We start from the raw sequence: 71,253 nt of genomic DNA, 5'->3' as shown, positions 1-71,253 counted from the left end.
TGTGAAAATATTTTAGACTTAAGATCTCCAAACATATAATAGGAATGAAGAAAATTATAAAATAAAAAAAAAAAATAAAAAAAAAAAAACACAAAATCCTAAGAATTATGTGATTTGACAATAGCCTATAGTAGGAAACAAAAATTTGTCAAGCCAATTACAAAGTACCAAGTCAAAATTTAGTGACACATTCCAAATTTATGTGTCATTAAATTAAATAAATCTGTTGACATGTGGCGTTTAAATTGACATCACAATAGTGAATTAAATTTTACTAGGAGCAAGTATCATAGCCAGCAATCTGATCTACATGTGGAGGGCTGAGATGAAGGAAGGAAGGGGAATATAAAGGAGAAAAGCCCCATTACAAAGGGGATCATCAAAAAATCTAAGGAAAAATCACTATAGATTCAAGAACTGTAATTTTGTATAAGTTTAAGAGAGATATATAAGAACAAACCATCCTCGGACTTCGCCGAGGAGGACTTTTCTTGAATAAAATTGTTGTTCTATTCTTTCTAATAATAGCTAACCTACTGTGATTACTATCCACCTAACTCATTGAAAGTTTATCTTTAAGCCCACCATTTAATAAATTCTTTGTTTTGGGCTCTTTGGGTCATTGACCCTCCATTTGGGCTTTAGGAGCTAACTGTGCCCTTACATATGTTATTTCATTTTAAAGGTTTTTTTTATATTTTTTAATATTTTTTATTTTGGAATTATTTATATTTTTGGTGTAGGCGGAGATTGAATCCCAGATTTCTTATACAACCATTAGAGACTTTACCAAAGACCTATTTTGATTTATTTAGTAATAATTGAAACCTATTTTGATTTATTTATGAAATTTATCATAGCTTTACTATACTGGCACATTCAAAACCAAACCATAATATTTTATGGCTCTCCCTAAGTAAGTATTTTTCAAACTTGGTCATACCCAAAGAAAACTTCTTTCACACTTTTTGCAAAAACATGACTCTCACCTACTCTCATAAAGACCAATTTTTTGCTTTTAGAGGTATCTAGGATTGTACTTAATTTTGTTTATAATGTTGCAGCTATGGTAGTTAGAATACCAAATACATAACAGTTGGGCTGATCCAACTTCTTTTGTAGACTGATAACTTTGTATTTTCCTTTTGTGGTATCAAAAAAAAAAAGACAAATTTTTTGCACACCACCCACTACTACAACCAAATAAAGAAAGCTCTTAATAGTGGTATTTCAGTCAGGAAGAGGTTTGGAACCCTGAGTACAGTTTTCCTGGTGTAGCAGGAAAAGAAGCTGTACGCAAAACGGTGCTCAGATGAAAATGCTCTTTCTCGGCCATTGGATTAGCAAGGGTGTGATTCAGATGGATCAAGAGAAGATCAGGTTTGTTGTGGACTGGGAAGTGCCGAAGAAGAAGAGAGCAGGCAGTAGTTGGTGAAGCCAGATGCTCGAAGCCATTATAGATACGGCAAGACAGCTCAGGAAGAGTAGAACCACCCACTACTACAACCAAAAAGAGAAAGCTCTTAATCTTTCTCAGGAGTTCATGTGTCTCGTCCTATACAATACTATGTGAGTCTTTGCATACCACCCGCTACTATAACCAAAAACCAAATAAAGAAAGCTCTTAACCTTTCTTAGGAGTTCGTGTGTCTCATCCTACTCACTACTATGTGAGTCTTTGCATACCACCCGCTACTACAACCAAATAAATAGAGTATTAGGAGCTTGTGTGTCTCATTCTATACACTACTATCTGAGTTAACGCATGATATGCTATACATTGCAATAACTTGTTATTAGTTTTTTCCAATATTTCAATATATTTTTTTTTGTTGAAAATTGTAATATATTTAGAGTTCTATTTTATATATAAAATAGAAAGACAATATCAGATGTGTAGTTATTTAATCATATTATATGTATTTATAAATTTCAAAATTACATGATATAGTGATTGATATAGATAGACATGTTTCATGCCTACTCAAGAATGACAATATTGTTTTGTTAAAATAAAAATACAAATAACATTCAATTATTTTTTACATTTTTATTGTGTATTAATATATATTTTTTTGTTAGACTTTATTTCAATTGTTGTAAAATTAATTAATTTTGAACAAGAATATAATATTTCAAATCATTGTTTCTAATAAAACTCTTAGAAAAATGACATCAAAATTTCATTATACTTAAACTAGCCTCTATGCACATGCATTGCACTTGCTTAGAGACTTTTCTATTTTTTTTTTCTAAAAATTTTTAAGCAATAATTGTAATTTCTTTTTTGAATGTATGTTTGAAAGTGATTTAGTGATATAGAGAAAAGATTGAGTAGGAAAAATAAGATGAATGTGAGGGGAAAGAAGGCTAAATTTTAGGAGTTCTCTTAGTTAAAAAAAAAAAAAAAAAAAATGGTGGTGTTTTATTTGGATGAAAAAGGAAATAAAAAATGGCTAAATTTTAGAGAATAAAAAGATGAACCTAAAAAAAAAAGCCTAAATTTTAGGAGTTCCCTTTTTGAATTTAAAAAGATGGTAGCTTTTTTTGTTGTTGATATAAGATAGAAATTCTACTCTAACCTAATCTAAGTGTATATGTGTATGAGTCTCTTTCCTGGAGACTTGAATCCCGATCCTTGACCCCATACCCCACAAGCACTTATATATGTGGAATGACCATTGTACCAAGGGTGTGCGGTGGTAAATATAGTAGCTGTAGGTGTTGTAGAAAGTATAGATTATTATTATTTTTTTTTTTGAGAAAAAAAAAAGCATAGATAGATTGATTATTTGTTTGATATTTATGACCCTATTTTTAAGAGAAGCTACCCTTTATCAATGAGAGTATTTTTGAACTACATAAAAATCCAGTTCAAAGAGGTGAATCATATAGATAATGAATTCACCACTATTTTTTTTTTTTTTTTTTTTGAGAACAATGAATTCACCACTTAAAATAATTAGTATAAAAAATTAAATGTATTTATCATAATCCTATTAGTACTTTTTCAAATATATAAAATAAATACAACAATGTTGGTTTAGGATTAGGATAAATATTAATTTTATGTATTAAAAAAGCTACTCATATTATTGAAATTACACATATGATTGACATTGGTGAGCTTGAAACTAGAAGGAGACTTAATCATATTAGCGTATTATAACTAGTTGGAGATACTTGTCGGAGTTCTCACTTGAAAATTGATTTATAACTTGATAAAGTTATTCAGTCCAACATGTGATCGTTTACATAAGATCATTGATGAAGGATCTACTCTTTCCCAAATAGGAGATGCAAACTTAGCTTATAGGTATTCACTTCATTTGAATTTGTGTTTATTTTGCATCTCATGAAAGAAACTATGAAGATCACTTATTTACTTTATCAAGGATTGCAATGTCAGTCTCAAGACATTTTTAATGTTATGCATTTTGTTTTATCCAATAAGCATTGCTACAAAGGGATGTTGATCTTCAATAAGCTCTGTCCAAAGATGATTTTGTTTTATGTGGTTTCTTCCCGTTGTTACTATGTATGCTTTTTCTGTATTGATGACTATATTAAAATTTACTCTGACAAAATGAGAGATAAGGGGATCCCATAAGCTCCTTGTGGATACTAAACCTAAAAGATCTCAAGAAGTTAGATGATTGTAATAATTTTTTTCAATTTGTCTAAATTAAGAGTATAAGACATGGTTTTTTTCATTCATATTATGTCGTAGCAGATAGTTGTTGCAAATAAAATGAATATTCTTGCCAATTTTTTTGTGAGCTTCAACTTTTCTTTTGCTTGTAGTAACAATCTAATCCAATCAGAAATGGAATTGAATTACATGTCAAAGAATCTAATTGGTCATGAGGCGTTTGCCCATTCCATTTATGCAACAGGCACTTGATGGAATTATGCTCTAAAGTTTCTTCCTTAGCATTACAAAGTACATAGTTTTTTTTTTCCCCTCAATTTGGATTTCCTAATTACTGCCTTAGTGGGAATTATTTGGCCGGCTATCTTCTACAAGAAGGGCAAAACTTAGATGCAGTATTTTAGGTACTATTTCTTAGGTAACCTTTTTAATTTTTTTGACATTTGTCTAATTAAATAAGTTAGCTAACAGATGTTAACGTTGTTTCTTTTCTATTTTCTTTTTCTCTTTTTCTGGTTCATCGTCTCTTTCAGATCTATCAAACTTCTCACATTTGTGTTAAAACCCATTTATAAAACCCACAAGAAAACCCTTAATCCCCAACTTCTCTAACTTTTTATGCTCAAAGAAGATGAGATCTAGCTTCAATAAAGGTTTCGAAGCATAAATCATTTGGAACCTAGAATTCTAAAGAGGGCAAAACTGATTTTTATACGCATAGGATGAGTTTTTTTTTTTTTTTTTTGGCTAAAAACATAGGATGAGTTCAAATGTAAATAAAGGGTATAATGGAGACGAATAGAACCTCATGAACCAAGGCCAATCATTCGTTGATCTTGTGTGAACCAAGCATAGGGACATATCGACTTGTTTTATAATGAAAATAATGGGATTAATGAAGAAAATCGCCCCTTTATCCTTCTTTGCTTGATTTTAATAAGAAATTTCAGAGTGTGAGAAGCCTGGTACTATTGAAGGTTTGTCGATTTATAAAAGCCGAGATTTTGCATAAGAAATCCAAGAGTTTTGTTGATGATATGATGCACACAAACCAGCCCATTTGTCCTTCTTTGCTTGATTTTGATTGAGAATCCTAATAGGTACCTGGTTCTTCTGAGATTGTGCATGAGAAGTCTCAAGTCTAAGAGCTACGAAGCTATTAGGTTTCTCGCTGAAGGAGATGGTGAAAAAAAATAAAAGAATAAAAAAAAAGAAAATAGAAAAGAAACGGTGTTAACGTCTGTTAGCTAACTTATTTAATTAGATATGTGTCAAAAAATTAAGGTACTGTATTAAGTTTTTCCCCTACAAGAATAACTTGGATTTTCTTCAACTTCCATAAATTCTTTCATTCCTTGCTATCTAGTGTACTGTTCTCTACTTGTTTGCCTTGTTAGTTCAATTGATAAACTAATTTAGATGAGTACTTACCTGATGGGGTTACAGAACCATAGTAATGAGTCTTCTAGGTACTTGGATGAACTGAATTTGGAGGATTTTTCTGTATTGATTCTCTTTCAATTTTATCCTTATCCCACCTAATTGGATTTTGTAAAATAAGTTGAAATGAGAGGCCTAGTTTGGGTTATTTGGTGAGAACGGTCTTAGAATTGGATAAGAAACATTTTACTTTGTATATATCTATTTTTGTTGATATGTATTCAAAGCAGTCTCATCAAATATTTAGCTAAATTAACTTTAAAAACTCTATTTTTTAAATTTTGATTATCTTTTATTTTTATACATATACATTAGCCTTAATTAGGGTTGTCCAGCGGTTCACTGACCCGCCCAAATTGACTAGGTCTGACTGACTCGAAGCCCAACGAGTGGACTTGAAACCCATGGTCGGTCAGATTTGGGTCTGTCTCTTACTAAAGTCGATATTCGGGTCGGGTAGCGAGTTAAGGAATTAAAAACCCGTATTACCTGATCTGACCGATGGTTTCAGATTAAAAAACTAAATAAATAAAAGCTTCAATTATTTCTAGGAGAACAAGTGAAGAGAGAAGAGTGGTTGGACTAAAGCGCTGAGTTGTTTAGTGTTACACGCTAAGTTTCAAATCAAAAGCACTAAGTTGTTGAGAGTGATTGGACTAAAGCACTAAACTTACACAGTTACATGCAAAAGAAAATCAACCAAATCTCATTAGAAGATTCAGAATGGCTAAACTTCAAATCAAAATCAGAGTTCCACTTCCCTATGCCCATGGCCATGATGAGTCCTTACTCACTACTCCTTAGGCTTAGCCAGTTACCCTCAGCCTCAAGGCCTCAACCCTCATCTCTCTCTGTTCTCTCTGCTCTCTAGTCTCTCTAGTCACAAGGGTTGATTTCAGAATCTTCTTTTTTATTTTGAAACAAACAAGTCTTTTACATCAAAATCTTTCTTCACTCCAATGGACCAAACCCTAGTTGCTGGTTGCCATTGCCACTACCTCACACCACACCTAACACCGCCGCCTCACTTTCTTTCCACCATGGGTCTTCTCAACTTCTCAATCTCAGCTTCCTAGTCTCAGATCAGGTAAATTTTCGTCCTTTTTCATCCCTCTTTTTCTATATATTGTTATATGGGTTTATCATCTTGTTCAAATGATTTAAAACTTAAAGATTAGGGACCAAAACTGACCAAGAGATTGGATTCAAAGATGAAACCCTAATTTTTTTTATTTGATTTGTTGGGTCAAAGACTTGATTTATCACTTTTCAAAGATGAACCCCTAATTTGAGTATGCTCGTTTGTGTTATCATTTTTCAAAGACTTGAGTTATCACTTTTCTGAGTGTGCTTTGTGTTACAGACAGACATTATAGTTAGTTTGATTCATTATTTTAGTGTGATCTGAGTGTGTTTTGTATCTGCCCTATTTTATTCCTTTTTTCTTTTCCTATGATTAATATACTTGTATCTTCACTGTTAAAAAAAAGAAAAAGAAAAAAGATGAACCCCTAATTTAAAAATATGAAATCCAAACACATTTTCATTTTGCTTATCTGATTGTATTTTATTGCTCATTTGTTTGATTCATTTTGCTTTCCTAACTTAAAAATTTGAAATCCTAATTTTATACTGGAGTTGTAAGTTGTTCAAGTAGGCTACTCATTTTGCTTCCTTTTCAAGATCGAATCCCTAACAGCTAAGAGTTCTCTGAGGTATCATTTTTCTTCTATTGTTTCTCTTTTAACTTCTTGTTATTGTTTATTTGTTACTTTTGTCGTCGTTTTTATTGTCGCTTTGACCTGTTGTTGTTGTTGTTGTGTCACTTGTGTGTGTTCTTTTTACTGGGTTAGTAGTATCATTGTTATGATAGTTTGCCAATGCTTAAATTTGATGTCTTTAGGTTATAAAACCCTCTAGTGATGCCCTCCCTTTCCAAACAACACCCGCTGCCTAAGTTGAACCCGCTGCCCAAGCTAAACCTGTTGTCACTCCAACTAATACTAAGGCACTTCCACCTAAACCTAATGGTAAAGCCAAGGTGAGTGAGATAGCTACTGATTGTGGTAATAATAAGAAAAAGTCTACTACTTGGGATCATTTTGAAAAAATAAAGACTAGTGAGGGTCAGTTTAAGGCTATTTGTCATTATTACCAAAAAACTTATTGTGCTAATAGCAAGGGGCATGGTACTTCTAATTTATTGAATCATGTGCCAAAATGTGTTAAGAACCCTAATAGAGATGCACTTAAAGGGTAACAAACCTTAACATTTGAACCTAAAATGAATGGGGAGGAAGGGTTTCAACTTGTACCAACAACCTTTACTGTTGAGGCTTCTAAGAAGGCACTCGCTGAAATGATTATAATAGATGAGTTGCCTTTTAGGTTTGTTGAAGGGTATGGGTTTCAAAAATATTCAACAATCTTACAACCTAAGTTGCGAATTAGGGATATCCCATCTTATCAAATTGTGGCTAGGGATGTGATTGGCATTTATGGTGTTGAGAGAGAGAAACTAAGGGGAGTAGGGTGTGCCTTACGAAGGACACATGGACTAATATTTAAAATCTAAATTATATGTCCCTCACATGTCATTTTATTGATTATGATTGGAACTTGCATAAGAGAATTCTGATTTTTTGTCAAGTTGAAGACCATGGGGGGAAACTATAGGTAGAAAGATTGAGATGTGTTTGTGTGAGTGAGGTGTTAATGGCATATTCAGCTTGACATTGGATAATGCTTCCTTTAATGGTGCTACCATAAAATTTTTACAAATAGTAACTAAAGATTGGAAGGGGACTGTTTTAGAACATGAGTTTTTACACATGAGGTGTTGTGCACATATCCTAAATCTGATTGTGGGGGATGGTTTGAAAGAAATTGATGCATCCATTGTAAGGGTGCGTAAAGTAGTGAGGTATGTGAAGGCCTCACCAAATAGATATCAAACTTTTAGGAGTTTTATGGAGAGATTAGGTATTGAATCCAAGTGTTTACTAAGTCTAGTGTACCTACTAGGTGGAACTCTACCTACCTCATGTTAGATACTACTGAAAATTTGAGAAAGTGTTCCTAAGAAAGGACTTTGAGGATGATAGATATTCTTTATACTTTATGAATAAGGAAAATAGTGGTGCTTTGGGATCTCCTTGTGGGGTTGATTTTCAAAATTGTAGGACATTTGTGGGTTTCTTGAAACTTTTTTTCAATACAACAAAGAAGTTCGTTGGTTCTTTGTATGTTACTTCAAATACCTTCTTTGATGAGATGTTTGTGATTCAAGAGAATATTGCTCATTTAATTAAATCTCAAAATCATCTCTTGAAAAACATGGCAACTAAAATGGAAACTAAATTTGAAAAGTATTGGGGGAAAGGGGATAAAATTAATCAACTTTTGTATGTGGCTATGGTTCTTGATCCAAGAAAGAAAATGAGGTTTTTGAAGTTTTCTTTTTCTGAAATTTATGGGGATGAAGTGTTTGATGTGATGTTTGATTTGGTGAGGAAGACCATGGATAGGTTGTATGATTATAACTCTTGTGTTGATTCACCAGATGTGGTAGTACCAAGTGAGAGTGAGAGGACACACATAGAAGGTGATACAATTAGTTGTATTGATCCACATGTGATGGTTAATTCTCGATATGAGCGTTTCTTAGAGGTTGAGAAGTCTATAAGGTGTAGCAATGAGATTGAAAAATATTAAAATTGTGAGAGTAGAAGGGATGTGAAATTTGAGATTTTGGAGTGATGGAAAACCAATTCAGATAGGTATCAAGTGCTGTCCAAAATGGCCAGGGATGTGCTGGTTGTACCCCATTTCTACGGTTGCTTCTGAATTGGCATTTAGTACCGGAGGGTGCATACTTAATCCATTTCGAAGTTCACTCTCTCCTCTCATGGTTCAAAATCTTATTTATGCTCAAAACTGGCTGCAAGCCCATGTCCCAATTTATTTTCGCAAGTCAAAGGACGAGATTGAGGCATTGGAGGATGAATTTCATGACTTAGGTAATATGTTTAACTTCCAAACTTCTTATCTATTAACTGTTATTAAATGTGTCATATACTTGAGCAAAATTTAATCTATTGCCTCAATCTTTTTCTTTTCTAGTTTTGAATCAAGTAACAACAGCAACAAGTTCTAGTTCTTGCTCAAGCAAAGGTGGTACCCGTACCACAGTTAGTATTGATGAATGATCACTGACCGGGTATGTCTCTACCCTTGTAATTTTTGTTGATATTGGTTACTTTCCTTTCGGTCATTCTATAGCTTTTGTTCTTTGTCTTTATATATTATTGATAAATATTTTTTTCCTCTTGTATTGTAGGAGGAAGGAGGGTTGCATTTTGTATAGGAGACAGTTTTTTGGATATATTTTGGAAGCTTTTTTGTACAGATGTATTGCTTTTCTAACTATACATGAACTTTGCTTATAGAAAGGAAAACTTAAATCTATGTAGGCTTTCCTTTCTATAAGTTATGGACTTTTTTTTTTTTTTTTTTTGATACATTATGGACTTGTTAACTATAGATAATAGAGTAGTTCTTTACTGCTTTAGGAAAGCTATTTTTTGGAAATACTTATAGTATTTCATAATTGTAACTAATTATATATACTGCTGGGAATATTGCCTATTGCCTTGGTGGTTTACTGCCTTACAGACTTGTGCAGTAACTGCCTTCTCTGCTGCCTCTATGGCTTATTATATAGGCAAAAATACACTTTTGGACCCTACATTTTGGGTCAATTCTCATTTTGGTTCCTAAATTGATTTTGCTACCAATGTAGACCCTAAAACAAGAAAATCGATTTTATTTTGGTCCTTACCATCAACTTATTAATGGAAACCTCCTACGTGGCAGATGGAGTGCTATGCTCACTGACATGGCCATTAAAATATTATTAAAAATAATTATTTGGCATTTTTAAATGCCACGTTAGCATTTTAATTTTTTTAAACAAAGCCACGTCAGAAAATTTATATAAACAAAGAAATTAATTAATTTTTTTTAAAACCTTAAATCTAATTTAATTAAAAAAAAATTGTTACTTTTTCATTTTATTATTTTTCATAAGAACATTACAACTTGTTCTTCATCTTGTTCTTCATGTTCTTCCCAGATCAAACCCAACAAGAACTTTTCATTATTATTTTTCATAAGAAATTTACAAGAACTCAAACCCAGATTATAAGGAAAAAAAATTTGTTACTTTTCATTATTTTTCGGAAGAACTCAAGAACATTGCAACTTGTTCTCCATGTTCTTCCCAATTTTCTCAATTTTACTTTTAATTAAAAAAATAAAAAATAAAAACAAAAATGAATTAGATTTTGTAAGGACTGAAATTGTGTTGATCCCAAAACCGGATTGGGCTCAAATGTTAACGGTCCAAACAATAAATTTGTAGAGCGTGGTAGAAGAACTAGATTTATCCCAGAAGGAAAATGATTAATTTCAATGATTCAAGATGGTTCGACACAAATAAGATCCTCCAATTTCTTCCCTTCGGAATAGGCTAAGTACTTTGTTTTATATCGTTTTTCTCCAGACAAAGATCGTATCTCCTCCTTCCCAGTGTGTTCTTCCGGGTTATATATTTCAATCTTCGTATCATCCTTACCACACACGTGTTAGTTAGATTTGGGGGACTCCTTCCTGTCCCATCTAACATCTCCTAGAACCATCAACTCGTAGCTGTAAATCTGCTTGATCACTATTCAGGTATCATTTCCACATTAATGAGGCCAGAGAGTTGGTTGAAAGGCAATTAATGCAGAGGTCGTAGCCTTTGAAGATATTTATCTGTCTTTTTATCCTTATCCTTGGTCTGATGTCTTACTCTCAGCTGTGACGTAGCCTCGAAGTAAGTTCGTGAAGATAAGGTACTCAGATTCATCTTGGACGCATGTTGCCGAGGATACTTTTGTCCTCGGACACTTGTTGGACCCATCTCACATTGTCTCCTCTCCTCTCTTAACTTTATTCTACTCATAGCCTTATTTGGACCTCCTTGGATGGTCCAACATCCTCGGATAGGGCTATAGGCCCAGTTAGTACCGCTTTTAACAATACTTCCTGAGTAACTGGCCCCCACAGATTTAAAGATTGAAGCTCTCATCATTGGTTGGGTAAACAAAGAAAAGAAAAGAAAAAAAAACAAATTATCATTTGTCACTCTTTCATTGTTGAACCCGAGCTCTCCCATTCATTCCCAACAAGAACAACTCTCTCGGTCTCAAGACCATGGTTTTAAAAACCGAACCGGGCATAGAACCGTTTTTTTTAATTTTCAGTTCAACCCCGATTTTTGGTCGGTTTTCCGGTTGTTGATCGGTTTTGGGGCTTTTGACCGGATAGGATTGGCTCTAGTTCCCGATTGAACCGATTGGACTGGCCAGTTCGGTCCGGTTTTTAAAGCAGTGCTTAAGACCCAAACAACATGACCACTTAAAATCAAGATAAACTCTCTCAGTCTCAAGACCCAAACAACATGACCCACAAGACAAACCCCAGCAAAACCCAAACAGCATGACCCACAAAACTCATCCCACGCACCGCCGATTTGACCCAAAGTCACCAAACTGACTTACCATCCTAATTGACTCCACTGCCTTCATTGAGAGAGAGCTATTTTTGGATTTTCTAGGAAACCCAAAAACTCAGCGGCTCCAAACCCAAAAGCTTAGCTGCTCCAACAAACCTAGAAACTCAAAAACTCCAAGAAACCCAAAAACTCGATTTCTCCAAGATTCAAATTCTTCAGGAAAGCCAAAAACTCGGTGGCTCCAAACCAATCCACCACCCAAACCCTATCCTGCATCTACTCGTTGGCTCTCTCTCTCTCTCTCTCTCTCTCATCTGCCCTCTTTCTCTCTCAAATGAGTTAGGGAAGAGATTTTGGGATGGTTGTTTTGATTTTGGGCTTTTGGGATAATGGTTCTTTGGCCATGGGTGGTCTGAGTTTGGAGCAGATGAAAGAGAAATCAGAGAGACAGAATGGGCTGAGAATTTGAATTGATCTGGGTTGGGGGTTGATCTGGGTTGGGGTTCGTGGGGTTGGTTTTTTAATTTTTATTATTATTTTTTTATAATAGGTTTTTTATTTAGTAGAGTCTTAGGTTAGGGTTTTTTTTTTTTTTTTTTTTTTTTTTCCTTTTATTTTTGTCTAAATATTGGAAATTATAATCTTTGTGATGTTGTGCATGGTGACTAAGAAAATTTGAGAAAATTGTTATAAATTTTTTTTCTCAATTTTTTAATATATATATTTTTTTGGATATGAACTCAATTTTTTAAACTGACAAAGCTTTTTTTCCTAATTTAATTAGATTAATGTTTATTTATTTATTAAATTTTCTGATCTGGATTTTTTGTTTTAATTTTTTATTAATTTAAATCTGACGTGGCATTTCAAAAATGCCAAATAAGTTTTTTTAATAATATTTTAATATCCACGTTAGCGCCATGTCAATAAACAGGGTACACCATTTGCCACGTAGGACTTTTCTGTTAGTGGGTTAATATTAGGGACCAAAATAGAATTGATTTTCTTATTTTAGGGACTACATTAGTAGTAAAATCAATTTAAGGACCAAAATGAAAATTGGCCAAAATATAGGGATTAAAAGTGTATTTTCGCCTACTATATATATATATATATATATATGGAATTATGAAGATGTTCTAGTATTTGTAACAATGCTTGCTGTTGTGTGGTTCTGGAAATTTACTTGATGTGTGGAATGGTTGGCAAGTTTAATATGTGCTTAGATTGACTTTTATATGCCTGAGTTTTCTTGAGGCAATTTTGAGGAATGGGCTAGTGCCTAGGCCTAAGGGCTTAGGCAATTTGGAAAATATTTGTTGTAATGTGTGGATGATTAACAGGTGGTAAAAAAATTGTATTTTGTGCGGTTTTATTTGCTTGATTAATGCCTAGGTTTTCCATGCTATTGATGTATAATAGATGGTAAAAAATGGTATTTTGTGTGTTTTTATTTGTTTGCTATTGTGTCCAGGTTTTACTTTGTGTTTTTTTGTTCCCAAATGTCAATATGTGGGTTCTAGGAAGTATAAATTTGGACTGATGTTTCAAGCAGAGCTTGAAGACCCATTTTAAAAGAAATGAAGTAAAAAAAAGGCCAATCTGATAGGACAAGGTTCAAAAACTTTTAAATCCTTGTAATTTAGAAAGTCCAATAATTTTGGTCAAAAAGGCCCAAAAAAATTAAATCCATGAAAATCTACAAATTTGACCCAATATGTGGTCCAAACTCGCCAAACCATTGAATCCGACCTATCTCAACCGATGACCTAACTCAGTGGGTCTAACCCATATTTCAGTTAAGTGCAAATCAATTTTCAATGACCCAACCCAATCGGGTCGAGTGCGGGTTAGGCCCAAACCCGAACCCACCCATGGACAGCCCTAGCCCCAATGGGTTTTTTTTTGGGTAGAACTAGCCTCAATGCTATATCATTAATCTTTCGCTTAAATATTATTTGTACTTCCTTGTCAAACTCAATACTATTCTTTTAAAATATTATTTTATTCACTATTTTACTTTTATTTTTATTCATCTCCCTACCACTAATCTTTTCATCATCTCTGTTCGGTGTTGTTCCTCTCAACCCAAATCAACCATTACCTCTTAACTTTTTTTTTTTTTTCTTCCTCTGTTTCCGTTCCTTTCAATAAATATTTTGTTCCCCCTTCTCTTTCACTCAGATACAGATCAACTCCTTGACAAACGTAATACAACCCTAAAATCAATATCAACAAAAGTTAAACTAAGCCAAACAACCCAGGTTAACTCCTCCATCTCTCTTCCAGTTTATAAATGACAGCCCAACGGGCAGAGGACGAAAACCATCTCGCTAATTCAAACAGAACAGCAAAAGTGAGAGGTGAGCTTTGTTGTCACTTGTCAAAGAGAGACCGAATCGGCTGGTCATCTCATGCTCGTGTTCTGTTCTGTTCTGTTCTGTGGTTAATATGATTTTCAGCTAGTTTAGCATTTGGAAGGCCCATTATTCTCAGGCCCAGGCCCAGAGAGAGTTTTGTAATAATAATAAGAATATTACATTAATACCCCTCCGTCATTCCTCTCAATACAACACCGCTTTGGCCTTTTGCTTTAGCTTTTGGTTTGCTTGAGCAAGGAGTCAAGGAGTGAGGAAAAGAAGAAGAAGAAGTATTCTATTGTATTCAATTCAGGAGAGTCACAAACACAAACGCAAATCAATCAATCAATCAATCAAGGACGATGGCAGGGGAGGCCGAGTTCGATATTAAGGACGAGAAGAACCCTCGCCCTCTCGATGAGGACGATATTGCTCTGCTCAAGACTTATGTAATTTCTCCTCCTCCTCCTCTTTCTTCTTATAAACCCTAATTTAACTTTTATTATTATTATTATTGTGGATCTCAAATTTTATTCTCAGCTCTTCGCGATTAATAATTCCCATGATTTTTGCTGTGTTTTTCATCTTCAAGATTGTATTTTTATTATTATTATTGATTTCCTTCTTACTACAACTATAACTAAATCATGCTTATTTATTTATTTGGGGATTTATTTTGCATACATTTGCTTTTCGCTTACCAAACCAAACGATGCCGTTTAGTTTAGTGCACTGAGAAATCTCCATTTCATCAAAGAGATTTTGCTTTCTCTCTCACTATTATGATTGTGGGGTTTAGTTTAGTTTAGTTTTCCTCAAACTCAAACTAACCTTTTGTGTTTTAACAGGAATTGGTTGTTTGTGATTGGTTACATACATGCAATCTCTCTCTGTCAGCCTACTTTTAATTACTGTTAATCAAATCAAATTACCCCCCTTCCCTTCTCTTGCTTTATATTTTTCTCCCCCTTCTGTGAGAGTGAGATACAAATATTTTACTATTCTTAATGCTTTTTTCTTTCTTTTTGCAGGGTTTGGGTCCCTATTCTAATAGTATCAAGAAAGTAGAGAAGGAAATTAAGGACATGGCTAAGAAGGTCAATGATTTGTGTGGTATGCATTCCTTTCTTTTATTTGTGAAACCTTACCTTCTTCTCAAATGCTTGCTCTTAACTTAGCTTCTAAAGAATTTACTGTTTAAGCTTTAAGGTGGCATTGGCATGCATCATTCTAATTACACATTTCTAATAAAGACTTCGATTTGATAACACTCCGATAACTCTATGTCGACGAATTTACATGTTTTCTGTGTTTCCTGGTTTAATTGTTAATTTCTTCCATTACATTGAATTCTTGCCAATTTTCAGAATTTGTTACTAATTCTGTTTTTCACGTATTGTTTGTGTGTTACAACTTGGTCTATCTGTTTCTTCTCTGTTGTTGGCTTGTTTCTGTTCAATGTCTTTACTGCATGGCCTGGCTGTTTTAAAAAATTTGAATACTTGAAATCATAATGTTGATCTGCACCATTCTATAGGTATTAAGGAGTCTGACACTGGCTTAGCTGCACCAAGCCAGTGGGATCTGGTATCTGATAAGCAAATGATGCAAGAGGAGCAGCCTCTGCAGGTCTGTATTTTGCTTAAGGTTTTGTTTGGCAATAAAATTTAGTATTTGTATATAAATTTGAGAAGCCTTCACTGCCTTGTCAAATCAGGTGGCAAGATGTACAAAGATCATTAATCCAAACACTGAAGATGCCAAATATGTAATAAATGTTAAGCAAATTGCAAAGGTATACATCTTTTTGGCCTTTCACTTTATGTGTGGTACATATTTTTGGGTTTGAAATATGAAATTTTTCTTCACACACAAGAAATAAGTCTCTCATTTTCCAGTTCTTTACTTTTATTTTCATTAGTTGAAGTCTTTTATAAGCTTAAGTTTACCAAGATTTTGTATTGGTGACTTCTCTTTCTTTAGTTGAAATATGAGAATTTTTTTTTTTCTTTTTAAATTAATAATGATTGGTTAATCTTTCATCATATCTGTCCTTTTTAAATTACCTTCAGTATCTTATATTTTATGCCCTGCAAACATGCTACAACAGGTTTTTAAATGGATAGTTTCTTTGGCATTTTACTTTGAACATTCAGAGATAGAATCTTTAAGTTACTCATATATTCATTCTTGTAACATTGGGATCTGATATAATTGTACATTCTCAACTGCAGTTTGTTGTTGGGTTGGGTGACAAAGTTTCCCCAACTGACATAGAAGAAGGCATGCGTGTGGGGTAGGTTTCTCATTTTTACCTTCTCAGATTTTGCTAAAACATATTTGTATTGTGCAAGTCTTTAATGCTGTCTCTTTCCCCCCTCCCCCATTGTGACTATTGCAAAATATATTTAATTCTATTGAGATATATATATATATATATATATATTCTTATTTTACATTCTCGCAAGTCTCAACACAAATTGTGTGGAGTTTGTTGCCAAGGGGAGGTCATTTGTTACCTTTTTCTGTTAATTTTTTTTATATCATAATTTGTATATGATGTGGGACATCAGCAATGAAAAACCTTTAGAATAGTCTCTTCAAAGGTTTTCAGAGACCAAATGTTAGTACCATATGTGAGATTGGATTTAAAGGAAGGAGGAGAGATCGATTTGAGCTTGAAAAGTATGAATCTTGGAGCGGTTTAAATAATTACAGGATTTTAATTAGCAGCATGAGTTTGTTGGGTTTTGGGATGCCTAGTGCTAGAATATTATTAGATCTAGTCTTGGCTGGAATTTGATGGAAATATGCTAGATGAGTCAAATAAAAAAAGGAACAATAAATGGAAGGAGAACCCAATTCGAGGCTTAGGCGAACTTTCACTTGCACCCTGCTCTGACTTGGTGAAGAATTGGATCCCAAAAGCATCAAAGAAAGCTTCATAACTCTAATTTAGCAAAATGTATTCTCTATTGAATAGAAAGTATTACATCCATATAAATAGAGGGCTAATACCTAGTCCTAGTACAACTTAATGGGCTTGACTTTTAAACCCAAACTGAATAACTAATAAAAAGTTAAAAACCACAACACAAAGGGTAGTTTCATCGGTTGGAGACCAAGCTTCACGAAGTAGAGGTCACTAGTTTGAGTCTCTCCTCCCATCTCTGCTTGGGGCCAAAACATACTTTTGTTAAGAAAAAGAAAAAAAAAATTAATAACACAAATAAATGCCCTTGGATAGAAGAAACTAGAAAGTCTCCCTCCCTTTTACTAAACCTTGGAGATCTGAGTCCCAAATAAGATCTTATGGACCAAATATAGTCCACTCCAGAATTCTAAAAATCACACAAATAATCCCCAACTCCTAAAATTAACAAACTACATTAAATTAAATTATCTCCTTGCTGCCTTCATCAATATATGAGAACAGCAAAATCACTTTCAGATTGGTGTGTGTTGTGGGAATTCCCAAAACCAGAAGCACATCTAGTTTCATCATGAAAGAGAGGGCTAGATCAAAGAGGTGCTAGTGGTATTCTTACCTAGGAACTAGAGCAGACGCAAAGAAATGGCTTGTTAATGCGGCTTTCCTTTATTGTTGATCCTTAACGGAATGTGTGCGTGTATTAAAGAAGCAGAGCTTGTACTCCTTTTTATTTTTGGATTGATCTTCAGCCTGTCTTTGCAGGGTTGATCGCAATAAATATCAGATCCAGATTCCCTTGCCACCTAAAATCGATCCAAGTGTGACCATGATGACAGTGGAGGAAAAGCCTGATGTGACCTACAATGACGTTGGTGGATGCAAGGAGCAAATTGAAAAGATGCGAGAAGTGCGTATATCAATTTACCATATATTATTCGTCATTCTGATGTATTTTCTTTAATGAGAATGTGGATATACTTTATGCACGAGATAAAGTTTGACTTTGGAGATAGTTATAAAACCAGACATGGTTGGCATGTATGCATTGCTGATATAGATTGTTTCCTAGGTTGTTGAGCTGCCAATGCTTCATCCAGAGAAATTTGTTAAGCTTGGAATTGATCCTCCCAAAGGTGTCCTTTGCTATGGTCCTCCAGGAACAGGTAAAACACTTCTAGCTCGAGCAGTGGCAAATAGAACTGATGCTTGTTTCATTCGAGTTATTGGGAGTGAGCTTGTTCAGAAATATGTTGGTGAGGGAGCTCGGATGGTTCGAGAACTATTCCAGGTTATCAATTGTGCATGTTCAGTAGTTTCAAAACTTCTGTTTTTTATTCATATTGTTTTAATTATCCAGTTATCGTCTAACTCTTACTGCTGTATGCTGCAGATGGCACGTTCAAAGAAGGCTTGCATTGTATTTTTTGACGAAGTAGATGCCATTGGAGGGGCTCGTTTTGATGATGGTGTAGGTGGGGATAATGAAGTTCAAAGAACAATGCTGGAAATTGTCAATCAACTGGATGGCTTTGATGCTCGTGGAAACATCAAAGTCCTAATGGCTACAAATAGGTTGGTTAAGTTACCTATCATGGCTATATTTCTGCCTGATGTTGGTACATCATTTCTAGGTCTTAAGTCAATCTCATTTTCAATTTTCAAATAGAACTGGAAATTGCTTCTTGGGTGTATTTACAATTTTTAACAATGCAAGTGCTAATGTTTTTGGATTTCATTTGCCTTTTTTTCAGGCCTGACACACTAGATCCAGCACTTCTACGGCCTGGACGATTGGATCGTAAGGTCGAGTTTGGCCTTCCTGATATGGAGAGTCGGACACAAATATTTAAGATCCACACGCGAACGATGAACTGTGAAAGAGATGTCCGATTTGAACTTTTGGCTCGGCTTTGCCCAAATTCCACTGGTAAGAACCCTTGTTGATGCCTTGATGGTGAAGGGTTAATTTCAACTTGTCTCCTTCCTTTATGTTTTCCCATAGTCCTCAATGGCCCTGTTGCTTGTTATTTGCTCACTATGCCAGTGGTATGTTAGTACTTAGTACATTGGTTTTCTGACATGAGTTTCTCTCTCAGGTGCCGATATAAGGAGTGTGTGCACAGAAGCTGGCATGTTTGCCATCCGAGCACGGAGAAAGACTGTGACAGAGAAAGACTTCCTCGATGCAGTGAACAAGGTCATCAAGGGATACCAGAAGTTCAGTGCAACACCCAAGTACATGGTCTACAACTGAGTCAGCTGTTTTGCTTCACTCCGCTTCACTTCCTAAGAAAAACCTTGAAAGCAGTTATAGGCCTTTCGAATTAGGCATGATATGAGCCATATCCATGTGGTTCTTTCATTTGAACTTGGACTTGCCTCTGCTCGGATTGTAGCATTTATTATTTGGCTGCATAGCTTATAGAATAATTCTATTTCTGTGGGTTTCTCCATGTAAACTAGTGAAAGTGTATCAAACTATGCTCTGCTATAACATTATTCAGTGACTATTCCTTTGCTGTCATTGTAGCTTGCCAGGAATTTGAAAGCTAGTGGTGTCTTTCTGTTTTCCTTGTATGCTTGTTTATTATGCTTAATCTAGATTAGGATTTTTTCAATTTGTCTCTAAGTGGAGACTATCCATTCCATGTTCAGAATTAATTTTCATGAATCTAATGGTATCCAAAAATTCTCTCCATTTGTCTTGAAGTGGAGAGAATTCACTCCATGGTTAGATTCAGTTTTCCTGTATATATATATATATATATTTTTTTTTTTTTGTGCCACACTATTGCAAACTTTATTTTTTTTGAGAAAGATTTCATACTTTATTTGGTCAAGTAAGAAATGATAACTTATTTTAAGTGAGTACCAAGGTTTTTTAGTTGATGTTACATAACCGTCCAAGATATCTTTGTCTGTCAACGTACAAATGTGTTAAATGCAAGTGTTATCATCTATCTGGTCTATAACCCACAGCCACAAGGGGTCAGTTTTGTGGTTTTCTCTTCTCTTATCTTGTCACGTTTTTAGGCCTTAAAAAAGTCTGTATCAGTATTGCCACCTGAAAACCCATAACCCAACAAAAACCAAAACTTGTAGAAACAGATTCAAAACCGAATCATTTCAATCTGAACCCTAGAATGAAACGTGAGCCCTAAACTAGTGTTGTCCTCTCATCACAGCGATGCAGTCCTCAGTCCTCACACAGTGAAGCCTAAGCGACGCTGTCCTCCATCCTCTCACAGCTACTGGTCTCCACTCTCCACAACCATCCTCTAGACTCCAGTCACAAACATCTGGATGTGCACTCACAGTGAAGCGATCCTTGGAGTAGCATCTAATCCACCAGTCAAACCACTCCATAAATATTGTTGTGGGACAAATACTCTCTTGGAAGTTTGTTTGATGTCGATAATTGCAGTAAATATTGTTTAAAAAAAAAAGAACTGATTCAATCATTCTTTATCTACAACATGTCTCACATGCCTAGTTATGTTGTGAGCTACCAAGTTACTTTATCCATGAATGGTGAGAAAAACTAATACATCTAAAGGTGTGGAAGGACTTGGCATCAACAATATAGTTACCAAAAGAGGCAAAGAAGTCATCTTCACTTCTTAAGGCTTTGATGACCACTTCCAAGTCTCCCTTAAGACTAATGGAGGAGAGGCCAATATCATGAGGGAAGGCTAGAGCTTTACCAGCTGCTACTGCTTCTACATCAGCTACTGAATGTGGGAGAGGGAACCTTTTGGACTAGAAGCTTAAAACCAGCCCCTGATTGTTTCATACTGCCACTCCTACACTTCGGTCCAATTTGGTCCAATTTCGGTCTATTCTGTTCAGTTCGGTCCTATTCGGTTCAATTCAATTCAATTTGGTCCACTCGGTCCATTTCGATCCATTTCGGTTCACTTTAGTCCATTTTGGTCCATTTGATCCACTTCAGTCTATTTCGTTCCACTTCGGTGTACTTACTTAAGAATGGAAAAAAAGACAGGTTTGGGTTGAAAGTATTAATTATTTGATTAATATATATTGTAATTATATGATAAGATTTGATTATCATGATAATCTCTTTAAGAGAATGAGAATTTGAACAATAAATTTGAAACTTAAAAATTTTAGTTATACCAAAAGAAATTAGGAAAATATAATGCATAATAACAACAGTTAGAAGAATATGGACCACTTCAAAAAAAAAAAGAAAAAAATCAATAAAAAATACCAAAATTGATAAAATTATATATTTGTAAAAATAGAGATAAAGAAATTACTTTTAAAAAATGTTTAATTTTTAGGGAGAACAAAATTATCTACAATAAAATTTAGAAAATAAATTATACATTATACAATTTCTCAAAATAATTATATAATTCCATGCAAATGATGTATCAACAGTCATCAGAAGGGAGTGTTTTTGAGAGAGAGAGAGCTTATGTTTGAAATTTTTTTGGGGAAGAGTAATTTTGGGGGAAAGATTTGAAGGAGAAGAAGGAGAGAGAGAGAAAGTGGCATGGATTTGAAATATTTTAAGGGAAAATTTGTCTTTTGGTTTCTGTTGGCAAAGTTACAATGGCTTTTTTTTTTAACAGTTGTCAATCTTCTATTGGATATGAAACACCAAATAAGTTGTTAACCTGATAATATTGAAACACAATATATTTTCTCCACGTCATCTAAGAGGAGGGAGCAATGCTCCCAGACTACACAATAATTACTCCTAATAACATTGCTCCATTTGTCACGTAAGTGAGTAAACTAGCCATAATTAACATAAGGATCAATAGTGCTTATTTGGTAACTTGATGAAGCAAAAATGTATTATGTATTGTTTTATTTATTTATTTATTTATTAATGAATACTTAATTTTTCATCAATATTTTTAAAAATGATTATTTTTTATAACCAAATGTCAAAAAAACTACATTAGGTTTCAACTAAAGAGTAAAACATATAGAATGACACATGAATGGAGCCATGGTTGGACTTGGGGGGCAATACCCCTCCCCCCCAAATTTTTTTTATAAAAATATTATCATATATATGGATACTAATTTTAGCAATTTTGTTTTATAAAATTACACTTTTGCCTCTTAACAATATCATTGATTCTTTTAAAAGTATTTTTATAGTCACAAATTCTTCTACAACATTTTTACGAATTGTTAAGATAGCAAATTCTTCTACAACATTTTTTTGGGCTTACCACTTACATTATTTTTGTACTTATCAATAACCACTCATCACATCAGCAATTTGTATAAAAGTTTGTATATCTAGTATTTTCCTCATTTTAAAAACTATTAAAAAAATTTATAGATCTAAAATCTAAAACAAAATATACAAGCCCAAAAAAATTAGTCCAACAACAAAAATTACCAATAGTAAAACTAAAAAAAATTAAGTATAGTCAACCAATTTTATCCAAAACAAACAACTTGACCCTTTAAAAAATTTTAAACAAAATGAATTTTTTCTTACCCAGTAGTGCACACATAAAAGAAAAAAAAAAAAAAAAAAAATCTCAGTAGCTGAGTAGCAACAAAGTTAGAGGCTAAAGTCATTACACACAACCAACAGCCCTAACTCTAAGTTCTGCCTCCATTCCTGCAACGAGATATATCAAAGTGATTTTATGTGAAGTAACAATAATAACACACATACACGTATATTTATTATTGAAATAAATTTAAATCCTTTATTATATGGACATTAGTCTTCAACTTTTCTTTATTTTTTAATTAGAGGTTTGAGAATATGCTTATACAAAATGCTTTCATGTTTCGCTAAAAATCTACCTCCATTGATCGTCTAGTCTTCCAGACTATCAATTTAGCAGTCGAATCTTTTTTTATTACTCCTCAATCACATCAACAATATTACAGTGTGATATGGCCTTACCATAACTTAGAAATTGGGTCACCGAGTAAAACGATTTTTCTTGCATCAGGTCATAAATTCAATTTAAGAGACAACAAAGATTTGAGATCGCAAGGTGAGTGGGGGTTTCTCTGTTGCTAAGAAAGTCTCCTGGGCACCAAGGGAGTTTTCTTAGGTAGTAGAATAGTTATTTGCTTCAAGTAAGGATTTTATTGTCCCTCGGATAACAACGTTGTCGGTAGGTTTTGGTGGTTTTTTCTTTCTGGGGTTTGGGAAACACGTGTTTTTTTTTTTTTTAGTTTGGATAGTCTAATGAGGCATTGGAGCAAACTTTCTTTGATCGATAGGGACGGTGGTGGTTTATGTTTGGCGGAGGAAAAGTCAGGTGCTGAGTTCATTCTAGCGGCCAAGTTTTTTGTGAAGAAAGCTCTGAATGTCGATGCTATTGTTAAGACTTTTAATCCATTATGGAGGTCCGTTAAGGGCTATGAGGTTCGAAACACTGGGGATCATGTTTTATTAATCATGTTTGACAACAAAGAAGAGGTGGAGAGGATTCTAGCAAATGAGCTGGAGTTTTGATAAAGCATTTAGTTGTGCTCCAACGATAAGATTGCTGTATGGGTGCAAGTCCATGATATTCCGATTCGTTTTATGAGTCAAGGGGTGGCTGAGGAACTGTGTGAAGCTACCGGTGTGGTTAACAAGGATACAGAGGACAGTGAGACGGATAAGGGTAGTTTTTTACATGTGAGAGTTGCTCTAGATGTTACTATTCCCCTATGCCGTGGTCGAATTTTTTCTCTAGAACATGGGGAGAAAGGATGGGTGTTTTTCAAGTATGAGAGATTACCCAATTTATGCTATTGGTGTGGTTGCCTGAACTACGTCTATAGAGATTGTGATCAGTGGCTAGAGAGTGAGGGAATGCTCGTAAAGGAAAACCAAGAATATGGAGCTTGGATTCATGACCTTCCTTTCACAAAATCATAGAGGTCAGTTGTGAAAGTGCCAGGTTTCTATGAATCTAGGAAGAAGGGTGGTTCGAGTTCTGGTCAGCATGGGAGGAGGAATTCTTTTGCCGGTGGTGGCTGTGAATTCGAATGCTGCTACTCTGGTGGTTCAGCATCAAGATATGGAGATTGTGGATTTTGAGGGGGAAGTTAATGGCGACTTAATTCAAAAAGAAACATTAGGCGTGATGCAAGGTCTCATTTAGGAAATGGAAGTCCGAAATAGCTGTGAGGATTTTGAAAGTAGACTTTTGGAGATTGATTGTGATTTGAAAAAGTTTGACAACAAGGAGAGAAAAAAGACATAAGACAATAATAGGAAACCAACTTTAAGATTGGGCGGTTTTGAATGTCTAACACTTTCCCAAGACCGTACCTTAACTCCGAACTCATATTTCTGATAGTAAAATCAAAAGACCCTTCCTTGAAAAGATGCTATATATATAGTTCCTAGGCTATTGCAAAAACTAGGTCACCCCCACCCCCCTGCGTCCACAAGGTACCGGGCAAACGGAGAGTTTAGACCCTATCCAAAAAAATGAGGTTGAATGTAAATAATGTAGTTTTAAATAATGCATAAAAGATGAGCTTATGAATTGAATCTAAATAACATCTGAGTGACATAAAAATTCGTATGCATGTTAAAAACATATAAAACATGTAATTTAACAGTGTGACTTTCAAAATATGAATTACATAACAAGTTATTAGATTAGTTATAGTTACACCTTAAACCCAACTCTCTCTACTTATACACACACTTTTTTCCACTACATCAAATAGGAGGCATTTGTTCTTTGCACAAATTTAATTGGTTTTATTTATTTATTTTTTTTAAAATGTAAAGTACTTCATAATTAATAATTTTTTGAAAATCATGAAATTATTGAAATATATAATTTTGCATGATTTAAGAATGTTGGGCCTAATAAAATGTTGGTATGTGAGCTAGTGATATATAACTCGGTATGCTTGAATACTCTTTTGTATTACAGCAGAAGTCGAGGTCCAATTTTTATCTTAATATTATGATTTTTCGTTGCCAATAATCTTTTAATTCTTTTTTTTTTTTTTAAAGGAAGTAATAAGGCTATTAATCTAATATAATTGCATGCTTTGTTCGGTTTAACTACTTTCCAGTGTTGCTGGTCTGCAAAGATAATGTACTGCACTTAAAAGGAACTGCTAGTTGTAGTTGATACGAAAAACTACTTTTGCTTAGGTTTTGCTTATATACATGTTTGTAAAGTACATTGGGAATTAATACTTTTGTAGGAAGTTCATTTCATTATAGATATCACTGATGAGATGGGGGGATCTTTCAACAATATGGAGTACAAGAACCACAGTCAACAAGATATCTACATTGTGAAATCATCTTATAAAATACAATCAGTTTAAATAAATAAATAAATATCTTATTGGAGTTAAGCCTCAAATTAGTTCAGAACCCATTGCAATGAAAGGTTATACCAGTGCACAAAGCTCCCAGTTCAATACTGTTTTTCGGCAATGATATCATGTAATATCAACAACAGATTGCACCAAGCTTCTACTTATAGTTTCAAATAATACAGGAAAAGCAAAATAACTCAGAAGGATAAGCTATATCTAGAGAGTAAACAGGAAGAAGAAGAAGAAAAAAAAAAAAAATAAAGACGACAAACCACGTGACATTTTTTTTGCTTTTCTGATCTGTTTAATCAAACAAGAATTTTGCAGCCATTTGAAGCATGGATTCACTCATTAGTGCCTGGGGTGTCACCTCTCTGGGATGCTCCTTGATCATTTCCAATTGTTCTCTTACTCATGTTAGCTCGCTGCACTAACCGAACCAGCGCTTGAACAACTTCTGACATTGGTGGTCGAAACTCAGGCTCCGGCTGCCCCAGACAAAGAAAATGAGGACAAGAAATTTAACATTAGTAGAAAAAAACTACAATTCATATATTGTTTCCTTATACAGTTATGGTATATAGTAAATCCTAACAACCAATAATGCAGAATATGCGGTGTAATTCTGGCTCTAGTAAGCTTTTATCTTTCAGCTCCATATTTTATTTTATGCATTACCTGGACGCAAAGAGCAATGACATCAGCAAACCGGGAGAGTGATTTAACTGGGTAGAGCCCTTGGAGCGCTGGATCAACCATCTTGCCAAGAGCGTCAATATCATGGAGCTGAGGTGTTGCCCATCGAACCAAGGATTGCTCAGATCTTGGCCTTGAACTGTCAAAGAATGTTCATATAAAAATCGTAAAGATGGCAAATAATCCCAAATTTTCTATAATCTTGAGAAATATGTACTATTATATTAATCAGATAATGACATTATCGGTATCTCAATGATTTACCTATCAAATGGTTGACGCCCACTAAGAAGCTCCAACATTACCACTCCAAAACTGTATACATCACTCTTTAGAGTATACTGACCAGACATGGCAACCTCAGGTGCACTGTATCCAGATCCTGCATCATGGTTCAATGCCTGCAAATGTAAAAATGAAATACATTTCAGCACTTTTCCCAAAATTGATTATCAACTTAAGTACTCAAACTAAAGTGATCATGCAAAAGGCATGCAAAAATATAAATTAACAAAGACTTTAGTTTTTCTTCCTGCCTCCAAATACAATCAATTGTTCTCAATCTACATTAACTGGAATGACCTAGGATTGAATCACATTTAAATACATTCCTGAGAAACAATTAATTATTTATTTATAATTTGTTGCACTTGTATTATGGAGTTTTTGTACAGTAGATATGGTTGGAAAGATCAAGAACTGCAAAGCTCTGAACCATCTCAAAGTCTGCTACAACATCCAGAATTAACTTCTCAGATATAGTAGCATGTCATCAACACCAATAAAAATTTCAATTAGATAAATTATATAAGTGGTGACTTAACAATAGAGTAAAGAAATATAGAAGCAAATAGAGCAGACCCCATCTTGAGAAATTTTTTTGCAAGGTGGCATAACTCTATTTTGCTTGGAAAAGTCTGATCATGAGAAGTTTGACTGGAATTGTCTAATGCTGCCAGAATATCAAATTCTTCACACTGAATGATGTTATCAACTAGTAAACTTAAAAGGCTCAAAATTTACCTGATCTGCATTTGGGACAAGGCTTGCCAGGCCACAGTCTGAAAGGTGAGGATTGAGTTCTGCATCCAGTAATATGTTGGCTGACTTGATATTTTTGTGAACTACTGATGGAGAGCAAACCTCATGCAGATACCTGAACAGTTTCTTTTTGAGAATCAGGCAACCCATTTACAAGTATAATAGAGAGAAGTACTATGTTCCAATAAAAATCTTGGTTGCCCTTTTCTGTATGGCAAAGTTAACAAATTGAACTTCACACGGCGCAGTTTTTAGATTCTGGCCTTACATTTTAACAAAAACGCACACACAATTGGCAATATATATTCTGTTTGTATCTTTAATACAGTGGAAGTGGGATACCTGACTCCCACAATATTAAATTAAACTAGTATTTCGAAGGAATATAAATATGACACTCCTTCTAAACATCATACAAATATATGTCACCCAAGATGTCCCCAAGAATTGTGGGTCATCAATATACTTAGTAATTGTAACAATAAATGATCTGACCCGGTTCATTGGGCAGAAAAATAAGTGATGGTTTTTCAGTTAATGAAACTGTGAGTCCCATAAGCAACTTTTTGGGGAGAGAAATCTAGGAGTTTCTTGCAACAAAATTTTTATTCCATCATGAGTTATAGCCGCACAAGAAAACTTGATGAAAAGGCAACTTTATGTACTTTTGAAAAATTGTCAATGTTGGTAGAGGCACTAGTACTCACAACACTGAACTAAACTAAGTTCAATATCAAATATTGTTTCCTTTTTCCATCTATAACTAAAGCAATATAGTCCCAATCCCAGTTGATATTAAAAGAATGGAAGAAAGATAGAAAGGAAGGAGAGGGGGGAGGGGATATATGATAGTAAGACTAAGGAACAAAAGAAATCATGTAAATTTATTTTATTTTGTTTTAACAGAAATCAGGATAATTTTGCCTATATATCCACTATTAACTTACTCTAGTGCACGTGCAGTTCCCAAAGCAATCTTGACACGGGAGTTCCAAGTCAACGGCTTGCTGTAATCATCAGACAGATGCAAGAATTCATGCAGTGAGCCATTTTTATGGAACTCGTAGACTAGCAGGTGCTGTCCATGCTCTGAACAATAACCAACTAGCTCTGTGACATTTGGATGATGCAACTGGGAGATGTTTGAAACCATCTCTATGAATTCTTCTGACAATTCACTGGGAAGGGCAGATGAATCGATTTTTTTCACAGCAAGAACCTTTAATATTGTGAAAAGTAAAAAGTAGAGATCAGTAACATCATAATGACAAACTAGAGCTTCTCAGCTTGAAATATAATGTCAATATAAAACGATGTGACACAAAACCATGGACATGGAAAATGAAATTAGTAGGCAGGAAGCATACCTTCCCATCATCGAATTGAGCTCGATAAACTCGTCCAAGAGATCCCCCACCAAGAAGGTTTTCAACACTGAAGCTGCCAGTGGCCATCTGCAGGTCTGCTACCGAGTATGATGTCACATTTATGGGAGCTGCTTTAACTTTCTTGACAACGGTGGGCTTCTTTGAGAAATCATCCTCATCAAATGATTTGTGACGATCGATGGGTGGTGGTCTAAGATTTATTGATGCAGTAGTATCGAAAGCCTTTGTGTTAATTGTGGATGAAGTTTGGATAGACTTCATTTCTGCAATACAATGTTAAAGACAATAAATGAGTATTAAAATCAGACGAAGATAAAGACCAAAGCCATTGAAGCAGATTTTCTTGAAGGTGAAAAGCCAGAATAATAGCAATGTTGTTGATAATATAGACCAGATTAGTGAAGTATATTTACCTGATTGGCAAGAGATTTTTTTATTTTAACCAAGTCTGAATACGTTTAACCAAGAAACAGGCTAGCATATACATCTGATACTGTTATTTTTCCCCTTCAATAAGTAAATGATCTTATTATAAAAAGTGCAATTGAGGCACAACCATGTACACAGGAAGTGTACAAAAAATACGCCAAAAATTACAAATACATCTGCTGTGGACACCAAATATGCTCTACTCTAGTAATGATAATTGCTTTTGTTGATTGATCATGATTGATGCTGAAGGATGTCAAGACATTTTAAGGATTTTATTCTATTATTTTTTTTCATTTATTGTAATTGATTAAAAGTTATTTTCTTTCCTTGTTAGATTAGAAATCTATTTCCATTCCTTCTTTGATGTGATTTGAGAGTTGTATTCAAAGGCCCCAAAATGCAGTATTGTAAGCATTTGATTACATGTTTATAAAATCTAGAGTGGAGGTTTTCTTACAGTGCGTGGTACTGATTCCAAGCAAACCTAGGTGCTGATTCCTGGGTTCCTATCAAATTTGGTGCTTGTTTCAAGCAAATCCGAGGTGCTAATTTCTAGGACTTATCATCTTATCCTTTATTTTCAATTAAATCATATTCTCCAAATTTTCCATTGAATGTAGTCCTGCTAGAACATCAAATAGTTTTTTTCTGGTCTAATTGGTATTGCTGAATTCTATAGGCTAAGGTTAGTTCATTTTAATAATATCAGTTCAGCAATACAAGTTAGAGGTTGGATCTTGGTGTGATGGCAAGTGCTCTTCACCCAAGTGATGTGCTGTGAGTTTGAGTATGGGAATCAGCTTCTCCAAAATTGGGAATACGGCTGCCCACCAACCACCTTTATCAAACCTTGTAGAAGAGGTAGCCTTGTGCCCTTTTGCACTAGGTACAATCCAGTTCAGTTATAGGAGTTAATGGTAAGTCAACAGAGAATTTGAATAAATTAAATATACAGGTCATCAAAGTGGGCATCAGTCAATGAAGTTAAGCACGCATTGTCTTCTGAACTGTGTACTTAAGCAATTCCGTGCATTTGAAAGATCTTTCACTCTCAGGTCTGAATGTATCAATTTTTAACGTCCATTTTCTGTCAAATTATTTGCAACAGATAATTAATTCTAAACATGGCAGTAGGCACAAGTATAACGGTATAAGAGTGTGTGTGTGTGTGTTTTAGAAAAGAAATCTGATTAAACAGTACAGGAGTTAACCACAAATAACAATGCCTATATCCCATTTTGTTTGTCCATCTTATACTCATATTTTAAGGGGAAACCATTTAATAAATTCGTATGAAAACCATTACTGTTAGAAACTTCCCCTCTAATATATTCCTAGGTCACCTCTTATTCATTTCCACTTCAAACTGAGTGAGGATAATTTAGGAAAGTCATCTTCAAAGTAAACATCTATATGGGAAATACTGAAAAAGAAATAAGAAAAGACAAAATGGAATGGTGGTGAGTAACAGAAACATCTCTCCATTTCCAATTAGGAAAGACACAAAATTGTATACACCATCAATCAACCTATCACAACAGCATAAAGGGCAAACTGAAGCAAATGACTGGAGTGAATTCCTAATGATGCTTAACTGCAAAGTATGATGCAGATCTTACCTTGCACTTCATTTGAGGCAAGTGCAGTGAAGGGCTGATGATCAACCTTTTCATTATCTGACAATGACCTCCTGGATTTTCTCTTCTTCATTAAAAAAAATGCAACTATTCCCCCAACAACAAAGATGGATATCACTATTCCTGCTATGCCACCACCCCCTATTCCTGAGTTGTTGCCACCTCCACCCGCATCTGATGGGCTGTTATTGCCACCGGATTTGTGATTTGGATTAGTTTTGCTTGCTGGAGGTGTACCAGGTGGCGGTGGGGGTGCAGGACCTGAGCTCCATGAGTTTCCATCCTTCCTGTTGTAAAGATTGTTCCGATTGAAAATCTAAGAACTTATTTTTCAAATGAAGAATTGTTATGATAATTGATAATAGTATCAGATGCTTACTGCAGATTAATGCCTGTCAACTGTTGAGGAATCCAGCCAGTGAAACGATTATTTTGAACATTCCTACAAAGCACAAAAATAGATACTTTATAAGGATGAAATACTGGATGCTCAAAGGAAAGAGAATTATATTAGTTTCCTACTTAAGCTGAACTTATATTTTAATTACTCACAGAGTTTCCAGGGGAAGATTGGCAAGGACATTAATGGTGCCTGTAAACTGGTTGTTTTGCAAATACCTGTTTAAAGATAGATAAGATGACCGGGGAAGGGTCAACACAATTTACCAAGCACTTGTAAAAGTGTAGATAAATGTTTCAACACTTACATTGAAGTCATACTTGATAGGGAGCTAAGACCCTCTGGGAGGTCACCTGACAGAGAATTGAAAGAGAGGTCCCTGCAGCAAGTAATAGAGATTGTCACTTGCTCCTTCAGGAAAAATCAATCTGAAATATTTTTTTACAATATCCCATCATGATAACTGAGGAGGTGAGTGGAGTGCATAAAGAAAAATTTAAAAATTAAAAGATACAATGAAGAAACGATAGATAGCCCCAAGAATTTGATCAAAATTATAATATTAAAATTTTTTAGCAAAAAATAAAGTCTTCTAAAAAATATTTTACTGAATGCAAGTAAATTATTTTCTTTAAAAAAAATGCTGCCACTTGCAATTTGAAGTTGAGAGAGAAGGAATTTGCTTTGAAATCTTCAGTTAAGCCAACGTGGAAAGACATCTAGACTAGTTTTTGATTTCATTCAAGAGAGGGGAGATCTCACATTGTGGTGAGAGAAGTAAGTTTTCCACTTCCAAAAATATCAGTCAGTTGGTTCTGAAGTTGGTTGTGACCGACGTTTCTGTGCTCCCAAAAAGAAAGTAAAAAAAAAAAAATTTAGTTTGAATGTTTGGAAAAATAGAATCAGGCAATGAATAAGATGAAATTACCCACAGGTTTATAAGAGAAGTCATCTGGGATATGGAATAAGGGAGTTGTCCATTAAAGTTATTATTAGCAAGATTCCTGCATACAAAACAATAGTGATATAAGTCACCAAAAAACTTATGGGAAAAAGTAAACAAAAATAGAAGTCATCAAAAATTTTATGGGAAAAAGAACACAAAATAATAGGAAACAAGTAAACATGAAGCATACAGTTGCTGCAGATTTGGAGGAAGTTGGTAAGGTATCCCGCCTCCAAGATTATTATTGCTCATGTCTCTGCCAAATTTTTTAAATCACCAAATCAATAAAGTAAAGAAAATAATGGATCATTATGACATATAGGACCTCTCATCTTACAGGTTGGTTAATGATTTCAAACTGTCGAGATTGTACCCCATTGATCCAGAAAGTCCAAGCCCAGATAATTTACTGAAACAAAAAATAAATAAATTATAACAGAGTACGAATAAAAGGATTAATGCTCATATTGATGCCCATGGACAAAATATATCAGGGTATGTAATGGGAAATAAAGAATCACATTTCTGTGACTTGTGTGCCTGAGCAAGTAACGCCTTTCCAAGACTGCCCGCATGGATCGCCACCAGTTGAACTCCACTGGGTTAGCTGATTAGGAGAATTTAAACTGCTATACATAACCCTTAGAACACCAGCTGTACATCAAACATGCCACTAGTTTAATAAAATTATCATATAAAATCAAGAAGTTTGCATCAAATTTGCAGAATAGTCATACATTGCCTCCCTGGCTGTTTTTTAAATTACAAAACAGCTTGTTATCAAGTAGACAATGCAGGATCGAGCTATTATATCAGTAGAATAGGAATTCATTTCTGGAGATCAATGTTGAGATGTTGGATGAGCTTGCTAGGTTATGGGTGTAATATACTATTGATTATTACAATATTAACAGACAAAAAGAAACTACAACAACCAACCACAGCATGTTGCTATGGGCAATAGAGGTGGCACAAATCTAAGAAAATGATCCATTACCCCACACCAAAACTCCAGTGAAACTATACTACAATATCTACAAGGATAATGCTAGAAATGTACCACGCTTTGCAGAATAAGAAATTCAGTAGAAGGAAAAGAGAACATATATTCATAGCATTCACAGTATTTGAGACAAATGTCAGAAGTTGAGTTTTAAGTAACTAATTAAGCATCTTTGAATCAACAAGAACTTAAGCTGCCACAAATTTCATTGAAAAGTATGTGGTTAGGAGTATGAACTGGTTTTTTGGAATAATCCCAAAAACTAAAATCTTCACATTTCCTTGGGTCAACATTCTTGTATAAGGCACAACTTTGAGTGACAAATAATAGCTCATCAGTTGTTCCCCTTGCCTAGAATCTATACTTATCTAAAAACAATGTCTGTAAGCATTGATGGAGCTTTCCTCCTCTTGTGTCACATTGGACTTTTTTTTTTCATCTTCACCTTCTTGGCTACCATTCGAGGACTGCCTAACATATGCTACACCCACAATTGCGCATTACTCCCACAAAGCTACAACCATGCTTACTATGCTTTTGACTCTCTTTTCTCTCCACCAAAAACCAATTGTTATGCCTCTATACCGCACTAAGTTAAGAAAATTGATGCAAGACAACCTAGGCTTCCCACCTAGATTAATCCCACAATAAACCTTAGGCTTCAGCACCTAAGGTTGTTTGGATTCACACTACCAAATGCAATGTAAACTTTTCATGAATAATCATTGAATAATATTAATAATTGTTGGATAGTCTCATTACAAAATAAATCATTTGGAGCTTTATATAGAGCTTCCAGGATTCTCAAGAGATAAAGATAAACATTCTAAAACAAATCCTAATCGAACTCAAATACTAATCCAAACTAATCCTTATCTAAGGATATGAAATTCAATCCCTATCACAACTCAAACTAAAAAAATAAAAACATTAAAATCTAAAATTATCCAATGAAAATCCAAAATAAAATATTGAGATAGTTTCTAGTTATGCTCGTGCATCAAAAATGGTCTCAAAAAGAAGAGTCAAATCGCCTGCTTCAACGAATTGGTTTTTCTCTTTGTTTAGTGTTTGCCCACCATGGCTTTGTATGTTGTTAGGCAGTATGTTCCGTGATTTGTGCTCCAACTGTATAAGAAATTTACAATTAAAAACTTAAAACAAAAGTCATTATGAAATATACTTATCATTGCGCTTTGATTTAAATGGATACAAACTAGAAGTGTCCCCCCAAAATTTTTTGCATGTATAAGCCAGGATGACCTACACATTCCTGAGATGACTAGAGGGAAATGCTTAATTTTTCAGCCCATTGACAGATTGTTGGAAGCTGGGCAGGTAGGTTTTTATGTGATGATGGATTTGTAAAGATGACCCATCAAAGCACAACAATGATGAAAATAGTAATGCTCAATTTGTTGCCTATGAAAAGACTATAATGGAGGCCTGCTGAAAGGATGGGACAGGAATTATCCTAGATCCAGACATAGACGCTTACATGAAGGTACATCGAGCATCTCATCCTTCATGTCTCTCACCTTCATTATGTACTATAATGTTTTATGATTGATAGCGAAATCATGGCCCAAGAGGCCCATTGGGTTCATTGTAATATAACAAGCTCAATTATCAAGATGTAGCTGTCAAGGGCTCCCCACTGCGGATGTAGGCCATCACGCCAAACCACGTTAAATCCTTGTTTTGCTTCCACTCTTTACTTTACTTTTCTCTTCTCTTTCTCAATTACTCAATCACACAACCCTTTAACATTGTATCTGAGCCAAATTCATTCTTGTCTAACCATAGCCACTAAATTCTTGCGTCTTCTTACACAACCAAAAATGAAAAAAGTTAGCCATAGTTAATAAAGCTTTTGGTCTTGATTCTCAAAAAAAAAAGTTGTCACAAATACTTTGATGTGTGAGGTGCCGCTGCTATAGTCACCACTACAAACACATGGTCTCTTTTCTCAATATGCCTCTGAAAGATACTCATCAAGTCACTTTTTGTAAGATTGTAAGTTTTAAGTTGAGATGGCTCCATCTGCTTCTGCAATGCTTCAAGTACAGAAATGCGAACACTAATACTCTACATAATGATTGCCACTTTTTCCAAGCTACATATTTGAATTTAGCAATATTAATCGGTCCTACCAGTTCACAAAATCGTTTTAAGCTTCTAGGCTCCTCTAGCATAACAACTGCAAGTACAGCCTCTAGTTGCAACGCAGTCACCTACACAAAGGACACACATTCAATCCCAAGACTTCATCGATAGCACAACCTAGACCATGATGGACCCAACCTACTTAACACAACAACTCAGGTGCTTTAACATCAGCAAGCAAACCAGCCCCCATCAAGATCGGCAGCCCACAACGTAAAGCTCATGACCTTCTCTTGGACAAGGTTGGCAATCTCAAAGTCTTGGAGTTGCATAATAGTTGGTCTCAGCCTCCCTGGTTCGGTAAAGCGTCTTTGGATGGTGCACAATTAGAAGGAAAAGTGCTGACAATGGGGCCCCACATGGCCAGCTTTCTAGACAATACAAAACAAAACAAAAAAGAAAAATGCTTCCATGTCAGCCCTAGCAACATAGCTGGCCATGTTGGTGCTCCATGTGGCATCAACGCATGTCACTCTAAGACATGAGTCAACAGAGGATCCTATTTGTCATAGCAGCTGTCATTCCAGCCTGATGTCAGCCTGTCATCAGTGCCATGTCAGCAACACACAATCCTACCATTTTAGCCAGATAATATAGGTACCATATCAGCTGCCTCACCAGCCTCATGCACACCCATGCAGGCCCATTGCACAAGCATCCCGCTTCACCCTGTGACCTGATCACTCTTGAGCTTCTGTGAACCACATGTTACATGCGTTTCCAGACTAGTGAAGTTATAAATTCAAGACCTCACAAACTCAAGGTTCCACCTTAAGTTTGAGGGGGTGTTAGAAATATTATGACTCAAGAGGCCCAAATTTACTTATAGAACAAGCAAACTAACCTTGGGTTAGCCTAGGGTTCTCTAGTATATAAACCCTACATTGGAAGTTCAATATTTAGTATACAAACCACGTTAAATCCTTGTTTCGCTTCCGCACTTTACTTTTCTCTTTTTAAATCACTCAACAACTTTAACAATAATTACAATTTGTTTAACAAGCAGTTTATACTAAAGAACTGGAAAGAGCTCTTCAAACATGCTACATATTAAAGCTCCTTCTCTTTAACATAAAAGTAATGGAATTTGTCCCCATGTAATTAATTTTTTTAAGCCTATTGTGGCCACGGCATATCAGATTTTGATGTCTTTGCTGACACACAAGTTGGAGATGCCATGAGAAGAGGTATCTCTGATGGTCAAAAAAGGAGACTGACAATAGAAAACTTGTGAATATAATATTTGAGTTGTTATTAATTCTTTGGTAAGGAAATAATTTATTTTCTAATCCAATTCACTCTAGCATCTCCTTTCTCCTATAGGTCATTGGGGGAGCTTATTACAATGTATACAAACTTCTCAATCACCATCACTATCACTTCATTTTTCTTCTCATCACAAAAGAATTAAGTCACATGCAGTCTCCAACCTGTACCTGTAGCTGAGTACTTTTTGGTCTCAATGTGGTGCATTCCTAGGTCAATTCTTATTTCAAGTACTTCCTAGATATGTGAGATTTGGTACTACTCAAAAGAATCCAAAGAGGCTGATTTGTTCATAGCATATTACAGACTTAAGTTATGAGGATATATCCATCAAAGCTAATTTGTTCATAGCATTTTACAAACTCAAGTATAGTTTCATGCCTATTTTTAGTGGTTGTTTGAATGGTTGCTTTGATATATTTGAGTTAATTTTTCTGTGTATTGCATTGGTTAGCAATTAGGCTTTTTCTTTTTTGATAAGTTGGTTAGCAACTAGTTCATATCTATATATATCTAAAAGCTGATGCGTAACACTTATTGTTGCTACACTTCTGTTGGGCCACATTAGCAACTACATCATCCACCTACCTCCAACACTTTCTCTCTCATTTTTAATTATTTTTCTCCTTATTAATTTCTCACCTTACAATTACCATTCTTCTAACATTTCCCCCTCACTTTTACCTTTTTATCTCCCCACTACTCTACCTTAACATTACAATTCCTCCATCCCTTCATCTTCCTTTTATTTTGAATCTTCCTCTCTTCATATTTTGTCTACACAAAAAGGTGAGTACTCTCTCACTCTCTTATTTTTTTTTCTTTCTTTTGGCAGATTTTTAGTCTTTATTACATCTCTACTTTAAGTTGATGAATTTTTGTGTTGAACTATATTTTGGGTTGATGCGATTTGGTTGTTTTTTTAATTTTTTTTCTTTGATTTGGTTGTTTTTTAATTTTTTTTCTTTGATTGATAGATGTTATCCTATGACATTATATAGCATATAATGATATAATGTTATTTTATTACGTAGCATAGCTTGAATAGTTTGGCATTTACAATCATACCTTTTGTTTTGAGCATTCTTCTACTCTTCTTTTATATAAATTTGCTATATCTCTCGCATTGTCTTCCAAAAAAGGTGATTACTCTCTCTCTCTCTCTCTCTCTCTATTATTTACTCTTTATTGCTTTTGATTGATGAATTTTTGTGTTTTTTTGTATCTCTACTTTGGGTTGATACATTTTGGTGGTGTGTCTTTTGAGTTCGCCGTCACATGTACTCTCTCCCCCTCTTGTAGTTTCGGTTTGAGTTAATTCTTAGATATTTTGGATGTGAGAATTTGAATTTATATGAAAATAAAATTTACATAGCTATGTATTTGAATGTGTCTATCAATTATTAGAGTAATTGTAAATTTGTGATGAGGTTTAATTATCATGATAATCTCCTTAAGAGAATGAGAAATTTGAAACATCAAAAAGTTCAGCTGAACGCAAAAAAAGGAAAACATAACCCACTCTAACAAAAGTTTGAAGAATCTAGACTACATCAAAAAAGAATATATCAATCAAACACACCCAAAGTTTCTCCAAATAAAATAAACACCCAAAATATATTTGTAGAGATAGAGAGATAGAAAGCACTTGAATGCACCCTAAGGCTAAGGGAGAACATCTAGATCCAGTCCCTTCAGGAGGATCAGTCAACAAATTAACTATTGGTTAATGTTTAGATTCTTAGAAGGATCAATCAACATTCAATAATTGTTTAATATATATTATATACAGCTTGTTGCAAATCTGTGAATCTCTCTCTCTCTCTCAAAGACCCCCAAATGGCCCCCCATGAAGAAAAAGTCAATCTTAAGATCTTTCAATCTCGTTAAACCCATCATGAAGAGCATCAAGAAACTTAATTTATTAACAATACCAAGATATAGATTGCAAACACTAGAAAATTACATCAAACAAACCTTTGTGAACATTACAAACAGTATTATTTAGCAAAAGAACTCCTCCCCACGTACTATGGCTAACAATGTAAGAGTTATACCACCACATCCACAAGCATACCAATAGATCATATCAACACCTAAAACTTATAGCAAATGAATCACTGGCAAATAAAAAGAGAATGATGCAAAAGCTCACACCCTAAAGGTAATAATTGCACACTCTTTTCCCAGTACTCTAACAGGGTAAGTGTAATTAAAGGCAGCAACTTTCATTATCAGAACTCATCCTCCCCAGTTTCTTTAACACATTAAAGAATCCGTGCAAACACTTAATGCAAATATGGCAAAGCAAAGAGTTCAATACACAAGAAATCGTTAATTAAAGCCATAACTAGCAGGCAAGTGATGGAACTCAGAAGAAGCAAGCATGGAAGTATAGTAAAAGAATGCAGATTTGAGCTAAAGGTTAGCCGAATGGAAATGGATAAGGAGTTATGTACTGACCATCATTTGGATCTGTGTCGCCATTAATGGAACTGGGTCTCCACCCCAAAATGCAGAAGCTGAAGACCACCAACACCACCTTCCAATCCTCCGACATCTCTCTCTCTCGGAGCCCAAAATCTCCCACACCCAGATGTTATTTTTACTCTCTCTTCGTTTTGAGAGATTGTATTTTATACATTTGTAGACAATGCCCCCAGTAAAGCTGGCAGGCACGAAATGCCACAAGAATCCAAAGCCACAGAAAGCTTTTCTTTATATTTTTTATTTCTTATCACTGTTTTCTTTTTCTTTTTTATATTTAAATTTTAAATTTATACTAAATACTAGGAGTAGTAGGTGTTGCTTGGTTTTCCTTTTTTTTCTTTTCTTACTAAAAAAATACAAACATGTTTGTTGGTGTATTCTTTTCTTCTTTTATGTCTTTTTTTTTTTTTTTTTTTTTGTTCATAACTTCGTATTAAAAAAAAAAAAGAGAAAGAATCAAAGTAAAATATAGGAATAGTAGCTTTCATAAGGATCACCCGCATTTTAAGTTTATTTATTTAATGGGTATAGATGTTAATAAGCTATCAGTAGCTCTCATGACACCGTCAGAGATTACTTTGAAGCTATAACCAAGATTTTTTTTTGGTAAGATGGGGTCGTTGAATAAGAATTAAGAATTAGTCTTAAAATGACCAAACCTTTATTATTTATTTATTTTATTTTTGTTTCCTGAATAAACCAAACTTTTAAGTAACAGTGAATGGGGAGCGAACGTGAAAAAGGAATTTTAACTACCGTGACTTTGATCACGAGACAATCTCGCTTGTTTACTTTTTTGACTTTGTGATGATCACATACCTGTATATATATTATTATATTTTCTTAATAAAGTTACTATTATTAGTATTATGTAGATAATAATCACCCAAGGAAAGGCAACTATTGGAATTTACTAATATTATTTATCAAACAAAATAAATAAAAAGGCAGCTAAAACTTTGAAGAGCCCTATTACAGGAATGTCAAATGTGGCATGTGGGAGTGGGAGGGACCATGCTCATAGCTGGCAACGATTTCAAGACTCAAGATCCTCTTCCCTCTGCACTCTGCATTTCGCTGACTTTCACTTCACTTTTATTCTTCGTTTGTCCTTTCAATTGATTTTCCTTTCCCATCCAAAAACATAATAAAAAAACAGTGATTTCATTTCATTTCAATTCCCTGTATGTTGTGGGTAGCTAATTAGAACTGACAAAATCAATTTAACGGAGTTTTGTTATCAGCTATTACAAGTTTAAGTGATAAAAAATTTTGTGACTTAATTCAATCTTCATGGAATGAACTTGAATTTAAATTTTATTCACTAGTGTAAAAACAAAATCATCTTTTTTTTTTTTTTTGGTTAAAAAAAAAAGGGGAGAGAATAAGAATTTCTATACATATTAAGGTTTCAAATTTTTGGACTAGAATTATTATAGCATCTTACTTCATGAAATGGTTATTTCCTATTAAATGAAATTATTATTTGTAGAATAGAATAGATGACTATTTTTTTTAGAAAAAAAAAAAAAAAAAAAGACTTTAAAGAAGTAGATTACAAAATTGAGCACTTATAAAAGTGAATTTTATATAGTATGAGGGTCATTTTATTTATTTTTTATTATTATTATTATTAGTAGTAGTAGTAGCAGTAGTAGTAGTTACAGGAGATTCAAATCTTAATTCTCTTATGTAGTAGGCTATATCATTTAGCTATAAGATGCTTAACAATAGTATTAAGTTTCTAATGCTTGTATTTAAGGAGAACTTATTTTATACATCTAATATATTAGGTCTCTGTTAAGAGTCTTGTAACTCAATTTATTGGTATCTCCTAGTATTTACAATGGAGATATTTAAAATTCAAATCTGTACTCTTCTTTGTAAGTTTCTCCCTTACATAAAGGTAAGACCCATAAATGAGACTCACCTTAATGTGACTGAGGATATGATTGAGTACTGTGAATAATTTCACTTATTGAATGTTAGTGGCAAGTAACATAAATTGAAGTGGGAGATTTGAGCAATGACAATCTTATATAGTTCCAAATCAGTGGTTTTAAGTTTTTAGTGATATGAATATAACTTTTGCATTAAAACTTTTTTTTAGTAAATACCAAAACCTTTTTGTATTAAAATCTTTTATAAAGACACTTTTCATTTTTATTGTCCCAATGATAGTGATAATAATAGCATAAAGAATGTTTTTTTTTTTTTTTTTTAAGATATGATATTGTCTCAAACCTATGACATATATTTCATGATAATTGTTCTTTATCATTAGATCAATACATCAATTGATTTTTAGTGAAGATAAGGAGTGAAACTAGATCTCTTATTCGGCAATGATGGAGTTTACTATTTAAGCTAATTAGAACTCATAATAACACAAGAATGTTAAGGATGTTTAAGTTTTAAGTAAGGATTTTTGTTTAATAAATTAAGTAAGGATCTCATTCGCTAATAAATCACATGAATCAATAACTGGGAGGATTATATATTATACATTCAATTGGGTCCTCAAGAATCCATTAGGAGTGATCCCAAATGCTAAGGGTGGGGGGCGGAATACTATTAGGTCATAAGGAGATTCATAGAAATGTTGATTTTTTAAATGAGTTAAAGTTAAGAAAATTAATAATATTGTATATATGATTCTTTGTCCTTTGATTGATTAGGATGGAAAGAATAATAATGACACACACCTCATTCAGATATTTCTTTTGTTGGCAGCCAAATGATTAAGATGGCAAAGTTTTTTTTTTTTTTTCCCCCTATAATGGTAAAAAAAAAAACTTTAAATAATAGTAATAACTTTGTTGGGAAGGCAAACAAAAATATGCTATTGCTAGGTGACAAGTGTTTGAACAGGTGGAATATGTGTCAATTTGTATGAACTTGGCCAACCAGTGTTAAGAATAATTCATGGAATTGATGATGACGCATTGAAAATAAAATATGATTAATTTGTTGACAAATTCAAATTGCAGGTGTAATGTAATGGGCAGTCACCATTCACCAACTCACAATTCACAAATCGTTGGATGCACGCCGTGTGTCAACCTGCACAACTGGGCCCCGCCCCTTAAGTTACGTCCGCAGTCGGTAGTCGGTTGTCGGTGCCCTTTACCCTCTTCTGAGTTCTGACCAAACTTAAGCTTACAACTTCTCTCTTAACTTATTCTTTTGTGTTACCAAATTATCCACGGATTTGTCTGCCAGACTGCCACTATCTGTGTGTTGATAAATTTAGGCGCACAGGTTTGTACAATTAGCGGATTCCTGTTTTAGAAAAGTTCCATATACTTTCCAACTGCAATATTACTGTGAATTGTTACTATTTTTTGTTAGAATTTTTCTAGAAAATATTTTGGTACTGTACAGTGTACACTGGTTTATTTACTAGCCTTAAGGTTTTTTTATTTCTTTCTTTTTATCCTAAAAATTTTTATTATTGCATTTTTTTTTAATGAAATGGAAATGAAATTTTATTGGGTAAATTCTTAATATTTACACTATGTGTTAGTTTAGTTCTTAACATTTTAAATGTGTCAGTTTAGTTCCTAAAGTTTTGGTATTATGTCAAGATAGTCACGTTAAGTGATTTATAAAAAATACCGATATGGCTAATAATAAGAATAAAAAATAATTTTTATGCCATCTCAAATGCCACATGTATTGTTGATGTGAAATAAACTATATATATAAAAAAAAAAAAAAAAAAAACCAATTTAATGAAAACCTCACATGCAAAAATGTTAGACAAAACTGGGATCAAAATTCCTAAGACTCTATTTGGTTGGGAGAGAAGATAAAAAATGTTGGGAGGATAGAAAATATTTTGATTTTTTATCATATGTATTTGGTAGAGATGATGGAAAAGTAGAAGTGTAGACACCTTATTTTATACCCTTTAATAAATTTTAGTCCTTAGCCCCAATGATAAACTTAACATATGTTAACCAATGGTAATTAAAGTATTCTCAATTATTTAAAGATAATCACAACTCAAAAGTGTTCAAATTGCTTTAACAACAATTCTGAAAAATGACATTTACTCATTGTTTTGACCATAACTTTTGAACCACAAAGACATTTTGAATGAGGCTTTTTGAATTTAAAATTAAATATCTTGGGCTTCAATTTAAACACAAATGTTGCCCAATTTGGATTTAAAATAATTAAGTTATAGCAATTTGAAGTTGGGTCATTAATGTACTTTAAATCAAGTTCTGCGTACGCACCTTCGGGGTTGCAAGCGCAGCCTCAAATCCAGAACTTTATATTTTCATAGTTAGGGCCCAAAATCTTTAATCTTCAGGTCTTGAAAACTCTAAAAGGTCTCAAAAACAATAATTTACTTATACGCACACACACACACACTCACTTTATGCTTCCATCCAAAAACCTAGCTAGAGAGAGTGCTTCCATGTTTTCAAAACTCTAATTCATCTTTTCTAACGACTCACACAACAAATAGCACATTTTTCTAAGTCTAAATGACCTCATTAATTTAAACTATAGAAAAAAAAAAATTGTATTGACTTTTTAGATAAAGTAAAGGGGTAATATAGGAATTTTATTTATTAATTTAAAAAAAGATGACTTCATTTTAGGACATCTTAAAATAGAATAGATGATCAACAATTTGGGATGGAGTAGTTTATTAATATTTTTCTAGTTTGGTTATTGTGAGTTCATATGGTGCATGTTAATCTGATCCTGGGTTGATTATAATATGTTCATATTGTGCTTGTGCCTTTTATTCAGTATTGTGTTATATTCATATGTTTTTCTGAATATAGTTTATTTTCTATTCATGTTTATTTGTTTAATTGACATGATCCTTTTTTTTTTTTTGTTATGTTAATATTGACTTGATCATAATTTTTAGGGTTTCTCATGTGTTTCTTTAGTTCTTGTGTTAGGCTCTTTGATTCGATCTAAAATGTGAGTTCTTGATATTCTGTGCTAACAATGCGTACGCATCATCAAGGCTATGTGCCCAAGATTTCTACCCTAGGTACACAAGGTCTAGTATGCGTATGCACCCCAAACCTAGAATGAGCAGAAATCTATGTTTTTACCAAATTGAGTGTTTTCCATGTGTTCTATGATTCAGTTTGATCTTGATTTGGGTTATTCAATTATGCTTATTTGGTTTCCATATCTTCCTTAGTTAATTTTGCCATGTTAGGTTTAATTTGACATTTCCTTATGTGTTTAATTTAATTGGTAATTTTTGTAGAATTAGTTTGATTTATGTTTCAATGTGTTTCCTTTTCTATTGTTATTTGATATTTGACTTCTTTTGTGTGTTATTTTATCTAAAGCATGAAGTATGTTTAGGTTTGGGATTGGGGATTACTTAATAAAATATTTTATTAAAGATAATCTATTAACATATAATGGAGGCTGGCCCATAAGTTGGGTGGTCCTGGATGCCTAGCTAACACCTTCCCAAGCCGTACCCTAATTTCAAACCCAATATTATCTAGTGTGTAGACCTATGTAAAAGGCCCAATATGCCCAATTTGGTTCTTAGACCTAAAGTAGGTGGTGACTCTCAAATCTCTATATTCGGTCCATTTGGCTGAGGTGTATGCCCGAAGGGCAGAACAACATGTACGTGTTAGTGTGCTCACAAGAAGGAAAAAAATTACTATCAAGCCCTTAATGTAATTTGAAATAATGGGATAATAGGGGTACTATTGTAATTTCATAATCATGGTTATTTTCTACCTTTTTTTCTCCAATATAGATTTAACAAAATGGTAGGCTTGATGGAAAATCCCCCGCTTCAAATCACATTTTCTTTTCTCCCTCTTTTCTCTCCAACTAAATAATGAGAGAAAAACCCCTTTTCTCCTTTAGTTTTTTTTTTTTGGATACCAAATAAAAAACATTCATTAAGCATAAAGAGAATTACAAAAGCTAGAGGCTTATACAGAGTTTGGGTATAGATTGCAAAAGTGACCTGGAAAACTAGCAGCTCTAACAGCAAGTTCTAACACATGTGAGATAACTAGCTTAGATACAAAAAAGACGTGTGATCAGTCCTTGATGCTGCAACTGATGTAGGTCTGAGATGAGAGTTTGATCTTGCCATGATGGGGTGCTGGTGTAGTTACAAATTTGAACTAGTCTTCTGTTGTTGCTCAATATTATGATTCTGTGGAATCCAAGATCTTTAGCCTTGAGAAGTGCCTCCTTTAGTTACTTCACCATTTTTCCATCCTCCCTCTTTTCACCCCAACCAATTACAACCTAAAACTCATACTCTATTTTTGTAGCCCAAATAGAGAAGGCTTAAGGGCATTGCTTGGAACCTTCAATATTGAAATAAAAGCAACTAAAGCTTATGGTAGAGTTGTGTTTAAGTTGCATGGAAGCAAAGCTACACTGAACTTTCCTCTAGAAGCTGAGAACTCTTCTTCTGAGTTTAATGTTACTGACATTGAGGCTGAAGTAAGTGTTGGTAGGAAAAGAAGGAAAGAGAGTGAGAGTGAGAGTCAAGATAGGAAGGAGATGAAGAAAGAGGTAATGGCTCAAAGTGTTTCACTTTGAAGTTCAACAACTATTTTTCCATTAACGTCATCAAATTGGACTAGGTATGAGATTGTGATAGTAAGTGAATTTTCAGTGTGTTGTAAAATAGCGGAAGCTCAAAAAATTATCAAGATTGATTGTGAAAATATTTTAGGCTTGTGAAAGATCTCTAAACTAACAATAGGAACGAAAAAAATTAATCCAAAAGAAAATAGACACAAAACACCAAGAATTACGTGGTTCGACAATAGTCTACATCTACTTGCGACGACGAACAAATTTCACTATAACTAATTTGAGATAATAGAAATTGGTGTAGAGGCACTCTCACAAACCCAAATCTCAAATACACCTAAATAGCTCTCTCTCACAAATACAAAACCAAAGGTTCAAATACGAACCAAAGAACCAAATGTTCACAAATACCAAATACGAATACCAAATACCAAATACGAATTGCACACAAACCAAAGAAAAAGCCATAAATCAAATCCAAAAGTTGCAACGCACCAAGAGAGAGCAAAACACCAAAATGCAGAACCAAAACCAAGCGGCAACAAACCTCTCTCACTATTCCAAATTAGAACCCACAAATATCAAATAATCAAACGAAAAGAGAGCATTTTTCTCACACACACTCTCCTCTCTTTCTCTCTAATTTTCCATAGTAGTACTATGCTTATATAAAAGACTTGAGTCGGCTAATATATCTAAAACCAAGAAGAACCAGACTTCTTTTCCACATACAAAAGGAGAATCACTCATATTGCAAATAGAACTCAAAATCAAGTGTTAGACAAGTACAAGACTTCTGATAGAGTTTGATAACTTTAAACAATAGTAATCCAAAATGAATAAAATTCCTTTATTATCCAAATCCAACAACGAGTCAGACTCCTATTTCAAGCCATATTCTACACAGTGTGCCTTGGTTATCACTATTATCTCCACGTCATTCAATGGGATAGAAGATAGAAGATAAAATCTTTTAATGGTGCTTGTGGTTTTACAGAGTTTACTAAAGTTTGAAAACATTAGAAAAGTCTCACATATGTTGCTAACATTTATGGAATGAAAGACTAAACTGAAAGTTAAGGAGGACTGTAATTTGTAAATTTGTTTGGAAGATTTTTAATTAACATGTTATCCAATATCTATCTCTTTGACCTTTCTCTCATTGGTAGAAGGCTTGGTAGATCCAACATTGAGATGACAATAAATGTTATACTTAGGGTTTGTTTGGGATCCACTTATTTTACTGAAATTAAAAACTTTTTACTGAAAGTATTATAGATAAAGGTAAAAATTAGCTGAAATAGTACAGTGAAACCCATGAATAGTACCAAAAAGTGTAGTGGGGCCCATGAATAGTAGCAAAAATAAGCTGAATAGTAAAATAAACTGGCTTTTTAATTTTTGCTAAACACACACTTAGAGCATTAGCATCAAGATGCATCAGGCTCAATAAATTTTCAATTTTTATTTTTATTTTTATTTTTTTTATAACAATGAGCAGTAGGCTCAATATACTTATTAAGCACTATTCGCTTAATACATTAAAAAATTATATTTTAATTAGTTTTTCTTTCTCTCTACCACACACTCTCTCTTAGATGGCTTCAGTTAGCAAGTAATCACAATTTGTGTTCAATTTGAGCTAGGGCAATGTTCTTTGTTAGGACATATGTGAGATTTGTTAGAAACATATGTTATGTAAATTGACTAATTCTTTGACAAAACGCACTTTACTTGTAATTGGGTAGATTTCGGATGAGTTTAGTACTTCAAGGAACAAGAGTTCAAGTTTAGTATTGAAACCATGCAAATCTATCCAAGAAACAAGTGAAGAAGTGTTGTTCATTAAAGCTCGACAAATCATATCTATCGAGGTTTAATGTTGATGCTCGACAGTAGCTTGACAGAAGCTGTATCTATCGAAAATTACAAAATACAGATTTCCAGATCTAATTTTACGCATATCTATGTGTATTTGTGTCGGGTTTCTTTTCTCACAACCCAAGACATATAGAAGGATTATTTTAAAGGCTGTTAAAAGGTGATGTAAGGTGATGCAACTTTATGAAATTATGCATGCAAATTGTGATCGGAGACAAAATTTACCCCAATTCATCATATTTTCTCTAGAAGCTACTGCGTCTTTTTGTGACTAAGGAGTTTCCTGATTTTCATTGTTAGATGAATTGAAAAACTTTGCAGCCAGCATCTTCCTCAAGTTGATGTGTTAGTCACGTACTAGGATCCATGCATCATTAGTAGTCATGTACTAGGATTTGTGCATTGAAAGGAGAGATTGTCACTACATCATAAGTCCAATTGGGTATTGGGATAAGGGTTCAACTGTAGGTTGTTATTAGATATTGGGATTCCTTTTACTTGTAACCGTTTGTTTTGATAATAGTGGATTCTCGTGAGTGGTGACCTTAAATTCATCCGGTGAGATTTTGCCTCGGTGGTTTTCTTCATTCGTAAACAAATCATCTGTGTCATATTTATTTTCCGTTGCATTTAACTTAGTTGGTGATTTGTTTGTGCTATCACGCTTATTGCTTGTAATTGAATCTAATTAATTTCACTTGGCTAATTAATTTGATAAGTTACCAAAGGGATCAATACGTTCTTGGCCTATCATTTTTTGATATCCTATGGAGAATTTTGACTTTGGTTAAATACAATTTTGAGTTAAATAGCCCTACTAGTAGCTAAAGATCATATATTTGTACATGATAAGGTTCATGTCTAGTTAGTTCGAAGCTATAGCATATTAGAAGCTATAGCATATTAGTTAGAAGCTATAGCATATTAGATTGCATGTTGAGAGTTGGTTACAAGCTATTAAGCAGTAACAACTTAACAGAATTTGTTATTTAAGGTCCGTTTGGATACCGTTTATTTTGCTGAAAACTGAAAACAATAATAATAAAATAATAAAATTATTGTTCACGCGTGAGTTACTGTTCATTTACTTAAATGCACTATTCATGTCCCATGAACAATGCAAGAGGCGCTAGTTCAAAAAAAAAAAAAAAAAAAAAAACGCTAATGCAGCTCAAATAATCTGAATCCAAACACATACTTAGTGTTTGTTTGGCAAAGATTATTTTTGTCAACTTATTTTACTATTCAACTTATTTTTGTTATTATTCATGGGTTCTACTGCATTTTTTTGATACTATTCATGGGTCCCACTGTATTATTTCAGCTAATTTTTATTTTTATCTACAGTATTTTAAGTATTCGTTCGGGATCTGCTTAGTTTACTGAAACTGAAAACATTTTGATAAAAATACTGTAGATAAAACTAAAAGATAGCTGAAATAATACAGTGAGACCCATGAATAATATTAAAAAGTGCAGTGGGGTCCATTTATAGTAGCAAAAATAAGCTGAATAATAAAAAAAACTAGCTTGCCAAACGCACACTTAGCTAGTTGGGGTTACTATTTGAGTCCCTAGCTATAAACAACCCATTGTTGTACGTACTTGTAACTCAATTTTTATTTTTATTTTTATTTTTTATTTTTTATTTTTTATGAGAATACAAATTTTGGCCAACATGCTAGTTCCTAAGAGAGTGCTCTTAAAGAGTTGAATTCGCATTCCTGTGCTTCTAAGCAACTTATAAGCTTTGGTTGCATTTTAATTCTTGCTTGCCTTTCGTTTTGTTTAAGTCACACAACTCAACTTAATTACATAGGAATTAGAATTTTCTCATTCTCATTGTTAACTTGGGCATTTCTCAAAAAGTTATATTAAGTTAGGTATTTATGGACCCCACACCATAGTGTCTTTGAAGTCAAATATTCACTTTGAGCTGAGCTCAAAAAAAAAAAATATTCACTTTGAGCTAGTAATAGCATCTTGAGAATCAAACATAGTAAAGAAATTTGAGACAGTGCATGAACATTAAGTTTTAACTACAATTAATGGAGGAAGAAGCTTCTCCAAACCCGAGCAAGATTTTGATCTTGGGAATGCGAAGCTTTTGTAGCCAAAGTATATTCAATCACTCTGTTACTGATGGTTTTAATGATAACCGGTAGATCGACCTTCACCCTTTGGAGGATCTTTATAATCTTGTCACTTATTAGCATTAGTCAACTCACCATACCTTTACCCTATTCAATAAGGATAAGGTTGATGGATGCCTTGATGTTACTTGTTAGAAAGTTAGGAGCACTCTGGTATTCCTTATAACTTGCATTGCCTTTATCGATACTCGTTTATGTTGAAGATTTTAGTATAGCAATTTTAGTGAAAATTAAAGATAATTTTTGAGAAAATCAATGTAGAGATTGACGACGTTTAACAGTACGCTTATGTCCACGGGTTATATAAGCTGCATTGATCAGTCTCGTGCATGGTGCATGGGATCTGTTTCAATCCCTTGATGATCGGCTCCTAAACTAATTAAAGACCCACTTTATTGTTTGCAATAGAAAATGAGCCATAGGCTTCAGCAATCTAAAAGGATTAAAATGAATCGATTTAAGAGGAATGACCATCAAATTTTATTTAGCTTAGACCGGTTTGGGGGTTGGTCTCTCATTTATGTATTTCACGTGATTAATTATGTTAATAATACAACCTATTTGAAATATAATAAAATAGAATTCAAATGCAAATGTTTCTCAAAATATTCTGCTCATCCATTAATCTTATTTAGGACTCCTTGTCCTTAGTAGCTTTCTATTTTATTTTTAATACACCTTATCCTCTTGTAAATTATCCCTAATATAATCTACCTTGTTTTTTCCTTTATATGCTATGATCATCGATACAACTTCATTAATCCACCCAAGAATCAATGGTAATTGATTTCCATGCTAATTACCATCCATCCAGAATTGATTCATGTTAAATCTTACAAATTGATGAGATAGTTTGCCATTAATCACACAAAAATTAATATATATATATATATATATATTTAACTGACACAAAAAGTAATTCATTTATGGGTAAGATTTAAATACTTTAATTATGTTCTGTTTTTTAGGTTTCTTTTTTAAGATTCTGTCATGTGGCTTTTTTCTTATGTGATGAAAGTGTATTTTTTTAGTTATTTGTAACGACCTAAGGAAAAGCGCTAGCCACATTTGCGCTATACTTCAAAAGGACTAGTCACAATTGAGGTTCCTTGCAGTTGTTAATAAAGCCCAGTTCAACTTAGTAAATACCTGATGTGGGACTCATCACACACTCATACACATCACATAATCAATCAAATTGAAGCATCATACTGTTTCTTAGATTTCTCGCTTATAATTCAGTCATATGACTTTTTTCTCATGAGATTGAAGTGTACTTTTAGTTAAATAATCTTAACATGGAAACTTAATTAAGGAACATCAATCATACTACCGCTGCTGATGCCCATGACGTGCCTTCACATCAATCATACTTCCTAAGTTTTGTCTTGTCATCAATTACGTTCACTTTAATTGTAAGTCTTTATGTAAAATTTATACAAATAGTTTGAAATAATGTTTGTTTGTGACTAATAAATTTGATTTCCGTTTTCGGTTGAAGCCGTTGCGTAGAAGCAAAAGGAAGAAAAACGACGTAAGGTGAATCAGGTGATGGCGTACTTTGGCAGTATATTCTTTTGGCAGTTCAGTTAAAAAGAAAAGCAATGTGGTCACATTAATCTCTTATATATATATATGTCCGTTAATAAGTCTTATTACCCTTTTTATCACTTCCAAAAAAGACAGCGGTGGTGACGGGTTTTGCCATTTTGGAGGCTAGCTAAGCTAATTAAGGCCTCACCCTCATCATCCAAATTCCAAAAAGGAAAATATACCTACTACTACTCTTGTCGAAATCTGAAGAAGCTAGCTATCTAATTAAGCTGTGGTAATTACCATTCGTGCAAGTAATGCAGCAGTTTCTTTATCCACCGACGTATGTACGTGTAATTAACCTTAAGCTTTAAGGAATAAGAATTATTAAGTTTCTAGTAGTAATTAACGAACATCAATCTTTGCCTATATATATATGTATGTATATGCATTGAGAGAGAGAGAGAGAGAGAGAGAGAGAGAGAGAGAGAGAGAGACAGTAGATACATATATACCCTATGGATAATAACGATGATGCATGTGGATGTGGCAGTGGGTCAAGGTCTTCTTCTTCTTCTTCAAGATTGAAGTACCTGATAATACGGCCGGAGAAGGGTGGAATCGGGGACTTATATCGTTACCTGGTGTGGGCAGACCTGGCGAGCGGGCTGAGCTTCCTGGAGGGTTCGGACCAGGAACTGGTGGAAAGAGTGGCGGTGGATCACAGATGGGTCATACTGGTGTCACTCATACTCCGCAAATTCATTGCCTTTTTTGCCAAGCCCCTGGAGTGGACTGGCTATGCTTTTGACTTCTTTCTCAATCTCCTCTCTCTCAATCACAACCTTCTTGGTCTACTCTCCAACCTCTTACAAGGTACGTAGTCTAGTAATTGATTAATACATATACCACTTACACTTATACTACTACTTTTATATCCATTTTTTATAATTTCTTTTTATCACTTCTTATTTTTGTTTCTAGCGATTTTTACTATTTTTACTTAATACGTGTGTGTGTGTATATATATATATATATATATATAATACACACACAAAAACATATATGTGACTTCATATCTTGACCTCTTGTTGGTTATGATATTTGTGTTTTCTAATCATTTCCTTGCTTTGTCTTCTGACCGATAACATTTAAATTAAACTAAATGGTTAAATTTATTGTAAACAAGTTGTTTTACATAATTTTATATACTACAAAAAGTAACTGAAATTACAGATTCAAATCACGGTTTTTAAGTAGGAAATTGTGGCATTAAATCATTATTTCAATTTCCTTTTGAGTGTGTGCAGGTGTCATTACAACTTCAGGAATTGATTGCAATTGACCAAAACTTATATAGTTACTTAAATGATGTAGCTTTGTGGTAGTTTTAGCATTATCATTACCATCGCACATCCTTGGTGCGATGGTCACTCTACATGTATAAGTGCTTATAGGATGTGGGGGTCAAGAGTCGAGGTTTAAGTCTCCAGGAGGGAGTTTCACACACATATACACTTAAATTAGGCTAGAGTAGAATTCTATCTTGTATTAAAAAAAAGCATTATTATTGAAATTAATCACATAAATGTATTAATTAATGTAACAAAAAAGGCGTTACTTTTTTTTTTAAACAATTAAATTTAACCATGCATTTATCCAAATAAGTTAAATCTTGTTAGACACTCCTTATTGCATATTTCATACACACTTCCTGTGAAGTTGTATTTTGAAAACACAATTTTGACATATTTTCAAAACATGATTTTAGTCCACGTGGCATTTTGTGTAAGGTGAATGTGCAGTAACTAGAATGTGATAATCATTGCCCATCCAAATATATCCTGCTCGTGAGTGAGTTCTGGTACTTACTAATGAAATGGTTTTCTATGGTTCCCCCCTTAGAAGAAATAATAACGTTGCATACTCATTCTCATTCTCATTCTCGACATAATAGTAATGTATTTAACACATGGCGTTTGCAATGGGTGAAACAGGAAAGGTGGTGGTGCCAGAGCGGGACACGGAGACCTTCATAAGTACGGTTGGGCATTTAGATGGGCGGATTGACCTTTACAAGGCCCAAAGCTTACTACTACTGCAAGATACTAATAATAATAGTGAATCATCTGTTTTTGGGGAGAGAAGCATAAGAATAGAAGTGGGGAACCGGGCCCTTATGGACCTTTGCATCATGGCCTCCAAGTTGGCATATGAGAATTCCAAAGTCATTAAAAATGTTGTACTTCACCATTGGAAGGCAAGCAAGCTATTCTATTTGTTTTCTCTTGTTTCCTTCTACTTTATTTATTTTATTTTTTACATGATGATAAACTATATTAAGAAAGGATAAAAAGGGTCTCATGACAATTTGATTTTTTGATAATCTGATGGTTACAATGAGAAGAGAATATCTAAATCCTAAATGTTTTAGAAACTCTAGAAAGTACTAACCAGTTGAACTAAAATATCTTGACGAGAGCATGAGAAACTTTTAACCTGCCTCATGAGCAAGAGTTAAACGAGAAAATAAGTTAAGTTAATGAATTAGGATCCCTAGTCAAACAAAAGGAAGCCCAACGGCCAGCCTTTTTCTCTTACATATATTCAACATATGTTCATGATACACAATTTTGTAGAGAATAAATAAAAAACAAGATAAAAATTAAAATATGTGTTTTCGGAGTAATTTTAAGACCACGCATTTTTCATAACTATTTTATATACTAGATTATGATTAACTGTTTATCATTTCCACATATACCATCATTTTTTTCCACCACTGATAACCAATTGTAACAGAATCATGAGAAAAACAAATGAATGTAGTCCTAAATTTTTCCTTCCTTATGTAACATACTAACATATACTAACAATTTCTGTCAGATGCATTTTGTGGACTTCTACAACTGCTGGAATGGTATGAACACTAAGAAACATATTTTCCACAGGATTTTTTTTTTCTTTGAGAAGCATATTTTCCACATGATTTGTGTTAACATATACTCCAGTTTTACTGTTTAACTTGCCTAATCATATAAAAATGATTTGGTAGATTTCCAAAGGGAGAGGTCGACCCAAGTGTTCATACTGTGTGACAAGGATAAAGATGCGAATTTGATACTGATCAGCTTCAGGGGCACAGAACCTTTTAATGCGAATGATTGGAGTACCGATTTTGACTACTCTTGGTATGAAATCCCAAAATTGGGAAAAGTTCACATGGGATTCTTAGAAGCCTTGGGTTTGGGCAACAGAGCTGATGTTGTCACCTTCCAAAATCACCTTAAAAAATGGACTAATTCAGGTGGTGTTCGTGTTAGCAAAAGCCCTTCACAAGGCAGAGAATCAGTATCCTCAAACATTGATTGGGGCCAAGAACAAGATCAAGGTGGGTGGAAACTGTTTGTTAGAATAATATTCACCCTTTCCTGACTGAGTTTGAACACTATTTCTGCTCTAGCTCCCATATAAAATGTTCAAAATTGTGAAATGATTAAATTTAAACGAATTAAGTTTTTGGAAGAATCGGTAATTTTTCGTACTCTAAACTCTAAAGGGCATGCTAGTGCAGGTATTAAGAAGATTCCACCAGAAATGGTGGAGAAGACTGCGTACTATGCTGTAAAAAGTAAGCTCAAGAGCTTATTCAAGGAGCACGAGAATGCAAAATTCGTAGTCACTGGACATAGCTTAGGTGGGGCACTTGCCATATTATTCCCAATGGTGCTGGTGCTACATGAGGAGAAGGAGATAATACAAAGGTTATTGGGTGTATACACATTTGGACAGCCCAGGGTTGGGAACAAGGAACTGGGGAGGTTCATGGAAGCCCATTTGAATCATCCAGTCCCAAAGTACTTCAGGATGGTCTACTGCAACGACCTTGTGCCGAGATTGCCTTACGATGACAAAATCTTTTTCTATAAACATTTTGGAGTGTGCCTTTACTATGACAGCCTATACGTTGAAAAGGTACAACTTATGTCACTGCAATCATAAACGGAGAGCATCCTGTCTTTCAGTTTCTTAATGATATAGCACTTGTGTGTCCGTATATAATAACACAGCTGATAACGGCCCAATAAAAGGAAACTGTCGCTATCTATATCCCTCTAATACATGTTTAATTTTTCCAAAAAACAAAGGAGGAATAGCAAAGCCAAAGAAACGAAAGATAGGAACTTTACATAGGTATTCTTAATCATTATCATCTTCAATTATTAAAGAAACAAACTTTCACGTCACAAATTAACTCAAAACATATGCAGTGAATTAGTGACCTCAAAACTACTAGAAGAAATCTCTAAAAATCTTGTTTGGTTATTGAGTAAATAATTAGATAAAAGAAGAAAGTATAACATATAAATGGTTTATGGTCTCACAATCATAACTTCAACCTCAACCTGTTACTAGACTGCAAGTTTTCTCTCTTTGTTTTTCTTGTATCTTCTTGGAAACCAAACATAGAAATTAGACAAAAGAGAGAGGGTTATTACCTGATGTTAAGACTATTGGAATTTCAGTCTGGCTTTGTTTGGGCTCTTATTATGACCATTGATTTTTTTCACCTTCTTGTCCACAATGTTTATTTTTTTAACCCTTTTCACGCAAGAAGATATATTCTTAGAAACAGCCAATTTAACACAATGATCTCTGACTGCCTTGTACGCAGTTATAAAAATGATGAATTTCAACTCTTTGACTAGAAGTTTTCTGTTGAATTATCATGGACCAAGGAACATATATCCAACTATGTGCGTATGTGTATAATGATTTAGTATTTTAGCTGGCAATAACTGAAAGAATGAACAAAAAAAGTAACATTCATTGTAATGTTATAACAGCTTGTCTTAACTTTTAAAATTATCTTTGTTGGTGTTTAATCTTCTTTACAATACTGAGTTGGTTTTTTCTTTAATCTATGCATATTTGCAGCATATGGATGAGGAGCCAAACAGAAATTACTTTGGAATGAGATACCTGATACCAGAGTATCTGAATGCTGTTTGGGAATTAATCCGAGGTTTAATAATGGGCTACACCCATGGGCCAGAGTATAAGGAGGGCTGGTTTTCCATACTGCTCAGGGTGATAGGACTGGCACTTCCTGGTCTTTCTGCACATTGCCCCACAAATTATGTCAACTCTGTGAGGCTTGGAAAGGAGCGCATCATTCAGTTATCCTCATTCTAAGAAAATCTCATCTTGCAAATAATGCTGGTCATAGTGTAGAATAAGAACGCAATCATCAAGTCAAGAGGTCAGAATAATGTTGCTTTTTTGAGTTACACGTTAACTATAGTGTGTCTATCTGTCCCCGTTTGACATTGATTTTGTTGCTAAAAAAGTAGTGTATTGAAACCGAACTCTTACTTGATGAGGATAAACACACATCTTTACCTAAGAAGGTTGTTTGTTCATTATCACTGCAGAAAATGTACGTCTCGTTAGGTAATTCTTTCCTTAGTATATGAATGCAACTAACATTTTAATTTATGTTAACCATCTCATTTCCAGTTTCATGCATTGACTTAGTATGAACACCTAATTGTCAGAACAAGCAACAATAATCTTGTTCGAAGAAACTATAAACCATCAGGGCAGAGTAAGAAATATAGTATTAACTCCATAACACCAAATGAGTGCTTTTGGCAATATAGTGAAATGATCTTAACTCCAAACTATATGAGATACATAAGCTTTTGATATAAAAAATGTGTCAAGTAGCATTATTTTCTGGGAGTTGCCTAACTATTACATAAAATCTCTGCCAATAAAAGTAAGAATATCCAGAGCTCAATACATAGTTCTCTCTATCAAAAAATTGCAATCACACTAAGAAATGGCACGAGTTATTAGTTGAAGACCCCTTTTGAGATGCGTTCCTAACCTTTGGAGCCCAAAGAACTGAGAACACTGCATAGATCACCAATGCCATTTCCAACAACTCTCAGATGAAAAATGTTGTTTTCTTTTACAAAATACACTCAACATGAGCATGTGAACAGCTGCTGCTAGCTTTGCCTTTGCTAGATTTGAGGGATAAAACTATTTATATCATTGCATCAGACTGTATGAGCTGATTGGATCACATTCAAGTCCAAATTTTTAAGCCTCGCTACAGATTCTATATGTCCCCTCAAAGTGTGTAACTCCCCTAGCCTGCAAAATTCAAGGGTTATTATAACGAAGTACATTTCAATTGATACTCCATGCCAAACTATTCTGCTTAGTGCAAAATATATATATATATATATATATATATATCACATGTCAACAGAATAAGCTAATGCATCAGGAGGGTAAAAGATCTGTAAACCAGGTAATTTAGATTGGATCAAATCCATATAGAAAATCATGGAGCAGGTCATTGTAAAGAGTGAATACTTGAATAAAAGTTTGTAGTACCTGGCTATTTCAGCACGCCGCCTGGCCTGTTCAGCAATCAAAGAAGATCGCCTACCATTGATCTCTAAATCTCCAGATGTATATCCTTGTAGACTTCTCTGAGAAACTACCCATTGGGCTGCCCTATCTTCCTTCCCATAATCTTTCTTAGAGGTAAAAGCTGTCTGTTGAAACCAAAAAGAAATATAAAGCAAGAAGGATCATTTCTGAAGCCAAGGCTTACTCCTCATAGAGGCTAATAAGAATCACCATGAAATAAAGTACACTGCAGTTACCTTTCTATCAAATAAGAGATTCCAAGCTTCTCCACTCAATGCATAGCGTACTGTGAACTTGATAATATCCAGTGGTATATAGAAGATCAAACTATATAACCATATAACACCAGCCCATCCCCATCCAATGCCGCTAATGGAAGCAAAGCTAATATTTGCATAGACAGCAATTACAGTAGCAACCTAACACGTAGAAATAATAATCTCAGCAGATGTACTGAAACTCCGCTTGGTTTGATTTAGTTAATTCACAATCAAGTTTTATGCAGGCAACATATAGTTGGTTTGGTTGGACATATTGAGAGATTTGTCCAGAAGGTGAGATATGAAATAAATTAAAAAAACAATTTTGGGAGCTCCGTATAGGAGCTGTGCCTTTTTGCATAAACTTTACCAGTTGAGCCACCACAAAAGCACACATCAAGAGAGTTCCAGGCCTCTCTAGAAATGACCACCCCTGACTACGTGTAACAAATATGAGAGCCTGGCTGATGATGCTAACTTGCAAATATACAGCTGATGAAACTTCCTCACTGTTACTGGATAAGGAGCTTAAGTTGAAGAGAGTCTGCAATGACAGAGATAACAATAAACATGAGAATAAGGTATACAAAAGAAAACAACTATATCCTTTTTCTATTCAGTTTCACTGAATCTTAAGAAACATGTTCATAAGACAAGTTTATCAAGTTTCATACCTCAAAGAAAGTGGTGTCCACTATAACCCAGTAAAATAAGACGGTAACCAAAGCAAGATATGTGCCAATGACAATGCCGGTCGCAAATATTTCATTGAGCTTCCAACTGTCAGGCATTGGAGATGGCTTTACTCGGTCCTTTGAAATAGTCATGATGGTCCCTGATACAAATCACAAACATTTTGATCACATTTCCCATATATGGCAAAGCATCAATAGTACTAAAAAAATCCTTCATTCAATTCTTTATCAATTTAATTTATTATATATTTTTTGCAAAGTCTTTAGTTACTTCAGAAAGAAATTGAGGCCAAGAATACCAGCAAAGTAATAAAAAAAAGAAAGAAAGAAACAGAGGCTCTTTGAAATAATACCATCATTCAGTATCGCTATTATCAGAACCATGAAAGGTGGGAAGTCATATTCCCATATCAAAGCTAGGAGCACAAAACCAAGCTGCAAAAAGGTTGAGTTGAAGAATTATATGAAAGTTGAAACAAAAAAGCAAGAATTAAACCTTTAGCACTTAAGCTAGTGAAAATGAACTAAAAAAAGCAAAATAACCCTAGCTTACCACAATCCTTATGGTTATGGAGACAGCATATATCTGCATATTCATGCAAGCTAATTAGTTTTACCATTAAACAATTTTGAAATCAAGAAACAAAAAAAAAGAGGAAAAAAGAAAAAGTTATGTGTAACAATCATGTTTGGTATTACAAAAGTTTTTGATATATGTTGCATGCTTATTGCTTAGACATAAAAATGACAAGTAGCAACCTCGAGTCTAGGAATCAACCTTCCCGAAAAAAGGGGTGGGGGGCATAATGCTACCTACCAATCACCTCTCCTAGACTCCGTAAAAGTAAGAAATTTGTACACTAGCTATGACTTTTATTGATCTTAGACATAAAAAAATTAGTGCACCTGGAATATTTCCAACCTCAAGAGCAACCAGTGATAGTGTGCAGCTATAATGCCATTTGTTATCGAGGACTTTGATCTCCAATAGAACATAAGAAATAACACATGTATGACAGTGAAATCATTCTAATAGTTCAAAGTTGGTCGAATGGCAAACTTGGTGCATCTGGTATAATTTTCCAGAATTTAAATTTTTTTAAGCATGCACACAATACAGACCTTGATCCTGCAGATATAATGCTAACATCAGTATAGACAGAAGAAAAATCGATACTCAACTGTATAATTCTTCATTCTTTGGAATATAGCTCTGCTAGTCAACACTGCACTGACAATCACACTTAAGCCAGGCTCTGTTAACACTATATCAGCAGCGCCTCTTGCAGCATCTGTAGCATCTGCCACTGCTATTCCAATATCTGCTTTCTTTAAAGCAGGTGCATCATTCACACCATCTCCAGTCATTCCAACCACATGCTTTTTTTCTTGTAAAATTTTCACAATTTCGTACTTATGTTCTGAAAAGTTTATGGAAATGATAACTAGAGTCAACAAATCACCAGGAGATATGGTAATAGATATGAAATATATACATGACATGGAGATTTGCAAATAAGCAATCATCTATTAGCCATTTTAGTACTTAAACCATCAAATACAAGAGAACACTTCCATTAGGTCATTTCCATGATCTCGTGACTTGAAAACCTTTTCATACTTTGGCCATACAAATTTGTAATTTTAAAGATAATTTAGAGTTTTTGCTTTATGGTTTCAGAGAACTAGAATGCAATGAATGCAAACATTCAGGAACAGGATTTGGGCAAGCAAATAACTGAAAAATTGCACAATGTAGTGATATAACACAGAGGGATTCTAACAAATAACAGTGAAGTCAAATAAAAAACAATAAACACACACAACATAGAAAAGAATTTATGTGCTTCAGAAAACTTCCTACATCCATGGAGAAGGAAATCAAATCTATTATATTCAATAAAGATTACAATAGTCAACCTCTCAGCTGCTCACTTTGGAGAATTCTATGTTTTCCTTTACCCTCATGACTTGCATCACACACATATGAGAATCTTTCAAACCCAAAAGAACTATCAAATTACTCTTAGAAGAAAATCATTCTATGTTCTTCTAATAGTCTTCTTCTCTCCCCATTTGGGAGGACCCTTGGGTCAAAGCCACCAAGCCTTTTACAATATATATATATATATATATATATAATCTCTATATAAGGGTCCAATTTCAAATCCTTGGTGAACAAGATTTAACAATAATTTTTTAACAAGGAATAACAATTACTTCTTTGACAAAGAACAGGCTTTCCTTCAATACTTCTTTAACAAGGAATACCAATTACTTGTTTGACTATGAATAGATATTCCTTCCATACTAAGAAAATAGAAAAATAGGCAATCAAATCAAAATAGGAATTTGAGACAATCTCCAACAAAGAGATGAAGAAAGTAGTTTTTCATGAGTTAGTTTTGGCATTAATTTAAACCAAGTAATTACCACCCAACCTGCCTCTTCTTTTTATGTTAGTAAGTTAGATTTACACCAGTGGGCCTCAAAAACCATGACTTCTCTGCACCACACCATTCTTGTGGGGGCAAGAAGTGCTAGTTTATCTAGAGCTCAATGTCAATTTGTCATATCTTAAAAAGGCTGACAAGTTAGTGTTAGCTAGGAAGAGGATTTAATAGGGAACCTAAGTCAGTTGGCGTTGTTCAAGTCATACCCCCTTCCACATCTCTTAAAATCATGCTATTATGTTCATGTTACATCAATGACCAAACACCAAAAAAATAAAAAATAAAAGAAAACAAGAAGTATGTAATCTAATAAAATTAACTTTCCATGAGACAGGTAATGGATTCAAATACCAGGGAATACACCAGCAAAGCCATCTGCCTTTTCAATGAGCTCATCCACGGGAAGAGCTTCATGTTCATCTTTGTCACGGCCCAACAATGAAGAAGATGGGTACATGTTTGTTCCCATACCAAGTCTTCGCCCTGTCTCCTTTGCAATTGCTAATTGATCACCTTCATTATCACATACATTTTCACATTAGTATCTTTATTTCACATTTCTGAGTAAGAATATTAAAAATCATCAATGATTCTAATAGCTCAGGCCAGCATTATTATATCTATTAACTTATTCAAGACAGGTAAAATTTTTTAAATCCCCAAATCATTGGCATACTGAAAGGTTGAGCATCTTTATCAGCTCTGACCAGGTTGTCAATTCTATTAAATCATGTTCTTGATCCCCATGTTTCTGTTATTTTTTGGATTTTAGTTTCTGACCTTGTTGATACAGTGGTAGACAATGTTAATATTTTTGGTTCCATGCCTGATTAAAATTATGTACATAATTATGATATTCCACCGCGCCCCCAACCTCAAAGGTGATATTCTTATTAGCAGTCTAAAAGATGCTTTTATTTGCTATTGTGAGTACGGTTTTTCATAGGGGATATGTTAAAGTCTTATTTTCATCCATGGTGGATTCAGGATCTGCTTTGAAGCCCAGCTAAATCAAACCAATTTACCATTGCGTCATTATGAATTCATAATATCCATGTTTTTTTCCCCAAGAAGTCACAAATCCAATCTGTAACAAGAATACAAGTATGCTGATTAATTTCAATTTTTGGGCATGATTCCAGCACCCAAGATGTGTCTAATGCAATATTTCTGTTTCTCACAGAAAAATTATGGAAGACAAACTTTAAAATAGATGTCTTCAATTTACTGAAATAAACTTAAACTACATAGTGATAGCTGAACCAAAATAATTGTATTGGAAACAATTCATAGGAGAAAGAAATGAAATTTTTAACACAAATGAGTTCTAATAAAAAATATATATGATTCTTCAATATATATGTGCTCCTTATTATATACCAGAGATCCACATGTACCTGTAATCATCTTAACACAGACTCCAAGGTTAAGAGCCCTGCGGATGGTCTCAGCACTGTCATGTCTTGGAGGATCAAACAAGGGTAACAAACCACAAAATGTCCAAGGATCTCCAGGACTCTCCTTAGTTCTTTCTGGAACTGCCTGAAAGGATGATTAAATGAAGTAAATGAACATCTCAGAGATAATATCAAATGATTTGGCTTTTAAATATGTGCTCAAATGATGATCATGTTACCTAATTTCAAGATTAAATCTTTGAAGTATAAACTAATCTTTTTTAATTCATTAACTTCAAGAATGAAAAGCAAAAGAGGATAGCTATGTGCTATACCTGATACGCAACACCGAGAGATCTCAAGCCCCTTTCAGCAAATTTGTCAATGATGGAATGCACTTTTCCGGCAATTTCTTGTTTCTCTTGGCAAAGATTTAGAATCTGACATACAGGACAACAATAAAAACAAAATTCATGCTCTTGTACTCCTGGTGGATTAATTAATTTTCAGACACCATGACCATATTCCTATAATTGCTGGTTTATTAATAATGAATTAAGTTAAGGAACCTATTTATGTCTACAATATTATTCATCAATGCACGGGTAGGAAATTCAGAAGTGAACTTTGCATTAAAATCAGGAGCTCCTTTTCAGGAAACATGAAATATTTGAGGGTACTTTATAAACATATGGATACCTGTTCAGGAGCTCCTTTGCTGGCACGATGCCAATTACCATCAGAATCAATGTATGTAATTGCAGTACGTTTGTCCACTGGATTGAACGGAAGAAAATGCACTTCTGTGATGTTTGCACGAGCCTAAAGATGAAAAGATTCTTTTAGTTGTATTCTTATAAGCACAAACATGCAAAGACAAAGGGGTACTCTCAGTTTTATGCATATAAGCACATACACCCCAACAAAGGAATAGAACCAAGAAACTTCAGTATAAGTAAGATGTCTTATATATATTCCAACCTCCTTTGGATCAGCAAGCATGTTAACGATAGCTTCATCGATAGCATCCTGGTTTTCTATTCTTGATGCTCTGGCTGCAAGCAACACAATTGTATCTCTATCCATATTGTTGTTGAAAACCTGCATAAGGTATGAATTCAACTTTTAGAATATAGGACAAATGAGGCAATAAAATGACTAAAATTTAAAGTTTCTGGTCCAGAAATTCTGAAGCTCCTAATGGAAATCAGAAAAGAGAAACCAGTAATTATATATCACATGGAAATTATTCATCTTCCATCGTGATGTCTAATGTTTGAGACTGATGTATTCGAAACAGAGATCTTTCAACCTAGTAGATGAAATGTAGATTCTCGCAAGAAATATCCAGACTATACAAAGAATAATTTCACTCCATGTTTTCTTCCAACATGCCATGGATACTTTATTTTTCACTGTTTCACCGACAACATGACCATTATGTATTATGTACTACAAAAATTTCCCAAACCCTGTGTGGAGCATGATATTTAAGAAAAAATGTGGAGCAAGAGTTGCATTACCATAAAAAAAAATGAAGAAATGTAGCTTAGAAAATTCATTTAGTGAGCATCTTCTTTGTTTCAGAAATAGGCATTTCCTATGTTAAGTACAATGCAAAATGATTATTGTCGCACATTGATTAACAGTATCATCAATAATTTTTGAAAGAATTTAATGACTTAGTTTAAAGCTCCATGGACTTTCTAAAAGATCAGCAGCAACATTCCAATCAAACTTCACTTAATAAGTATGGCTTAAAGCATCATACTATTAGAAAAATTGTAAGAAGTTTCAGCCTAGGTAATCAATTAGCAAAAATGAAAGCTGTTAGCAGAAGGCAAACTACTTGTGACTTTACTGTCCAACATATTAAATCATCATCTTCTGTCTAGTTAGCCAAATTTTTGGGAGACTCAAACTGGATTCAAAGGCAAAAACATATAAGATTAAACATACTTAGTGACAAAATCTGTCACCATGATGTGCTATGTGCAGATTACTACAGGTTTGTTGTCCAAACTAATTGTAGGATAAAAAACGATCTCATGGAGTCAGCTTTGGTACCTCGATTAGGTTCCGATCAACAGTGAGACGATTCAGGGTAAGAGTTCCAGTTTTATCACTGCAAAGAACATCCATTCCTGCCATTTCTTCAATTGCTGTCATCCTTTTTGTAATGGCACCCTTCAGAATAAAAAACAATAGTTCAGTTTCATGCTGTGTTTGTTAATGAAGGAAACCACACAATTGAAGTTTCTTTCATTTGGTAAGTACTAGAACTATTGCAAAGACGAAAGTCTTATTTGGATAATTTAAATCCATTTGACAAGTTGGGAAATGACTTGCTTTGGTTTCCACTTCATCTTACATATTTGAAGCAATAACTTTGGAATTATAAATTTCATGGTAGATTTATGATATTATTAGGGCTACAATGAGTTGCACCTGTTGAGATAGTCGATGTGAACCAATTGCAAGAGTCACAGATAATACTGTTGGCATAGCTATGGGTATTCCTCCGATTAAAAGAACAAGAAGGTTGTTGATTCCATCCCTGTATGAACGTTTCTGAATAGGAAACATGACAATGATTTCAAGAATCATTCCCACAGCTATGGAGCAAATGCAGAAGTTCCCAATAGCGGTAAGGACCTGCAGAAAAACAATTCATCAAATTTTCATAATACTACAAAAGCTTCCATATGACTTTTGGAATATGAGCACCTTGTCAGACTACATCAAAAGAGGTATAGGTGAAAACAGCTTAGCTAATTTTGATTTCAAGCAGATTTGAATTACAACTACTGTTAGCCTGGTCTTGGGCAGTATCTTCAGCATTTTGACAGTTCTTGATGTCACATTCCAGAAAAATATATTGTGAAAATGTTTTTCTATTTCAACCTCATTGCAATATAAATGCTGACACTATAAAAAAAAAGTTAATACATGACAAGAACACAAATAAATTATTATTACAAGAACACTACACCACCTATTACCAAACCAAATCAAACTGTTAAGGTTAAAGAAAAAACTGGAAAATGTCATAATTGTCTAATAGAATCACTGTAAAGTAGCTATTTCAAGAAATTTCAAAGTATGTACTACATTAAAATGGTAGAGTTAATTCATGATGGACAAGGTCACGGGAAACTTTAGTATCAAGGAGACTCTGCTGGCAAAGAATTAAAAATCTTTAAATCACCTTCTGGAAATGACCGATAACTTCGGTGCTGTCAACTAAATATGCTGCTTTTCCCAAGAAAGAATGAACTCCAGTTGCTATCACTACAGCTTCAATCTCTCCATGCTTACATGTTGAACCAGAAAATACTTCATCACCTGTCCTCTTAGTGACAGGCAGAGATTCTCCAGTAAGAGCTGACTGCACAGACCAAATTACATCATTATATGACTCATATTGAAGTCCATCTAGAGAAAAATAATTACAATCAAATCAAGCAGTTATATTGAATATGTTAGAAGGAAAAGAAATAATTACTCAACCCAAAAGTTAAAGATAGTTGCCAAGAGTACAGTATAGATAAAACAGCTTCTTCTTTAATTTTAAAGAAGCACTTGCCTGGTCAATTCTTAGTGAGTCTCCTTCAAGCAGACGAGCATCAGCAGGAATGATATCCCCAAGCTTTATGCTAATTACATCTCCTGGTACCAGGACAGCTGCATCTTGCTCTTGCCACTGCCCATCTCGGAGAACCTGTATATAGAGATGGTGTGTTGATACTTTCTTGTACACTCAAGTGTGGTTGTTGTTTTTATAACAAGATTTAGAAAAGGCAACAAAAAAAAATCAACCCAGGAAAATAAGCATCCCTCAAAGGATAAGGTGGGGGGGGGGGTAGTCCAGGGTGTATTTTTCGGGTATGAGTCTTGTATGGAGCTATGTAAAACCCCCCCCCCCCCCCCCTCCAAAGAAAAAAAAAAGGTGGTGTGAAACATTTGATAGAGACTAAATTCAGAATCCTAAGCAGATTAAGTATATTTTTTTTACTAATTACCTTATTTCTTTCCTTTTGATCTTTACAAAATAAAGTAAAATCTTCTAAGCATTGGTTTGCCCTTGTGTGCATGTGCAGATATTTGTTTTAGCACTTGAATTAACACAGTATGTTTCTTTAGATCTTTCAGTTCACAAAAATTTCTAAGGAGAAGAAAATGGTACAAGTTTGGTATTCTCAAAGTATAATGGAAAGGAAATGCAAGGCAATTTGACCATGTTCACTACTAGTTGATGGCATCAGAATGGCAAACCTTTGTTTTAGGCGCTAAACGAGCCATAAGTGCTGATGCAGCATTCCCTGCGTTATTTTCCTCTATAAAACTGATTGTTGAATTGATTAAAAGTAGGCAGACAATCCCTACAAAGTCTTGCCAGTCAGGACCCTGCCCCTGAAATATCATTCCCACAAAGAGAGAGAGTATCAGAATAGCCTTCAACTAGACTTCAAGAATATATAGGAGAGAGGAAGGGAAAAAAAGAGAAAAGAAGAAAATCCATGGAGAAGCACTATAGTGATTTGCATGCTAAGATGTAGCTACTCACTCCGCCATTAGCAAGGACAATTGCCATTATCGCTGCAGCTTCCATAACCCATGACAAGGGATTCCACATAAAACTCAAAAATTTCAAAAATTTGTTCTCCTGCATCAAAATAAAATTGTTTTTCAAAGTTAGGAACTACTTTAATGTGATAAACTTTTTACACCATAGATATTAGGGTACAAAAAAATCCATAAGCAATTAGACATCCTAACAATATTCATCCAAATTAAAGGGGGAAAAATGAATTCCCTAAGCTCAAATTCAATGAACCAGATTGTAGAGAAATGAGCATGTGAATTTGAACCAGATTCCAACTTGGCTGTAATAAAACCCATTATATTAATACCAATTTACTTTGAGCATTTTCAACATTCAAAAAACTTCATTAGTGTGGTAATCTTCAACTATTTGGGCTTTCCTTAATGCATTTCTAGGTTCTAAATTACTACCTGAATAGAGCACTCTTTTAGCTCAATAAATAAACTGCTTTCAACAACAGCCACTTCTAAATTTTCAGCACATCTTGATGCATTCAAGTTTTTACTGGTCAACTATATATAAAGGTCAATTTTAGTCAAGAGCAAATCTGGTTGACTCTGTTGATCTGATTTCCAGTGGAATTGACTCTTCAAATTTCTTCAAAAACTAATCATGAACTAATACAAATTAGAAAATTTAAAAACTGTGGAGCTTACTGGCTTCTCTTCGAGCTTGTTTGGGCCAAAAATCTGCAGTCTGGCTTCAGCATCTTCAGATGAAAGTCCTCTTCGTGTTGTTCTAAGTTGTTCAAAAACTTCATCTAATGGTATGTTCTCCTATCAAAGCAAAGTGATTCAAAGATGTTGATATTACTACAGAGGCTGAATTCAAAATGTGGCACTTGTTATGTGATTTGAAAAGCTTACCAAATCGATTCCCTCTCGATGGAAATCCTCAGGATCCAGCAATGGTTTATCCAAATCTTGAGCCATAATTCAAGCTTAAAATCCTGTGGTTACAGTCAAATCGAGACTAAGAATCCATTTTCTTTGAAATCTTTGAGAAATACTATAGTATGAAGACTGAGAAAATAAATAGGAAATAGATAATTAGCATTGCCCATCCCCGATAAATAGGGAGGTCCTCGGATAAACAAACTTGTACTGGAGTAATAATTCTGTGACTAGTACGGAAACTGTACATAAAGCCTTTTTCAACAATTTGGGTCAGTGTCACAGATCCCTATGATGAAATTATTCTAATCACAAGCTCGGTTGTCATGTTTCTTGAAGAAATCAATGAACACTTAATCCTTCATTCTTAAATTGTGATATTTGAAAAGCCTAAAACACAATGTGCTAATATCAAATGTCATAATCATCATTATCTAGCAAATTTGTGCACCAAGTTATCTTCAATGTGGGAGAATAATTATAGAATTGATTGTATGGGTGAATCTCATGAATATATGAATAAGATCTATTCCAACTAGTCCTAATATTCACCTAGGTAACACTATATGAATATTGAAAGTTTCTAAATTCATCATGATGATCAATTTGAGTTGTACTACACTTGAATTGCTGATAGCTTAGCAGAAGTTACATCGAAAAAACTAGAGTGATTCTGCATTACATTAAGGTTACAAAAAAGAAAAGATCTAATGTCATTATCAATCAAATAAATAAGTTGGCCCTGGATTCTTTTTAAAGAAGAAAAGCAAAGTAATGATTATTGGTAAGACAAAAGAAGTAATGTCATCTGGTCAGGTGGCAAAGCTCACAGTAATAGACATCAAATTAAACATACAAAGCAAATGCAAAAGGTGAAGAAAAGAAAAGGAAGTGGTAGAGTTACTCACTGATGCAAAAAAACTGGGTGTAGGAAGTTGGATGAAGAGGCTTCCTCTCCTCCTCTTCTTCCTATAAGAAAGAAATGGCTGTGAGTGGTACAAGGAAGCTAAGAGAAAGGGGTGAGCAAAGTAAGATGTTTTAAAAGGGATACAGTTGGATTTAGATTTAGTATCTAATTGATTTGGTAGCTGACCGTTGGTTAGGAGCAGTTTGGCGGGACGAGTGGATGATCTTAGTCGTCTTGCATGTCCCATTCTTCAACGCTATTTTATTATATTGAGATTTAGAATTATTCGCTTTTAGTTTCAATACACACAAAGAAAAAAGAGTAAGGAAGATGGAGAAGACCGTTGGCTTAACTACCTTTCAAAACTTACCCTTCTTACCTAGAGACTAGACTAGAAGAGAACAGTACCTAACCTAACAAAACAGCTTCCTCAAAAAATCCAAAAAAAAGTCCAAACCCCAATCTGTATTTTGGTCTTTGCCCATTGCCTCATTGGTACTAACTAACTACTACCATCTAATCTACTACAGACTACACTACTAAAGTGTCGTGCTTACAAGTTACAACATATAATTTCACACGTGGAACAAAACGTGGCCAATTGGACATTACCTTACTCCAACTCCCACGTCCGCCTAACTATTAACTCATTACTCGGATTTGGGGGGTCCCTACGCCCAATTCCTTGTGGGTTTCGTTTCCTTCTCTATTTGCAATTTTGTTGTCTTATTTTTAAGATGATCAGTCTAAAAAAAAAAAAAGAAATGAAAGATGAGTTTTGTCCTAATCTGGCAATAGTGAGTTAATAATTGATGCTTGTTATAAATGGTTTTGATCTATGAGAGAACAAGTTGAACTTTTAACTCCTAGAAAAGAAAAAAAAGTGGAATTTTTTAACTTTGAAATTTTGATCTTTATTATTATTTTTTTAAAGCGTTTTGATTATTTTAGATTAACCGTGTTCATATTCTTTCACATCAATAATAAGGTAAGAAAATTCTTTAAAAATTGCGGATATTTAGTGGGAAATTGTGGATGGTATGGAGATGAAGTGTATGTGCCAAAGTGTTGAATAATTTAAAAAAAAAAAAAAAAAATAGATGTTAATAGAGTGGGAATAGAATTCAAATTTAAAGAGGATTTGTTTTGGTACTATAATAAAATTATTATTTGTCTCAAATAGGTTAGATTCTAGACAAGATTTTCGCGAAATTGTGATATTTGGGCTACAGGTCGATTAGATCAGTTTGGATCGAGTTTTCGAGGGGCAAACCCACCACCCAACCAAGATCTAGCAGGTTTTAGAGTGGAGCACCTATTGTCGACCACCCAAGCATTGAATAGATTGACAGTCAACTTGGGTCTAATCAATTATGTTGGATGGCTGGTCTAGGAGGATATCCCTAATCGGTGTAGGCAGGTTCAAAATTTTAGATTTTTTATTTGACGACAAAAGCCTTTACTAATTGAGTTGACTTGAACTCACTATTTTTACAGCTTTGATATATAAGTTTTCTTGAAAAAAAAAAAAAAATCACCAATTTAATTTATAATGTATTGCCTTATTCTATTGCCTTTTTCCTCTTTTATCTTGTTATCTTTCTTCATTATTTATTACCTTCTCATGCAAACATATCCTTAAATATTAGTTTATAAAAGTCTACCATATGCTAAATATATCCTCAATCATTTCATTTTATTTATGGCATGGATAGTTTCATGGTTGAACCTAATCATTTAAAAAGATAAGTGGTACCATCTGGATAGGAATTGAGGTTTTTATTTTGTTTTTTCAGAATTTAATAGAAATTGAGTTAAAGCTACGTTTCTTTTTTTTTAGTAAACAAACAGAAATACTTATTAGACAATAAACTTATAAAATGGTTCATATCCTCATTTCCTCTTTGAGAGTTAATGAATGCATTAACAAAACAGGTTTTGGTTAGCTCTGGATTTCAAAGTCAAACTTAATCCAAACAATCATGCCATGCATATTAATTGCATATTGCATACATTTCCTTTTTCATTTTAATTATCCACCTTTCCCTTGTGCCCACCCCTGCCAATCTACTTAACATAACTGAGTATCTGAATGCCTTATTGCCAGCAAACTTTGACCGTTAGGTTGGGATTTGTTTTTTTGATTGAAAGAGAGGACCACCTCTATATCTACACACACACACACACACGAATGTCAAAGCTAATAGTGTGCAACATGTTAAGCGCCTATATATGTTGTGCTATATATCCCTCATTAATTAATAATATTCAATTTTTATTTTTATTTTTATTTTTAAAAGAAGAAGAAAGAAATCATAACTTCCTAATGTCATGAAGGTCCCTACTAGAGTAAAGTTTCCTTCATGTCCTGTTAGTACGTGTTATTCATATGGTTCTTTTTTGTACGTTCCTTTCCTTTGCCTATCATTCCAACTTTTAGTTTTAGGTAGTTAAATGAGCATCCGTGAGGCACATGTGATTCTACAAATTTTTTCTAATCATACTTAATTTGGTTCTCTTTCCAGGTGGTGTCCTTTTATTTGTTTATTTAAAATATATATGGTGCTGATGACAAATAACAGTTTGGATTATTCCTTTTGACTATCTGTCTGAAGCAATAGTTGGATTTCATTTTGAAGTTGGGCCCGAGGCCTGACTCAATTTTAGAATCTCAGATTGGGTACGTACGGCTGGACTAGAAGCTTCATCCTCAAGCCCATGTTAAGCCACCCAATTCCTATCCAGTGGGCTAAGTTCT

At 34.1% G+C, this 71,253-nt stretch overlaps 4 protein-coding genes across 5 annotated transcripts; 2 read left to right on the top strand and 2 right to left on the bottom strand.

Moving 5' to 3' along the window:
* Window positions 1–14,199: 14,199 nt before the first annotated feature.
* On the top strand, window positions 14,200–19,514 carry LOC115991736 (26S proteasome regulatory subunit 7). The gene is made up of 10 exons (XM_031115626.1): window positions 14,200–14,460; window positions 15,043–15,124; window positions 15,549–15,640; window positions 15,729–15,806; window positions 16,246–16,307; window positions 17,706–17,850; window positions 18,013–18,231; window positions 18,334–18,515; window positions 18,695–18,870; window positions 19,040–19,514. Exons 1-10 carry the CDS (start codon window positions 14,374–14,376, stop codon window positions 19,195–19,197), a joined length of 1,281 nt encoding a protein of 426 aa, XP_030971486.1. The 5' UTR covers window positions 14,200–14,373; the 3' UTR covers window positions 19,198–19,514.
* Window positions 19,515–25,205: 5,691 nt separating this feature from the next.
* On the bottom strand, window positions 25,206–38,930 carry LOC115989466 (protein STRUBBELIG-RECEPTOR FAMILY 6-like). The gene is made up of 16 exons (XM_031113151.1): window positions 38,677–38,930; window positions 32,300–32,432; window positions 32,116–32,187; window positions 31,969–32,034; window positions 31,765–31,836; window positions 31,595–31,672; window positions 31,140–31,211; window positions 30,985–31,050; window positions 30,812–30,874; window positions 30,415–30,719; window positions 28,343–28,626; window positions 27,923–28,194; window positions 26,958–27,090; window positions 26,199–26,335; window positions 25,917–26,073; window positions 25,206–25,726 (listed from the first exon to the last, which is right to left on the bottom strand). The coding sequence occupies exons 1-16, from the start codon at window positions 38,771–38,773 to the stop codon at window positions 25,583–25,585; spliced, it is 2,151 nt and encodes a 716-aa protein (XP_030969011.1). The 5' UTR covers window positions 38,774–38,930; the 3' UTR covers window positions 25,206–25,582.
* Window positions 38,931–51,052: 12,122 nt separating this feature from the next.
* Window positions 51,053–56,308, top strand: LOC115992292. Of its 2 annotated transcripts, XM_031116446.1 has the most exons (7): window positions 51,053–51,177; window positions 51,388–51,710; window positions 52,832–53,094; window positions 53,721–53,754; window positions 53,890–54,225; window positions 54,409–54,809; window positions 55,773–56,308. In XM_031116446.1, exons 1-7 carry the CDS (start codon window positions 51,152–51,154, stop codon window positions 56,028–56,030), a joined length of 1,641 nt encoding a protein of 546 aa, XP_030972306.1. In that variant the 5' UTR covers window positions 51,053–51,151; the 3' UTR covers window positions 56,031–56,308. The 2 variants fall into 2 exon arrangements, with proteins under 2 accessions (XP_030972306.1, XP_030972305.1); XM_031116445.1 differs by lacking the exon at window positions 51,053–51,177 and having other exon boundaries at window positions 51,206–51,710.
* A 135-nt stretch (window positions 56,309–56,443) lies between these two features.
* On the bottom strand, window positions 56,444–68,624 carry LOC115992291 (ATPase 10, plasma membrane-type). Its single transcript, XM_031116443.1, has 22 exons — window positions 68,497–68,624; window positions 67,562–67,644; window positions 67,352–67,471; window positions 66,657–66,755; window positions 66,365–66,502; window positions 65,676–65,810; window positions 65,298–65,477; window positions 64,538–64,744; window positions 64,157–64,276; window positions 63,071–63,190; window positions 62,789–62,911; window positions 62,425–62,529; window positions 62,090–62,234; window positions 61,044–61,205; window positions 59,422–59,660; window positions 58,793–58,825; window positions 58,593–58,674; window positions 58,219–58,379; window positions 57,915–58,088; window positions 57,521–57,703; window positions 57,246–57,409; window positions 56,444–56,999 (listed from the first exon to the last, which is right to left on the bottom strand). Exons 2-22 carry the CDS (start codon window positions 67,625–67,627, stop codon window positions 56,903–56,905), a joined length of 2,853 nt encoding a protein of 950 aa, XP_030972303.1. The 5' UTR covers window positions 67,628–67,644; window positions 68,497–68,624; the 3' UTR covers window positions 56,444–56,902.
* Between the last annotated feature and the right edge of the window lie 2,629 nt (window positions 68,625–71,253).

Source organism: Quercus lobata, chromosome 5, assembly GCF_001633185.2.
Source record: "Quercus lobata isolate SW786 chromosome 5, ValleyOak3.0 Primary Assembly, whole genome shotgun sequence".
NCBI classification, from domain to species: Eukaryota; Viridiplantae; Streptophyta; class Magnoliopsida; order Fagales; family Fagaceae; genus Quercus; species Quercus lobata.
Note: the sequence above shows the minus strand (reverse complement) of the source record. Positions and strands in the feature narration are given on the sequence as shown.

What these genes read in the sequence shown, in the direction of transcription:
- LOC115991736 (XM_031115626.1), top strand. Translation starts at nt 14,374, where the DNA reads ATGGCAGGGGAGGCCGAGTTCGATATTAAGGACGAGAAGAACCCTCGC. An exon ending in GAAGAAGGCATGCGTGTGGG is followed by an intron (nt 16,308 to 17,705) that starts GTAGGTTTCTCA and finishes CTGTCTTTGCAG; the next exon opens with GGTTGATCGCAATAAATATC. An exon ending in AAATTGAAAAGATGCGAGAA is followed by an intron (nt 17,851 to 18,012) that starts GTGCGTATATCA and finishes ATTGTTTCCTAG; the next exon opens with GTTGTTGAGCTGCCAATGCT.
- LOC115989466 (XM_031113151.1), bottom strand. Translation starts at nt 38,773, where the DNA reads ATGTCGGAGGATTGGAAGGTGGTGTTGGTGGTCTTCAGCTTCTGCATT. An exon ending in TTGACAGGCATTAATCTGCA is followed by an intron (nt 30,720 to 30,811) that starts GTAAGCATCTGA and finishes TCTTTACAACAG; the next exon opens with GAAGGATGGAAACTCATGGA. An exon ending in GGAACTGCACGTGCACTAGA is followed by an intron (nt 27,091 to 27,922) that starts GTAAGTTAATAG and finishes GAAACTGTTCAG; the next exon opens with GTATCTGCATGAGGTTTGCT.
- LOC115992292 (XM_031116445.1), top strand. Translation starts at nt 51,353, where the DNA reads ATGGATAATAACGATGATGCATGTGGATGTGGCAGTGGGTCAAGGTCT. An exon ending in ACTCTCCAACCTCTTACAAG is followed by an intron (nt 51,711 to 52,831) that starts GTACGTAGTCTA and finishes TGGGTGAAACAG; the next exon opens with GAAAGGTGGTGGTGCCAGAG. An exon ending in GGGCCAAGAACAAGATCAAG is followed by an intron (nt 54,226 to 54,408) that starts GTGGGTGGAAAC and finishes ATGCTAGTGCAG; the next exon opens with GTATTAAGAAGATTCCACCA.
- LOC115992291 (XM_031116443.1), bottom strand. Translation starts at nt 67,627, where the DNA reads ATGGCTCAAGATTTGGATAAACCATTGCTGGATCCTGAGGATTTCCAT. An exon ending in TTGATCGGAACCTAATCGAG is followed by an intron (nt 63,191 to 64,156) that starts GTACCAAAGCTG and finishes TACCTTATGCAG; the next exon opens with GTTTTCAACAACAATATGGA. An exon ending in GCAAAGGAGCTCCTGAACAG is followed by an intron (nt 62,530 to 62,788) that starts GTATCCATATGT and finishes CCTGTATGTCAG; the next exon opens with ATTCTAAATCTTTGCCAAGA.